Source organism: Dermacentor silvarum, chromosome 5 (genome assembly GCF_013339745.2).
Source record: "Dermacentor silvarum isolate Dsil-2018 chromosome 5, BIME_Dsil_1.4, whole genome shotgun sequence".
Classification (NCBI taxonomy): Eukaryota; Metazoa; Arthropoda; class Arachnida; order Ixodida; family Ixodidae; genus Dermacentor; species Dermacentor silvarum.
Window position 1 is genome coordinate 129,359,186 of NC_051158.1, and position 72,089 is coordinate 129,431,274.

Consider the following 72,089-nt stretch of genomic DNA (forward strand, 5'->3'; position numbering starts at 1 on the left):
CGCGACTACCAGCGTAGCTGGCGTAACGCGTAACAGCTAGCGTTCAAAACACGCGTGCCCAAAACCGAGCCCGCAAATGTGGTTCAGGTTTTCCCATCAGCCGCTAGGTGCGCTAAACTCAATTCGGCCGCTTGGCTCTATGCGAGTGTCCGCTCTTCTTTTATGTATTTCTCCATGGTGTACCCTGGCTTATCGAGGAAGGCGGCGGGAAAACTGAGCATGGGCCTTGTGCAAACCCCATCCGCGACTTTTGTTTCAGGCGTTGCACTATCCCGCCTTTTGCACTGTCGTTCCTTTTCCCCTCTTCAGACAGTGTGCATTCGCGCGGCATGATAAACGGAATCTCGCCGTTTTCTCTCAGTATAGTCGAAAGTGCCGTATGTTTTACAGGAGAGATGCGTGAAAACAACTGACACATTTTATAGTGTGAGAAACGCACCTCGCGACTTATTTGCATGACAGAACGACAGAACGTGCCCTTGGAGAAAAAATACGAAAGAAAATAAGGAAGAAAGAGCTAATGTAACCTACATTACTCGTTTTCAAACAACAGAATGGCTTGCATCTGGTCACACGAGTTCTAAAGCTAGAACTTTCTTGTGAATTCGGGCCCAGAATACCTAGTGGTGAATAAACCTGTAGTGATGTACAGTGTAAATTGCTGTAGCATTCACGCACGTGCTTGAAAGCGTACTTTTTCTTTCTACAGTCGAGCAATCACACATGCTTTAGTTGACAAGGTTTATTTTTCTACAGAAAACGAATGATTGGTTTGCGACTTGTGCCCCCACCGCAGCATTGATTGTAGCCGTCAACATAGCCTTGAATAATACAAAGCTGTGTAAGCTTTACTGAAGCCCTTTCAAGCCCCTTTTTATTTGATGGTGGACAGCAATGAGGCCATTTCCCTCCTTTGCCATTTGAAGGATTTTCTTTAGGAGGAGGACACCTGAGTAAAAAATGAATTATCACACAAGGTATTCTTCATCTGAATTACTACTGTAGCAAAATAGTCATATTCAAGAAGGTAGAATACTCGCGCATGACAACATTCTCTGCATGAGAAATACCAGTAAGCATTTATCAAGATTATCAAGTTTTATCAAGAACCTTGTAAGGCTTCGCTTCTGAAAAAACGTTACGAATGGTAATTTTAGGCTTGTGCGTTCTCAGGGCAAGTTTATTTGTTTTGATTTTTAATGTAATGCTAGTAGTGAGAGACGGGGTGTCAAATCTGAAGCAACATACATAGTTGAGGTTAAGTCCATACTAGTGGGGAAATGCGCGTGGCCGTTCTCGAGACGTTACAGAGTGCAGTCGCAGTCATTATAGCTGACAGGTTATTTATCTCGTGCTTGCTGCTGCGTCGAAGACTCCTTGAAATCTGGCCTTGAAATGCTGACGCATTTTGCCATAGCCCGCCTTGCAGGTACAATATTCAGATATATATTGTCACGAAGATAATTCATTTGAGCGTACCTGCGTACTTTTTCTATGTCGAAGACTTTTTAGTCTACAGCATGTACTGTAATACCGGCTGTAAGTATGTATTATTTGTCCCGCCGGTAGTCTTTAGCACAAAAAATTGGTTGGGTCGTATAGATACGAAGCCCTTGTAAGGTGCGTGAAATGTCTTGTCTTGGCTGCAGACACTGCACTGGCACTATGGTATACAACTAGCGTTACCAAATACGCAGGTTACATTTATTCACGCATTATAGCTATTAACAAGCCTAACCAATGGTAAAGCTAGTGTTTATTTTTTTGGTCTCACAGTCCGATTTAGTAATCGTGCTCACTGCCTATTTGTAGTAGGCCCGTGTATTTTGCAGAGTGTGTTTGGGCACTAGGCTAAAGAAGTGACCCTGCCTACTGGTGGAGCCCGATACGGCCCTGCGCTACACGATCCCGCCGCACTCGTAGATTTTTCGGGCTCCTCTTCTTGTTGGCTAAATTTCTTGCGCTTGCTCTCCGTATGGAGACAGACACGTTCCACCGTGGTGAAATGGGTTGGATATCGCTTTGTCTTGCTGCCCTAGCATTTTCACGCTATTTCTGCACCTTATACAGCATATCCCAGCTAATTTTAGCCAAAGTTTAAAAGTATGCCGATGCACTCTAAGACGTCGCCACCAAATGCATGTCGCTGGCTATTGTATGGAGTAAGTCACATTTATTTATGTATTCTGCTTAATTGCATCATTAGTCAAGAATAATTAACGAACTTCTGAAGCAATGAAGTTGGGTAAAATGCCGATTAGAAAGTTCTAGAACGGTTTTCAAAACGTTCGTATAAACAGTTTCTAGCTTTCTACCTACTAGTTATTAGTTTTTTTCCGCTTACTGCCCAGATGCCCGCGAAATAATAAAAAAATGCCACTTGAGAAGTCCGCTTTGGCGGCGTGATTGCAGTGCTCCCAAACGTTCCGCGTCCAAACGAGCATAGCGTTTAGCCGGGTGCGCTACCACTTAAACGGCTACAGGACAGCGACGCAGGCCTTGGCTGTGCGATTTACGACAGCAACCGCCATCGCTTGCGCTGCGATAACGTATGCCCTGTCGCATTTAAGCTATGGGTCTCGCTGGGTGAGTATCTTGGCATTTTATTACATGGAGCTCAGTCATTTCCGCGCTTCTTTTTTTTTTTTTGCAGCAAACACAGGCCTCAACCTTTCATGCAAATTGGCACCGTTATGTTCTTATCCTCATACAGCCAGCACGGCACACGGCACTGCTATTTGTGTGATCATGCAGACTTTACCTTCTGACATCTTGCGACTTTCGGAAATATCCATGATGTTTTCTGTTCCCATCCCTTGCTTCCAATTTGCCACTTCCCTTTCTCTTACTTCCCTTTGTTTGACTCCTGGCTGTCTGTTTACACTCTAAATTACCCTGTACTTGGTAGCCAGCTTTCCTGCCATCTTCCTCCATTCCGCATTCCCGCTTTTCAGGTACACATATTTGCGCACTTTGGCCTGCCATTTATTTTCATCCATGTTCCTTATGTCGTTCTTCAAAACTAGTTTTGCTCTGTCAAGTCAATTTCACAGTTAAGCCAATATTTATTTCACCATTTCTCCTGTACAAAAACAAGGATGCGAGGACATGCACAACAAGGGGCTAAGCTGCAGCTTGACTGGGTGCTTACCCCATTACTTTGCAAAACAAGAGATAGAAAAATACATTTGAGTGAAAATAAAAGAAATATTTGCAGATTTCAAATGATGACGTAAATCACGAAGCTTGTCTTCTTCAGTTAAGAAAGCAAAAGGCTTACATCTTGAAGTGATCTTTTCTTTAAAACGCACAAGCAGTGTGAACCATTTCGAGCCATTGTGACTGAGAGAAACACGTGGCAACAACAGATAACATGCTTTATTCAGAAACAGCTTTCAACACTTAAGGTTTGTGACCCGTTCGGTATTCATAATTTTGAAGTGGTTGTTTCAATTTTAAGAGAAGAAAATCCAGGGGGTTGTGACGCTTTCAGTATCGGTGTACAGGATTTACAATACTCGATTCCTCACGCAGAACTAATGAAAAGCGTCAAGATGTGCATTTGTGACGACAATGATGAAGTCAAGTTTCGAAACGATAGTGGAACATCCGTTGAAAGTTTTTGGGAAATTCTGTATCTTTATCTTAAATCGACATTTATCGTATGGGAATGTGCTATGTATGTGCAGAATTCTGGGGTATGTATTGGCTCGAAGGTTGCCCCAATCCTCAGTGATATTTACTTGCCCGAGTTGATGGAAACATTCACAAAGGCTTACTAGGTATAGTTAAAAAGGTTTTTCGATTTGTCGGTGATTACTTAGTTATATATGATAAAGCCGAATGTGGCTGCAGTGTTAGTAATGTTTTGAAAGTGTTCCGAGAATGTGGATTCAGCATCAAATTTACCCATGAGGTAGCAGAACATAATGAATTGCAATTCCTCGACCTAACACTGCAACTACAATCTGAACACACTTGCTGGATGTATAACCCTAGATCAGTAAACCCAATTCTTCACTACAGCTCAGGCCATTCTAAAATTGTCAAAAGTGAAATAGCAGTGTCGTGCCTTAGGGCCTCTTTGTTCAAATCGTGCTTTCAGACAATGAACCTGGCATTTTCACATCAAATCGCAAGACTGAAATCGGTAGGATTCCCAGATCACATTATTTGTAGAGCAGCTGAAAAAATTATTAGGCTAATAAAAAATGTCGAACCAGGGCAGTCTAGAAGCAGAGATAACACGCAGAGAAAACGCATTGCTGTCGTGCCCTATGTCCATCGCTTTTCCCACAGACTAAAGAACGTTGCCAGCAGGTTTGGTGTTGATGTTGTTTTCAGCGCCCCTGACAAGCTGCAACGAATATGTCAAGCGGTGTCTAAAAAGCTTGATAAAACTAACAAGAATAGGTTTGTCTGCGCCATAAAAGAAAATTCCAAGCTCGTAAAATGCCAAGTTGGTGTAGTATACATGTTGCCACTAACTTGCGGTAAAGTTTACATAGGCCAGACCGGCCGATGTGTTAATACTCGTCTAAAAGAGCATCAAAATTCACTCGACAAAGATAACCACTTACACCTAGCCAACCATTGCAAAAGCTGTCATTGTAAACCTGTCTATTCTGACACCATGATTTTGTTTACTCATAGAGACAAACTAACACGCGAAACAACCGAGGCCTTCCATATCAAAAAGCGTGCTGATATGTGCTTAAGTGAGCCATCTATAACCCTAACTGACAAATAATTTGCCTTTTTGAGCGCCACCTGATGTTGTTAAGATACGTAGCAGTTCTGTGTATGTATTTTTCAAAATGTCTTTAATATTTTTGTTTTTATTCCGCATGCTCTTGCATATGCTCACTTTAGTCGAACTGCGTATATATATATATATATATATATATATATATATATATATATATATATATATATATATATATGTGTAATTTTCCTCCAAAAATAATCTGAGTTGCGAGTCAGCGCTTGTCTGTCACCTTCGCCTTAGTGTCCTCGTTTCTTGTCTGCGCGCTGCAGTTTCAAGATGAATCACTCCTTTGTCGAAATTATTCCAAGTGGTGGCCTTAGAAACGGTTTCTTTCTACTCCACATCTATAGTTCGCCGAAGGGTAGGCATTAGAGCACTGCACGGGCCGATTTTTTCAGCCCGAGCCCGGCCCGGGTCCGATTTTACATAGGGCGGCCGCCCGAGCCCGACCAAATGTTTTATGGTGGGACCCGGGCCCGGAAATAATCTACGTTACCTGCCCGGTCCCGCCCGCCACCACTTTACCTGAGGCCCGAGCCCGGCCCGAGCCCGGCTCGAAACCGACCCGAATCCGGCCGAGACCGAAAAAGACCACCGAGTGGCATAAAAAAAAATAAAGAAGAGAATGAAAGGAATTTATTCTTAAGGCATAAATACATGTAATATGCAATATGAACACAATTTGAGCGGTCTGAACGCTATCACCAGCGCGCGAAGTAGTACGAATGACCCTGCCGAGCAGTATCGCCGGCAGTTTCCAACGACACGACTTTGATACCGCCGAATCCACTTCTATTGCCACGCCGCCACAGTATTTTTCCACATCGGGTGCCTCACTGCAAAGCATGCGCCACCCCAGCCGCTCGTCCCACTCAACCGTATTGTAGTATACTCTAGTCGAAGCGCAGCCACGACAGGTCGTGGGCGCAGCGCATGGATGAAGTAAATGGAGAAAGAATGCTTCTCGTTCCTCCATGGTGCAGCATATTGAGCTGCTGCTAGGCGGCTGGTTGAGAACATGCGTGCAGTCATGGATGGATGCAGTGCCATATTTCAGCCGCGCGACGAATTATCTTATCCCACCAGTCATCGTTTTACCGATTCGCCTTTGAATAATCAGCAAGTCGCGAAAGCGCTTACACCGCGCTGAAAGCATTAATTACATTGATTTAGGTAAGGAATACAATGGTATCCTTTGGTTTGAGGCGACTTCAGTCTTTCTGGATTTTTACATTCTGTTGAAACAGCGCAAAATATGATGGAAGAAGTAAAGGGAAGTACGCAGGAGTAGCGCTGCTAGCTTCCAGCTGCGCCTGGGCAACATGTTTTTCAGGGTCGAGACGCGTGAGGATAACTCGCTGCACGTTACATACACCACCAGAAAGTCCGAGCCCGTCCCGATCCCGCGTCGAAATACCCGAGCCCGGCCCGGGCCCGGGTCAAAAAGCCCATGCCGTGCCCGAGCCCTTGAAGAAACTGCACTAACCGGCCCGACCCAGCCCACGGGCCGGGCGGGGCTCGGGCCTTCGAGTAAGCCCAAGCCCATGCAGTGCTTTAGTAGGCATCACCGATTCCATACAATTACATCTAAAGCGGTGTCCATGACACACAAATAGAGGGCACCTATCGTGGTGGCCGGGGATTTCAATGCACCACATCACGCGTGGGGTTACCCTCGTACCGAGCCCAAGGGGGCCGACCTCTGGCAAACGGCTTCAGATCTCAATCTTACGTTGGTCACAGATCCAGCTTTTCCTACCAGAACAGGCAAGTCATGCTCGCGTGATTACACTCCGGATCTCACTTTTGTGGGCTCCGAGGGGGAAGTTTCGTCGGTTAATCTCGGCATTGATTTGGGCAGTGATCGCTGCATACTCAGCACGACTATCCAATTACAAGGCAAACCCCCCAGAACGTTCACTGTCACGGATTGGGATCTCTTTCGTAAAATCAGATCGGGGAGAGTTGGCGACGAATGCCTGTCCGACTTTGACGGATGGCTATCCCGGGCCATCTGCGACGTCGAAACGGCCACCAAGTCCATCCAAACCAACGTTGTGGTAGACAAAATGGATAGGAAGTTAGCTCATCTCATAGAGGCCAAAGAATCTCTACTTTCCAGGTGGAAAACCCGAAAACTTAATCGGAGGCTGCGCAAACGCATCGCGGAATTGAACCGAGAGATTGCCGAATACTGCCAAACACCAGACAAACAGCATTGGGACGAGGTTTGCAACATGATGGACGGACAGGGGAGAATTGGAGGGAAATGGAACCTCCGCAGGAATTTACTTCATGAGGACAAGTCCAAGTCCAATCAGAGTCGTGCGGTGGACAAGATTCTCCACGCAGAAAGAAATAAAGGTTCCACGACGCAGATTGCGGACTCGTTGGCCAGGAAGTATTTATCCTTGGGCGGAGAGCCCGCTACTCCTGCCAGAGATTATCGAAACTATAAGGGAATACCGGCAGCCGAGCTGGACAAACCCTTTGAAGAAGCAGAAGTACGAAATGCGTTGTTCAACCTGAACGAAAGGTCAACTCCAGGACCCGACGGACTAACGAACAAAATGCTTCGCAATCTCGATGATAATTCGATAAAGATTATGACTGAGGAGGTGAACCGCATTTGGGAGTCTGGGGTCTGCCCTGACAAACGGAAGATAGCCTCAGTAATTCTCATCCCAAAACCAGGCCGCAGCCCCGGGATAGAAAACTTATGGCCCATATCCCTCACATCCTGTCTAGGGAAGGTAGTTGAGCACGTGATCAATGACAGAATCTCTAAACACATCGAGGACGAGGGGTTGTTTCCCAGTAACATGTTTGGCTTGAAACCACAGCTATCTACGCAGCACGTCATGCTGCTCATTAGGCACACCGTATTAGAACGGGATACTAGAGACATCAGGGCCGTTCTGGGGTTGACCTCGAAAAGGCCTTTGACAACGTAGCCCACCATCACATTATGGACTCCATGTCACGCCTCAACCTCGGAGAGAAGTTTCACAGCTTTGTTAGCTCCTTCCTTAAAGATAGGAAGGCCACCATCAAACTCGGCGATCTCAAATCAGAGCTTTACGAGCTTGGTCCCGTTGGCACGCCACAGGGGTCGGTTGTTTCCGCGCTCCTTTTCAATATTGCCATGTGAGAGCTCGCGACCGAGCTAGAACATCTAGGCGGTATCCGAAGCGCCATTTACGCTGACGACATCACCGTCTGGGGCACTGGCGGTTCGGACGGACAAGTCGAACGGTCTCTACAAGACTCAGTCGACTGCGTTGTTAGTCACATACAGAAAATGGGACTCTCGAGGTCCAAATCTGAACTTCTCCTGTATCGCCCAACTAAAAGGGGTCCCAAACCGAAAAATTGGAAGCCCTTAGACGCGATGAATATCAAACTACAAACGGCAACTGGGCAAACGATCCCAAGAGTTGACTCTATCTGGGTTTTAGGCATGATTATCGAGGCCACCGGGCACAACGGTCGCACAATCAACAGACTAACCTCGCACGTGGAGGGAGTAATTAGACTAATCTGCAGGGTATCCAACGATAGAGGAGGGCTCAAAGAAGACAACCTTCTCAGGATTTACCACGCGTGCCTAATGAGTCATGTAAACTACGTTGCACCTATGCGCAAATGGCAAGTTCACGAGAGAACCAAACTAAACATGCTCATTCGCAAGAGCATAAAGAGGGTCCTTGGCCTCCCGATGCGTACTAACACCGAGAGCCTCATGAGCCTAGGTATTCACAACACCCTAGAGGAAGTCATTGAAGCGCAGCAGACGGCGCAGCTTGCTAAACTTTCGTCCACTATCGTGGGGCGAAAAATCCTTGAAGGCGTCAACATCAATCCCATTTTTGCGATGGAACGCAACACGCAGCTGCCAAATCACACGAGATCTTACATTAAGGTTTCTTCACTGCCGAGGAACGTACACCCACAACACAATACAGGTAGAAGGTTGGCTAGGGCTCCTGCACTCCTGACACACGCACACGCACACGTGTCGGACGCATGTTTAGTCGATGCCGCTCAATACGAGCGTTCCGCTAGCAGCACCTCCCGCTTTGCGGTCGTCTCCGTTGACACCAAGGGCCGGGTACTTTCGGCCGCATCAATCATTACCTCGTCGCCCGGTAAGGCAGAACAGCTAGCGCGAGCATTAGCGCTGTTAGATCCAAGCACAACGGAAGTATACACAGAGTCGAGATCGGCAACCAGAGCATTCGCATCTGGGGCCGTCTGTAAGGAAGTCGCCAAGATACTCGAAGGAATAGTCCTTGTTCATCACACCATCACCTGGTTCCCGGCCCATGTAGGGTCGAAAGTAGGGGGGCTTGTCAACGCCAACGAATTGGCCCATGCTCGGGCGCGAGGTCTCGCTTGCCGCGCCGGGCTATCTGAGGCCGGTGCACCGGGCGGGGCCCGCGACGGCTTTAGGGACATACTCTCCACCTTTAACGAAGTCACAAAGCATTATGAACTTGCTCGCAGGGCATTTCCGTTGCCCCACCGAAACCAATCACGGCCTCAATCGGTTACGCTTAGGTTATTACAAACGCACTCGTATCCCAGCCTCTAGATCTATGGTCGTTTCGCGGAGGTCTCGCCTTCGTGTCCCGACTGCGGCGGATACAGTGATTTTAACCATATGCTCTGGGAGTCCCGCTCTGTACAGCACCACACGGGTCAAGGGATCTCGCATGGCACATTTTATTTACTGATCAGGAGTCATGAGTGGTTCCATCAGCTCAAGGCAGTCCAGAAGGCCCACGATGCGGCGGTGAGGTTTGGCCTTCCCGTCCCGACGTGGGATCGGCCCGCGGTCCTCCCTCAATGAAAACGGGGGGTGACTACTTCAGGACGTCAATAAAGTTTACTACCTACTACCTACAACGTAAGTATTTCAATTCGGTATAATAGTCTGATCATACAAGTCAAAGAACACTCTATATGTATATGCGCGATTTCAACCTGTTCCTTTCATGACAAGCTCTTGAAAAGGGAGCCAACCAAAGGCTTCCATCTCTGAGTGCATAAGGTATGTCGGGCCCACCGTGGTTGCTTAGTGGCTATGTTTTTGGGCTGCTAAGCACGAGGTCGCAGGATTGAATCCCGGCCACGGAGGCCGCATTCCGATGGGGCGAAATGCAAAAAACACCCGTGTACTTAGATTTAGGTGTACCTTAAGAAACCCAGTTGCTCCAAATTTTCCGGAGTCCCCCACTACGGCGTGCCTCATAATCAAATCGTGGTTTTGGTAATTAAAACTTCATAATTTATTTTTGTAAGTTATGTCGGATGGTTGTGCTAAGGCATATAATGCAAGCAAGAGTGTTTCGTTTTGCTTAAGACTCTTCTATTTTAATAGTAAAGTCATACACTAGTTGAAAAGGAAGTATATAATATTTTAAAACAGGTCCTTTGTATGCGCATCCTGTACTACATTCGCTATATGACCCAGTGCCTTTTCTGCAGAGTACACATTTCTGAATGTTCCTACATGAGGTTGTTCCCCATATAAGAGAGCAGTAGTTTTTATGAGTTGAAAAGAGAGCGTTATAAAGCAGTAATTTAATCTTGTCCGTCTGAACATGACGAAGCCTAGAAAGCACACCACACGCTCGTTTTAGAAGTGCACGCACACGCTGTACATGAGGATCCCTGCTGAAGTGTTCGGTGAAGATAACTCCTAGTGTTTTAACCTCACTCACAAGAGCTATTTCTTTATGCCCTAGGTATGGATCAAGTGAATGGTTAACTGTTTTTGACAAGGTGTAAATAAAGCTTATATAGTTTTTTGGGTATTGATTTGAAGCGAATTTGCTATACTCTAATTGTGCATATTTTGAAGTGTTGAGTTTGCTAGGCGAGAGAGCTCCTGAACATCGTGTGCTTGGACGAATATGCTTGAGTCATCGGCAAAAATACCCAACTGGGCATTGTTTTTACAGCATTATTTATACATACGTTAAACAATATCGGTCCTTATATGCTCCCCTGGGGGACCCTTTCGCCAATATCGTCTAAAAAGGAAAGCTTATTTGGGATTTCTACTGCCTGTTTCCAATTTTGAGTATGATTGATGAAGAGAAAGTGGCAGGGGGCGACAAAACCCATAGAAGACGCAGACGAAAAGATATGTACAAGTATATTTACAAAGAATTGCGCCGCCCATGGCCAAGAAGCCACAGCCCACAGTAGCCTCTAATCTTCGTCGTCGTCTTTACACTGCTCGCCTCTTCTTCATCGGAAATACTGTGCCGTAGCACTACCCCCGGCGGCAAAAGCGCCGTCCCGGAGCAATTAAAGGCCGGACTCGGAAGCAGTGTAGTAGGCCTTGAGCCTACTGACGTGCACGACATCACTAGATGCCAGAGTAGACGGCGAGGTCGAACTCACAGGTTCAATTTCGTACGGCACAGGCGTCACCTGGCGCAGCACGCGGTAGGGCCCTGTGTATCGCGAAAGGAGCTTCCCTGAAAGTCCGACGTGACGAGAGGGCGACCATAGGAGCACGAGCGCACCAGGCGAAAACTGTACGTCACGGTGGCGGGCGTTGTGCTCACGCTGCTGAGTGGTTTGCGAGGCCGTCAGTCGAGTACGGTCAAGCTGGCGTGCATGGTCGGCGAGGGCGATGGCGTCGTGCGCATACTCGCTTGTTGAGATCGCAGCAGGAGGAAGTGCCGTATCAAGGGGCAAGGTCGGTTCGCGACCGTACAGTAAATAAAATGGAAAAAAATCCGGCGGTGTCGTGCCGGGAAGAATTGTACGCAAATGTGACGTAAGGAAGGGCAATGTCCCAGTCGTGGTAGTCCTTGGAAACGTACCTCTACAGCATATCGGTAAGGGTACGGTTTAACCGCTCCGTCAGGCCATTGGTTTGAGGATGGTATGAGATAGTCAGCTTGTGTTGAGTGGAGCAGGAACGCACAATGTCGGCGATAACTTTCGACAGGAAGTTGCGACCACGGTCAGTAAGCAGCTGTCGCGGGGCGCCATGAACCAAGATAATGTCACGCAAGAGAAAGTCCGCGACGTCAGTGGCGCAACTGGTAGGGAGAGCCCGCGTGATAGCGTATCGGGTGGCGTAATCAGTTGCGACAGCTACCCATTTGTTCCCCGAAGATGCCGTGGGAAAGGGGCCGAGGAGGTCTAATCCAACACGAAAGAACGGTTCCACAGGGACGGTGATCGGCTGGATATGATCGGCAGTTAGCACCTGAGGTGTTTGCCGACGCTGGCTGGGATCACAGGCAGCAACATAGCGTCGGACGGAGCGAGCGAGACCAGGCTAATAGAAGCGGCGCTGGACGCGGTCGTATGTGCGGGTTACCCCAAGATGTCCTGCAGCAGCTGCGTCATGCATCTCAAAGAGCACAGTCCGTCGTAGATGCTTTGGCACGACAAGAAGAAGATCAGATCCATCAGGGAGGAAGTTCCTTCGGTACAGAATGCCGCCTCGGAGGACATATCGGCGAACGGAGGCGTGGGTAGGTGCGAGTACTTTCTTCAGCCGGTTACGAAGGTCAGTGCTGATTACGGATACATGCGCCCCAGTGTCTATAAGAGCAGATACAGAAACACCGTCGACTTGCACGTCAAGAAGGTTCAGATGAGTGAGCAACGTCAGTAGAGGATTTGGCGGCGTAGGGAGCAATGCAGCGTCACCTCGAGTCGCTGCATAGTCTAGTTTTCCGGCTGGGAGCGGCATCCGAAGGGAGTCGGCGAATAGGAGCGACGGGGCTGAGGAGAGCGAGATTGTCGTCGTTGGGGCGAAGGCGAACGAGAATAGGGGCGGGTCAGCGCAGGAGAATCAGTGGCGGCATTATCAGAGCGCGCGGCATAGAGACGAGAAGGGTCACCTGGGCGGGAGTAGGCAGTTTATTTGGACTGGGTGTGGTAACTCCAGCGACTGCGACAGTGGCGAGAAGTGTGCCCGATTCGACGGCAGTGAAAACAAATAGGCTTGTCGTCAGCAGTGCGCCATTCAGATGGGTTGCGGAAACGTGGTGGGTAATAAGATGTGGGATGGGGCGGAATGGAAGAAGCCGGGTGGGTATCAGGGCGATGGGCCGAGCAGACGGTGTGAAGGCCCATGTTCACGAACTCCTGGCGGACAACTGCCTGGATCAGGGAAACCATGATTGCAGGTGCGTTGGAGAAACTGGAGTCGAAGGCAGCCGGATAGGCGGCCTTAATTTCACGCCGGACGATCCTGGTAACATCACCAGTGTTGTTGGGACGATTAGAGTCGGCACAGGAAGATGTCGCTGGGGTGTTGGGCAGACGGGCAAACTGCTGGTCAATACGTCGGCTTTTAGCGAGTTCCAGGCGGCGACACTCTTTTGTAACTGCATCGACCGTCGCCACGTTGTTGAATACGAGCAAGTTGAAGGCGTCATCGGCAATGCCTTTGAGGATGTGGGAAACCTTGTCTGGCTCAGTCATGTGTGCGTCAACTTTGCGGCACAGAGCCAAGACGTCCTGAATGTACGTGACGTAGGGCTCTCTGGACGTCTGCACACGGCCGGATAACGCCCTCTGCGCGGCAAGTTGGTGACCGTAGGGGTTGCCGAACAAGTCTCGGAGCTTTTGTTTAAGCGAATCCCAACGGGTGATCTCATCTTCGTGTGTCCGAAACCAAACTCGAGGTGTGCCACCGAGGTAAAAGAGTGCGTTGGCGAGCATGATAGTAGGGTCCCACCGGTTATTGCGGCTGACTAGTTCGTACAGGCTGATCCAGTCGTCGACGTCTTCCCCATCTTTGCCCGAGAATACGCCAGGATCGCGGGAAGCGGGGAGAGCGATGTAGGTCGTCGAAGTGGCAGCAGGTGTCGGAGCCGGCTGAGTCGAGCTGTCGTCGCCGGGAGCCATGACGGAAGGCTCGACGTACCGTCCACTGCGAAGCTCCGTGACGAGGTACAGGGAACGTCCACCTCCACCAGATTTGTTACGTAGCAAGACGCAGACGAAAAGCTATGTACAAGTATATATACAAAGAAATGCGCCGCACTTGGCCAAGAAGCCACAGCCCGCAGTAGCCTCTAATCTTCGTCGTCGTCTTCACACTGCTTGCCTCTTCGTCAAGGCAAATACTGTTCCGTAGCAATATTCTAATGTAGCAAACAAGGGTCGTTGACTTATTCTACCGAAAGCCGTGGACAAGTCCACAGAGACGCCTAGCGGTCACTTTTCTTCTTCAGAACACTGTAATATAATTTCTTTCTGCGTTAGCAAATCGAGTTCTGTGGACATGCGCTGGCGTAAGCCGAAGTGTTGCGATGATATGGGACAGTATTTTTCGCAGAATGAGGTGACTCTTTTACAATTACTTTTCCAAACCATTAGGCAAAAAATGGGGCAGTTTCGCACTTTCTCCCAAGAGGAAATCATGACGCTTATTAAGGCCCAGGATCAGACCTCTCAAATACTGGCAGTCAAGAGGGCCCGCGAGAGGACCGGTCAGGTTTGACCTGATGGTCCTCGAGTAGGCCTAGCCAGGTGACGTCAAGTTTACTCGCGTCTATTGTGGACCAACTAAAGTTCACTCACTCACTCACTAGAGGCGCGAAGACTGGCAAACAGCGAAGCTGGCGGCCCCACCTAGCTTCGTCGGGAAACAATTCTCGTAAGATCCGCACCGCACTCTCTCGCTTTTCGCAGTCGCGCGTGGAGCTAAGCGTAGGCATGTTCGTGTCGAACCACAGTGTATCAAACACTCGGCTACTGTGTCCAAATTCATTGTTATGAAACTCCTGGGCAAACCGTCCGTCGGCACCTCGCGTGGCTCTCCGAACTTGCCACTGGAAATTATCCAAGACTCGCAGGTCCGGATCGTCTTGGTGACTCCTCTGATTGCTCAAACGAGTGCAGTCATAGTAATAAAGTTGAATATGAGGTATGGAATAAAGGTAGTACAAGCATACGTCCCACCCTCCAGTAACGATGACGAAGATACACTCTTAGCATATACCGGCTTAAAACAACGCATATAGGGCGGAAAGTAGATCAAAATTTCGACGCTTATAAATGGCTCACTGTAAGCGGCCTACTGCGTATACGGCCTATTTTATGCGGCTCTTGCCTATGCGGCCTGCATTTAAACGGCCCATAGTAGGGCCGCTTGGTGGACGTCACGCATAACCCCAAATTCTTATGCGGTATTTCAGATAAAATCTGTCCGGCTTACTAAGCGCCTCACATCTTATGCGGCTCAAAATTATGCGGCCCATTGGGTATTTTTAAGAAAAAATTATTATTTAGAGACAGGTGCCGTCCATAGCGGTTTTGCGGGCTGTTTCATGGACATTGCATAGAACCACATTATACGAAATCTATAACACACAACACAAGCATGGCAACGCACATCACACAAACATGAGAACACTGGGAATCGAACCCGGGTACACCGCGTGAGAACCAAACACGCTAACCACTACTCCACATCACTATGCTGTCATGGAGGACTTGCACAGCTATTTGTAGATTCATTTGTGTTTCCGAGGCTGTCGTTTTATGTCGATCGTTCACCGTCGGCGATCGTGCGTGATATACACATAGTTTGTGTAGCTTTTACCGATGCTTAGGTGGTTGGTGACAGTATATGTATTTAAATGAGTATCAGTATACGAATAGCGCTTTCAACAGCTGTCATGTGGGGCGGAAAGGCTAAATGGGGTAGGATTACGGAGCATGGGGGGCGGCACGAAAAGAAAAACTGCTTCGCCAGGCAAATGTAGTTCATTAATATTTTCTCTTTATTCGCTATGATGCGGCTGCAGTCACTGTTTAACCGGGAACTCGGCTTTGTCTGAGAAACTTTTAACCTCGTTCAGAAGGTTCAGTTAAAACTGATCCGTGCTGTTGCGCTGCCTCGACGGTATAACGACAATACGGCTCCGATATTCGGAGACGTCGAATAAGCGGGCGGATATTACCGGCCCGTCTAAGTTTGCTGAACCGACAAATATTTCCATTCACCTCCGCTGGCCTCAACAGGGATGCCCTGTCCGAAAGACTGACATATATAGCTTTTGGTAGTATCAAGAAGAATGCTCTCGAACCGGTCTTATTATGCTGTTCCGTTGTAGTTAATGTTACTGCGGCGACGGTCGTTGAAAGTGAACGAATCAGCTGTTTGAAATTTCGCATAACAAGGCGGGATTTTGCCGGCGTGTCGAAGCTTACAACGGCTCCATTCTTACCCTTGCAAGTCGATGGCTTCGACGCAAAATGAACGTGGAATAACCGCAATTTGCCCATTGTATCTTGCGCTGCGTTTGTGTGATCAGCACCACGCAATGAGCACTCTCTGCTATCTGGAATGCAAGTGACTCTCCGTGTGCAAGACGAGCCGCATTCATGCACAAACTACTTTTAGTTATCTCAAAACAGAAAAAGAAAGCAGCGTGCAGACTGCAATAAAGTGCACGCGCTGTATTAAGTGGGCACGCACTATTGTGCTGTGTCCGGCAAAGGAAGGTGTGCCATGAAGTGGTTGCAAGCAGGTGAGATGGACTGCCCGCTAGCATACCTAATTATCACGGAGAGATAGAATTGGGATTTAGGTGTCGTGCACATTAGATGAGTGCCTCTGCCTTCGTTATATCAACTGCGCCCTATATGCACATTTATTAAAAGCACACGTTTTTCTCCTACAACGTTAAGTATGCTTTTTGTGGAATGCCCATTTCATTTGTGTACGCCATCTGAAAGCATGCTCTACATTATGGCAGACACGTACGTTCATGCAGACACAGACAAAGAACATATTTTTCAAAAGAGAATGATTTATTTACAACACAACAAAGTGAAAAGTGTCCAGCATAGTTTCACTGTAGGTTTTCAACACAGAATGGGGACTTATATACCCAGCTCTGACAGTAACAAATAAAAGCCACACTGCTACAGGAAATACAAAAGCAGATAGGCAGTGTTAGTGCCTGCAGCTTTTAAAATGTGAAACAAGCATAACGCATTAACTTGCACGTACTTCCTGCAGTTGCGACCAACAAGAGTTGGGCCTCTCAGTTTACCGTTTTCTTGTTCATTAAAGAAAGTTTTGTTCATAACCAAAACTACATAAATAGCAGATAACTACAACATGAGGAACAGAACACACATATGTACTAAACTTACTGTAAGGCCACACTTTCTATAGATAAGTTATCTAATGAGGAATTTAGACAGCTAAGTGCTCCCAGCTTTAATGAAAAATAGCTATCCATGACTAGAATGAAAAAAAGAAAGAATGAAAGCGCTGCATGTACAAGGTCTGTTCAAAAAGAAACCAAACTTTTGAAATAGCACGCAAACCGGCAAAGAGCACGCTGCGGCTACTGAACGCATGTAGCAGCGGGTTTAGACAACAAACTGCCATTTACCGCGTTTTGCTCTGACCATTGGTTGGTGAGCTACTGCCGCCGAAGTGCGCACGTGTACAAGCTGTTTGTTCGATTAGTGCCAAAGTAACAACGAAAGAGGATGTAGAAGAACGTGTGCGTGTGAAATTTTGCTACAAACTTGGCAAAATTTTCACAGAGACATTTCAATTGCCCAACCAAGCATATGGGGAAACCTGTATGAGTCGCACTCAGTGCTATGAGTAGTTTAAGCATTTGAACAAGGCAGAATGTCGGTTGGTGACGATACCAAGCCTGGACGACCTTCCACATTAACAGATGATGACCATGTCGAGAGAGTGCGTGCTGTGATTCGTGGAAATCGTCGTTTAGCTGTTTGAGAACTAGCTGACGAAGTGGGCATCAGCATAGGATCATGGCATCCTATTGTGAATGACAAACTTGAGATGCATCGTGTCAGTGCAAAATTCGTGCCGCGTTTGTTGACTGTCGATCAGAAACACCTGTGTTGAAATAAGCCGGGAACTGCATGCCACTGGCAGAGATAATGAAAACTTCTGTAACATCACAACAGGCAATGAGACGTGGGTTTATGGCTCTGATATTGAAACAAAAGTGCAGTCGTCGCAGTGGGTGGGCGAACAGTCTTCTCGTCCAAGAAAGCACGCAAGAGTCAGCAAAAAAATCAAGGTAATGGTGGTGGTTTCCGACTGGAAAGATATAGTCCATCAGGAATTTGTACCACGTGGTGAGACGGTAAACAAGGCGGTCTACCAAGGAATTCTAGCGCGTTTGTGGGATGCTGTGTCCAGTAGGAAGCCTGAATTGTGGGAAACCCAGACTTAATTGTTGCAACATGACAATGACCTAGTTCACGCGTCTCTCCTTGTCTGCGGCTATCTAGCAAAACATCACACTCTCGTGCCCCATCCACCGTACTTTCCAGACCTAGCCCAAGAAGCCTTTTTCCTGTTTCCCGAACTTAAAATCACATTGAAATGACGTCCTTTCCAACCCATAAATAATTTTCAAAACAATGCGACACGAGACCTACGCGCCATCCCAGAAAAAGTGTTCCAGGAGGCTTTCAAAAAATGGATGAGATGATAGGAACAATGTATTGCCAGAAGAGGGGACTACTTTGTTAGGGGCCATGCATAAAATGTTGTACAATAAGCAATAAAGATGTTAAAGCAAAAGTTTGGTTTCTTTTCGAACACACACCTTGTACGTATTTGAATTGAAGAACTCTTTTGGGAGCCAAGCAACCTAAAAAATCTTGTCTTGCGGAGCACACTCTGTATACATGCCGCAGTGGTTGGGTGAATGCAGAGAGATCCAAGTGAAGTTTTTATGAATACATTGCTAACAAGAGAAAAAAACATTTTTAAATATGTGTTTCATTTTGACATAATTGCTCCGTCATCACAAACACATTAGATATCATTATATATATTCAGAGTTATTTGTCCTGATGACTCCTGGGCCTCCAGGTGACCGTCGTACCTGGAAGGAAAAAGAAATGCCACTCAATGTTAGATGATTCCAAAAACTGCATCACCTTGGCCCTCTTAGGGCTATGTTTGTTCAATAGTTGTTCGAGGCCAATATAGTAGTGATCTTGCAAGAAACAGATCTCAATGTTAACCATAAACTTCTGAGGACTGCGAGATAATGATCCGGGGTCTTTTATTTGACTGCCCTCATTTTGGTGTGGCTTAAAAACCACACTTGACTGCACTGAATTGCATCTTGTTGGCGGAGAGAATAATTGTTCAGACTGTGTTGAACACCCTTGCATTGCCCTGCTACTTGACATGTGGGTTGTTGCTGTAGTGCACAGCATTGCACTGATGTGCACACATTCTCTTCCTTTCTATTTAAATCTAGGCTCTCCTGTTGCCTTTCATTCCCTTTATACCCCTTGCTCAGCACATTCACTCGTATTTATGCCGGTGAACCTGCCTGTCTTCCTATCTTTCTACCTCCTTTCTCCAAGAGCACGTGTCAGCATTATAAAACTAGGTGTCCATGATTTACTACAGAAAGCTGAACATTCCATATCACACACTTCACATGTGAATAACTCATAAGAGATTGTGAACGACATGCGAATGTGTCTGACCTTTGAATTTACAGCATTGTATTTGAAATTTCACTCGCATTATTAGCACTAAAGTCCATCCCTAATTAATCTGAATATAATGAGTGCATACACAGTGTAAACAAAGTAATCAAGCCATGACAATAGACGCAAACACATAATGCTCTGGCAAGCAACTAAAGAGAGAAACATACATTCAGTTGCATTCTTCACGTTATGTACAAACACATTTCACTTATACTTGGCCTCTTCGAATCAACTCAATGTGCTTGGGCTTCTGGTTTATTCACAGTCATATTTCCTCCCACTTGCAGGTAATTATTAATAGGCCCACATTGTCAGCTGGCTCTCAGGGGCACTCATTTATGTCCCTTACACTTACTGGAATTCAGTTGTACTTGCATTTACACTGGCCTAAACTCAGAGACTTACCACTGTTCTGAATCAGCAGAAATTAGTGAGATGCTCTCGAATGTGTGTCTATCTCTAGTGATATTACAGCTCGTGTAAGTGCTTCAATGTTCTCCGCGTGCAAGAAATATTGTAAACACTTGTATCTTTCTGAGCCCCGCCCACTTTTGAGCTGGCAAAATATGAGCTTTTTCTTCGTGTGCTTCATCATAAGCATATATTTCCGCACTGCAGTGAACAGCCATTTTTGGCCTGATTTTCGCTTACCACTCTAAAGTTCCAATAGAGAGCCCGGGGTTCTGCTTTCATGGGTGGCGTTCTTATTATTGTTGACGTCCCACTTTATTCCTGTATAGAAAAAAAATTCAGTTAAGCGAGAATAAAAAGAAAATGCAGAAATTTGATAACTCGAGAAGCATAAGCTCATAAGAAAGGTCTTATTAAGGCCTATTTTGGGGCTAGTGCGTACTTCATAGTCGCAAATCAACACAATATAGCAATCACCACACAAAAGCAAAATGTCCAACTTGTAATGTTCTTTTGCTTCTTTCATAGTTTCTTTAGCTATGCATGCAGCGCTTTGATCTCACAAAATGATGTGTGGCATTATGGAACGACGCAAGTACTCAAAACCAGATTTTTCCGTCTGCTATAAAACTTGAATTTGCTACAATCGACGTGACATGTTGCGTTGTTGAAATTTTGCCAGTTGCATAGAACTTCGGCCCTTCGAAAGTAACGAGTGTACTGCTTATCTCCAAGTAATATTGTGGCAAATCCTGCGGCTAGTGCAAACCGTCACTTCGGAGCTGCTGCGTCGTCGGAGTTATTTGATTACGGTCGCGTCACGCAAGCTTCGTGCTAAATTGGGCTTTGAATTTTGTGAACTGGAACGCATTAAACAGGAAAGCCAGAAATCTACGCAAACCGACACACTACACAGAGGAAAGTGCGTAACACACCAGAAATTTTTTTTCAAAATAAACCGTCGTTTGACGAACTGCAACTACGAAATGCAATGAATTAATCACGCAAAGCCCACGAAAGGAATTTTTAAAAAGGCACATTTCATGGTTAGAACGCTACACGCGATTACCAGCGCCGTTATAAAACGCAAGCCCTAACGAAAATTCGCGCATGAAGTTTCAACAAATGGACACCTGACTACGCAAGAAAAAAAAATCGCCTGCAATCATACATTAGGGGGAAAACTAAACGGAGCTACGCCTGCAGTTATAACTACTTCACACACCAAAACTTATAAAAAGCGTGTTCGCATTAGTACTACACGTTCAGATATTTAAATCACTGACATTCGTTATCTGTTGGCTCACAATAATGCAATGGTAGAAATCAAGCATTTAGTAAGCGTAGTGTAGAGGAAACAAAAATCGACCTACCAAATAGGCACAGGTTCGCAGCTCTACAGCACGCACTCCTGGGCCCGCCGATCCAGCGCACATGGCGGCCCGCCGCCGCTGATCGCCAGTGTGGCCGTCGTACTCACACGAGTTGTCGAAGTTGCACTGCTTTTTTGCAATTTCCGGAAACAACGGTGCATTTGAACATCACTGACATCACCGAGAGCGTTCACCGACGCGGCCAGATCACTTCACAACACGAACACAGTCGCATAACGTCGCCGGTACAAAGATATGACGATAATTACCGCCGAAAACAATCGCCTCGCACGCCGCCATACGCCATGTTCTCGCTCCTTCCCGGTCCGGTCGGCGCAGCCTTTCCTTCTCCTCCGCCATCAAAGCAAAGCGGAGGCGTCGACTTGTTTCTCTTCGTTCTCTCCTTTTGCATTTCGCTTTACTTTCTCCCTCAAAGCATAACCCTCACTGCTCCTTACAGCTTTTGTTTTGTAACGCTCTCTCAACGCTTCGGCGCGCTTTTTGCGCGCCAAATTTGCAAGGCTGCATATAAGCGTTGCGTCCGCTCGCGGCCGCATATAGCGGGCCTAGCCTGCCGCCGCAGCCATTGTCACGCATAATATTGCTCGAAAGTCCGTTTATATGCAGTACTTTACGCTGGAACGAAAAATACCGCATATGTGCCGGACATTATACGGTATTTAACTAAGAGTGTATATAAGTTTTATGAAGATATCGAATCAGTGATGAGAAAGCTGCACGCTCAGTATACCGTAGTCATGGTGACTTCAGTGCAAAAGTGGGGGAAACGGGCTGCTTAACAAGAAATTGGAAACTACGGCATCTATTATAGGAACGCTTAAGGAGAGATGTTAGTAGAATTTGCGGAAAGGAATAGTCTCTGAATGATAAATACGTCCTCAGGAAGCGTGGCAACAGGAAGTGCACCTGGAAAAGCCCTGCTGGAGAAACAAGAAATGCAATAGATTTCATACTCTCTGCCGATCCTTGCACAGTGCAGTGTAGAAGTGTTACGTAGGGTAAAGTTCAGCCACCATAGGTTAGTGAGGTCTAGGATTTATCTCTTTTGAAGAGAGAAAGAGTAACATTACTCAAAAGACACAGGCAAACGTAGACGCAGTAAGGGTAACAATCATACCACTCGAGCTGGTGCTTGCAAACAATATGCACTTAGAACAGGGATGAGACAACATAGATTAGAATGAACCAAACCAGGCTGATCTCAGAATCTCCAATTGAACTGAGTAGTAAGGCCCAAGGCACTAGGTAAGCTCTGCCAAGTAAAAAGAACCCAATAAGAAACGACAAAGCATGAAAGTCACCAACTCGAGAGATCAGATAAATTCGCTGAACTATGAAAACTGGTCAACAGGAAAAAGTAAGGAATATTCGAAATTATAACGTGGAAAGATAAAGGAAGCAGGTAAATATAGACGCAGCATGAAATCAGTGAGAAAAAAACTTGGCACCGGACAAGGCAAAATGTATTTACGGAAAGATAAGCAGGGTAATCTCATCAGCAATTTTGATGACATAGTAAAAGCAGCGGAATAATTCTAATACTAACCTATACAGAGCAGCCATTCTACACTAACCTGCCCAGAGCAGCCAAGCTACTTTTATTCAAAGTAGTGATGGCCAGATACAGAGGCTCCTTTAATACTAGCGATGAAGTTAGAAGGGCCTTGCAAAGCATGACGCGGGAGAAAGCGGCTGGAGAAGGTAGAATAACAGTCGATTTAATCAAAGATGGAGGAGATATCGTGCTTGAAATGCTTTCGGCCCTTTATACGCAATGCCTCACGACTTCAAGTACACCAGAGAGCTGGAGGAAAGCCAGCATTATACTCATTCATAAGAAGGGAGACGTTAAAGAATTGAAGAATTATAGGCCCAATAGCTTGCTTTCAGTATTGTATAATATTTCACCATGATCCGTTCGAATAGAATCAGGGCACCACTTGACTTCAGCCAACCAAGAGAGCAGGCTGGCTTCAGAAAGGAATATTCAACGATGGATGATACCCACGTCATCATCAGGTAATCGAGAAATCTGCGCAGTACAATCAACTCCTCGATATCGCTTTCATAGATTATGAAAAAAGCATTTGATTCAGTAGAGATAACAGCCCGTCCTAAATGGATTGCCTAATCAAGCTACTCGAGCAATGCGTGAATATGTTGGGAAATGTCTACAAACATTGGTTCTAACAAAAAAGTAGAAAGTTACCTATAACGAAAGGGATCAGGCAAGGAGACATTATCTCCAATGATATTCACTGCATGCTTAGAAGTTTTCAAGCTCTTAGACTGGGAAGCCTTAGGAGTGAGAATCAACGGCGAATATCTCAGCAACCTTCGGTTTGCCGATGACTTTGTCCTGTTCAGCAGCAATGGGGGAGAATTGCAACAAATGATTGAGGACCTCAACCAAGAAAGTGTAAGAGTGGGGTTGAAGATTAATATGCAGAAAACAAAGATAATGCTCAATAGCCTGGCAAGAGAACATAATTCAGGATCGCCAGGCAGCCTCTAGAGTCTGTAAAGGAGTACGCTAATCTAGATCACAGGGGATCCTTATCGTGAGAAGGAAGTTTGCAGAATAATAAATTAGGTTTGCATACGGCAGGCATTGTCAAATCCTGTCTGGAAGCTTACCACTGTCGTTGGAAAGAAAACGTAGAATCATTGCATTCTACCGTGCTAACATATGGATCAGAAACTTGGAGGTGAACGAAAGCTGAGAACAAGTTAAGGACCGCAAAAAGAGCGATGGAACGAAAAATGTTAGGCCTAACGTTAAGGGACAGCAAGAGAGCGGTGTGGATCACAGAACAAACCGGTGTAGCCGATATTCCAATGGACAATAAGAGAAAGACTGTGCTGGGCAGGCGAAGGATGTATAACCGGTGGACCATTAGAGTCACAGGATGGGGGCCAAGAGAAGGGAAGCGCAGTCGAGCATGGCATAAAACTAGGTAGGGTGATGATGTTAGCAAATTTTCAGGCGCAAGTTGGAATACGCTAGCGCAAGACAGGGCAAATTGGAGATCGCAGGGAGAGGCCTTCGTCCTGCAGTGGACTAAAGGAAAAAATAGGGCTTATGATGAAGGCCGATTCTTTTCCCGTTTACTTACACTCTACTCTAACATTGTGTCTTATGATGTGCCTAATGTGTGGAGCCACTTCTAAACGCTTTTTGTTAGAATAACGGAGCCCTCCGCCACGCTGGCACGAATTGCTGTAGAAGTGTGCCACGGCTGCTGGATTCTCCCCGCTTGTTTGAGCAAGATTCTACTTAACAGATGTGATGACGGGAGGGTATGCGTGTATTATAAGCATCTATGTATGTATTCTAACCAATGTGCTCCTAAGGTGGCGCGAAACATCGTGGAATGCGGTTGCGGAAGTGCTGTCTCCTTATGAATCCGCCGTATCATAAGGAGACAGCACTTCATAAGGAGACAGCACGTATAGAGGTGAAACTGGTTTGTTCGCTCGTACGTCCGACGTGCCTTCAGACGCTTCGTAAAAATACAAACCTCTTAGACAGTGACTCCTATTACGTCGAAAAACAAGAATAACGGCCCGCACGTGAAAGAAACTGATGTCAGAAAACACCGAATAAGTGCTTGGAAGTCATTAAGCCACTGTTTCTACGCATACTAATTTGATTCATTCGAATCAATTGTGAAAAAGCTTGTTACCTACACTGGTGGCTTAGCGACTGTGGAGTTACTCTGCTAAACCTTGTACTTTGATTCAGGCACACTTTCAAGAACACCAGGTGGTTGTAATTAGCCCGGAGTTCCCGACTACGCCGTACCTTGTGATCGGACAATGCTTTTGGCCAGTAAAAACGAAGAAATGATAAAAAAGTGATCGACCGCGTGAAAATTGTTAGAACTCTCTGTAAATTTATTCCAGGCACGCCTTTCATGTCATTGTTTGGTGCGTTGAGTCAACATACGCGACATTATCGCTGCAGGCGAAGGCAACTTTATTCGCATTTACTCGAAACGCGTGAGAGCGAAATAAATCGTTAACAGCTTCGAAAATTACTTCTCATTCTGAAAATATGTCAGGATATACGCGAACCATTTTTACTGTTTTAAGTGCATTGCCGACTGCTGTGTTATACATTCATACTACAGCTGCCCGATAGCTTCGTGATAATCAAGTTTCTCAGAATATGGTCTCCACCAATAATGAAATTTTGTCGCAGAAATGTCGTTTTTGAGACATGTTGGCGTTACCCGCGCTAGTGGTTATTAGCTCTGGCGTTGCGCTGCTCAATCTGAAGGCGTGAAATAAATCCCTGCCACGGCAGCAGCACTTTGCTAGGAGCAAAGTTCATAAACACGCGTTTACAGTGCCATGGGTGCATAGTAGAGAAACCAAGGTGGCCATAATTATGCCGGAGTCCCCCAACACGGCGTACCTCATAATAATATCATGACGCTGGCACCTCCAATTTCATAATGCAAGAATTTTTAAAAGACTTTCGCTTTGTGAGTCGAATAGGCGACCATTTTTTCTAGACCCCAAATATTGTAGTTGTGCCACCACTTCTCTCGTATCGCCCAGCAACCGAAGCGTACCAATCTGCGGTAGCAGCTATGGCAACCGGGCAGCTATTATATTTTCCTTTCGATTTGGAAATGAACTTACACACTTCTAATTCCCATAGGAAAAATTGTTTGTAACTTACGTGTGGAAATTTTGGCCCTGCCAGAAGGAGACTATTTGTCCATACTTTAATTAGAGGGTGCAGTCACGTAGGTCACATTTTAATTGGTTACTGTTATAATTGAATAGCATTTATTAGCATTTAAAAACACAATGCATAAAGACCTTTGTACACAGACAATTATTAGGGCGAGACAGAAAAAACATTTAGGCGAAATAATTCTATTTGGTAACAAGAATACTGTATAGGCTCCCAGCCACACCTTACCCTTTTATTGTCACTTCCGTTGCATTAGAATGACAGAATAGTACTTCACAAGGATCACCAAGAAACGTGATGCTATTGTCATTAAGGTGCTTATCGTGATACTTGCATTTACCTGCGACCAAATCAAAAACAAAACGCAGGGCTGGTTTCCGCGAATTCACTGCTAGCAATACAAAAGTTAGTTTACAGTGTATTCCACTGCGTTGCACAAGCTATTAGCGTTACAGATAGGAGCAGTATCTAAAGAAATGCGTTTTGTGCACATAGTCACCTTCAAATTAGAGTAGACTACTTGAAAAAATAAATAAGATATTTCTGTGGCAGCGTTGAAGCATACATATACGTAAATGATCTTGTTTAGGTACCGAGAACAAAGAATAAGGTGGTATCTGTAGATAACGGCTGATTGCGAATAGTGCATCATTCCATTGAATGTGCAAACACACGGAATTTAAGCGCAATAAAGGTTGATTCAGGACGAAACTGCAAGACAACAAAAAAGTATGAGGTTATTCTTTCCGAAGATGCATACGGTTGAAATTCCGTCGGCGTGCAATCAATATTGAAATGATTGTTACTAACTAATTCTATATTCTAACTTGCAGCATCCAATTAATATTGTAACGAGTGGCGATCCTGTGATCGCGCTTGGACGATGATGACGGCATGGCTTTCTGGTGTGCATGCGCTCTCCTGACATTGCTGTAGAGTCGTGTGCCTTACCTTGTAAATATAACATTGTATATATAATCTTCCCGTAACACCTTAGTGGAATTGCTGGGTAAGCTCGCTACAACACCGGGCACTGGATATTCGCAGTGGAAGGCGCGTTGCTGCCACCACAATGACCGACCAAGCGATCTAGTGTGAGCAAGGCCAATCACCGGTTATTCTCTTGCACCCTCGTGATCCCGGGACATTCAACGGACAAGCGCGTGGACGTCGATGAATGGCTGGTAATGTATGAGCGCGTCAGCCGCACTAACAAGTGGGACCCGACGATAATGCTCGCGAATGTAATCTTCTATTTGCGGGGAACTGCACGAGTCTAGTTCGAGACGCATGAGGCAGATCTGACGAGTCTATGCGCAGAATTTACGCGATTTATTTGGGAGACCTATCGGACGACAACTAGCGGCCAAGCATGCACTCGGAGTTCGTGCTCAGACGTGCACGCAGCCGTACATCTCGTATATTAAGGACGTGTTGTTTCTGTGCCACAGGGTCAACAAGGACATGCCTAAAGCGCACAAGGTGGGACACGTACTGAAAGGCATAGCCGATGACGCATTTAATCTGCTACTGTGTAAGAACTGTTCTACAGTAGAGTCGGTCATCGCTGAATGTCGTCATTTTGAGCAGGTCAAAAGTCAACGTATCACTCATCGCTTTGACCGACTTCCCAATGCAGCGGCCACGTCCTCATCCGAAGTTTAGCCACGCTTCGGCAAGCGCAAGCCCCACAAAACGTCACCAGGATCGTCCGTTGAGAACTCGTGGCCATGAACCCGTTACCCCTCATGACGGTATGCCAAGCAACAACCTGGCTACAGTTTTGCTAATTCAGGCCGTGGTTCACGAAGAGGTCGAGAATATGGTCATTTTACCCGTCTTTGATAACGGTAATGCTGCTACCCACCCGGTCTCCCCTGTCGTTGCTGCTGCAAGACCGAAAACGACCATCAGGCCACGTTATCGAAATCCACACCTGATGACCGGCCTATCTGCTTCACATGCTGTAGGATTGGACACATCGCCCGCCATTGCCGCAGCGGCTGGCCCACGTCCTATCGACCAAACCCTCATTATCGCCCGGACCGTGCATCATATGCTTCGTCGTTCCGTCCTGAGGCCTCAAGTGCTGAACGTCCTCCAAAGAAAACCGGATCAGCCGCTCACTATCGCCGCAGTGCCGTCAGTCCCGCTCGCCCCAACCTCGCCGCTCTCAGTCTACCTTTGACCGCCTCTCGGAAAATAGCCAGTACAGCCCCCTCCGGGGGCTGTACTGGCTAGTTTGACTACTGACTGGCTACTGACTGTTTGGCTACTGACTGGCAACCGTACTGGCTACTGACCGCAGAACCTCCACCGGATTTTTTCCCGCCGTCATCGCAGTCAGGTTCGTCCTTCGACCACTTCGCCGGCACGATATCAAGAGACCTCGCTCCTGCACAATCCGTTGCCCTTCGCCGCGTGCTAGTTTCCTACCAGGATATCTTTGACTTTGGCGACCATCCTCTGGGCCAGACTACCGTCGTCGCCCATCGCATTCATACCGGCGATGCGAGTCCTATTCACCGACGGCCTTACCGTGTGTCAGCTCCGGAGCGTGCTGTCATCCGACAGGAAGTGGAGAAAATGCTGGGCAAAGGCATACTTGAACCCTCATGCTGTCCTTGGGCCTCGCCCGTCGTACGTGTGAAAAGAAGGACAATAGCTGGAGATTCCGTGTAGACTACCGCCACCCCAACCAGAGTACCAAGAATGATGTGTATCCTCTCCCGCGTATTGATGACGCAGTGGACTGCTTGCACGGCACCAGATGTTTCTCTTCCATTGACCTGCGCTTAGGATACTGGAAAATTGCTGTGGACGACCAAGACCGCAAAAAGACCGCCTTCGTGACTCCTGATGGCCTCCATCAATTTAAAGTGATGCCTTTCGGCCTATATAACGCTCCTGCTACTTTCGGGCGCATGATAGACTCTCTTCTTCGATGCATCAAATGGTCCGTATGCCTTTGCTACCGGGACGATGTTATCGTTTTTTCGACTACGTTTCAAAACCATCTCACTGGCCTGTCCACCGTCCTTGATGTTTTTCGCCCTGCTCATCTGCAGCCTAACTCGTCGAAATGTCGCTTTGGGCACCCTCAAATCTGCGTACTCGTCCACCGTGTTGACGCTGCAGGCGTGTAGCCAGACCCTGACAGAGTCCGCGCGGTTAGTCAGTTCCCTACACCACGTTCGGCCAAGGACGTCCGCAGTTTTCTTGGCCTGTGCTCGTTCTTCCGTCGTTTTGACCAGAACTTCGTGGAAGTGGCCCGCCCTCTCACTGGCTTACTCAAGAAGGACGTCGTTTCCACTTGGGGTCGTGAACAATCGGGCGCCTTTTCATCGCTCGTTGCCATCCTAACGAACCCACCTGTTCTATCACATTTCGACCCGTCAGCCAGTACGGACGTTCGTACCTACGCCAGTGGCCACGGTATAGGCGCCGTCCTTGCACAACAGCAGCACGGCTTCCACCGCGTGGTCGCCTATGCAAGCCGCCTTCTGTCACCGTCAGAGCAAATTAATTCAACACAGAACGCGAGTGCTTAGCTCTCGTCTGGGCCATCGCAAAGTTCCTACCGTACCTGTATTATTACAGACCACCATGCACTTTCCTGGCTTTCCTCGCTGAAGGACCCTACTGGTCGCCTTGGCCGTTGGGCACTCCGCTTGCAAGAGTATTTATTTTCTGTGTTCTACAAATCTGGACGGCTTCACCAAGACGCTGACTGCTTATCGCGATACCCGGTCGATCCCCCTGATACACTGGAAGATGAACCTGACACCTTTGTTCTGGCCATTACAGACTTCGTCCACATAGCTGGCGCACAGCGCCGCGACTCATGTTTGCGGTCTATTATTGCGATAGCAATTATATGGACGCTTCCACCGGATTTCTGCAGTCGCCGTCGTCGTCGCCGTCGCCGTGAGGTTCCGTATAGATAAAATCTTTCTTCGCCGCGCGCCGTATGCCGGAGCGGAAGCGTGCGGGGGTGCACGCTGTCACGGAGAGCGAACGCACTCAATCTTCCACGCGCAAGCAAAGAAGCGGGAAGCGAGCGCTGGAGGGAGCGGGGGGGGGCGCATTTCTACTCTGCCAACAACCGCACTCGTCGCTCGCTCGCGCCGTCTCTTATCTCCACACGGCTCTGACATTTATGCGCTGTGCATTCGCCCCTCAGTTTCCGTTGAAGCGATAGACCGCACGTACCTTCGCCCGCTGCGGCGTATATGCGCTTGCTGCCAGCGTTTTGACAGTCGTTGTCTGCAGTCATTCAGTGGGATCTATTCATGTTTGTTTGTGCGCGCTCACACCACAGTTAGTAATAGTCGGGCCACATTTTCCAACGCACGCTACACATGCAATGCTGCCCAGATCGGCAGTGCAGCGCTACAGGTGTGTCCCTTCGCACGCGCTGCCCACGGGCAGCGCTTCTCATCAATACCACCGTTTCACAGGCGCCTTCTCGTGGTCATCGAGTCAGTGGTCTCATGTCGGTCTACTTACGCCGCAGCACACCTGCTTACTTAATCAGCTAATGTTTAATACAATTCATATTGCTACCAAAGCCGCTCACCTTACTTCGTATGCCATTGCTGTGTTGCTATCGCATTCATTGCTTCGCCCTTAGGGCGAAACTGTGACATTTTTATAGACGGTCTCAACTCACCACACCCTGACCCTTCCCTACGGATGTTTGTGCTCCACAACGACACCTTACACCGCTACAACGCCCGGCTTGACGACGCTTAGCTCTTGCTTGTTGTTCACGTGCATCTTGGCTCCACTGTTTTGCGCCAGCTTCACAATGCACCGACCGCCGGACAGCTAGGCGTGTCACGCGCGTATGATCGCATCCGTAGGCGCGTTTCTTGGCCTGCTCTCTACCGTTCTGTGCGACAGTACGTTGCGGCTTGTGACCTCTGCCAGCGACGCAAGACTCCTGCACTACTGCCTGCTGGCAGCCTTCAGCCCCTCGATATCCCTGATGAACCATTTTTCCGGGTGGGTCTCGATCGTCTAGGGCCTTTTCCCATGTAAACCACTGGCAATAGATAGGTTGCAGTCGATACTGAGTACGCAACGCGGTACGCTGTTACACGAGCACTTCCCACCAGCTGTGCTACTTATGCAGCCGATTTCATTCTTCAAGACATCATCCTGCGCCACGGTGCTCCTCGTCAGCTAATCACGGACCGCGGCCGCTGCTTCCTGTCTAAAGTAGTCGACGACATTCTTCGTGCTTGCTCGACCAATCACAAGTTCACCACTGCGTACCATCCACTGACAAACGGCCTTACTGAACGCCTCAACCGTACTCTCACAGATATGCTTGCTATGTATTGGTCTGAGGACCACCGAGACTGGGACATTAATTTTCCTTTTGTAACCTTCGCCTGCAACTCTTCTCCTCACGACACAGCTGGCTACTAACCTTTTTATCAACTGTTTGGCTACGAGCCACCATTGCCTAGGGACACCATACTTCATCCTCACGCACACACATCCTCTGCCTATGCTCGTGATGCTCTTGCCCGTGCTGACATCGTCGGCCAGGTTGCCCGCGATCGCTTGTCGGCTTCAACAGGTCAATCAAAAATTTCTCTATGACCACCGACACCCGGGAGGTGAACTTCCCTCCAGGATCGCTCGTCTGCTGTGCTTCCCGTCACGTCACGTTGGCGGTGTGCGAAAAACCCAAGTTTGATTTTGCCTCGACGAAGGGGCAAATTTCGGGGCTCAGTTGTGGTGTGTCCTCTCACGTATCCTGGCCTTTACCACGTCGTACGCAAAGTCACTAATGTTACCTATGAAATCGCACCGCTAAATCCCAAGTCCCCCTCTGCAACAATCGCGAGTCACATAGTCCATGTCTCGCGCCTAAACCATACCACTGTCAGCCCGGGCTCTAATTGCACCGGGACGGTGCTTCAGCCGTCGGCGGGTAATGTCACGAGCGGTGATCCTGTGGGTCGTTGCTTGGACGACGACGAGGACGTGGCTTTCTGGTGTGCACATGCTCTCCTGAACCATTGCTGAGCGCTGTGCTCCTTACCTTGTAAATATAGCCATTTTCTATATATAATCTCCCCCTAACAATATGTTTCAAAGGACCGACAACGGAATCTTCCTTCTACAGTCTGTTGAATTTGGACACCTGCCGTGGTGGCATAATTACTATGGTGTTGCGCTACTAAGCCCCAGGGTGCAGGATTGAATCCCAGCCCCGTCGCTCACATTTCAATTGGCTTGGAAGGCAAGAACGCCCGTGTACCATGCATTGCGGAACTCAGGTGGTCAATATAATCCGGAATCAATCCCTACAGCGCACCTGATAATCAAATCGTGGTTTGGCGCGCAAAACCACAGAATGTAATGCATTTATTTTTTTATTTGGGACGTCCATGTGTATTTATGTATAACGTATTGCTGTGACCTTATTTTTTCTCTATAACAAACTATAACTGAAACAGGGTGACAAAAGGACGATTTCAAATCGCAAGCTTGCGTTTGATGATGATACTGCAGTTGTGAATAAGATATGCTTGCAAACTCAGCAATTGCGCTTCAGGTTTCCATGTGTCTAGTTTCTCACCGTGTAGCTTGCTTTGTTGAGTTTTTTTAGAGGTGTCAGTTGATATACTGAGTTCGTTTTATTCAGCAGTGATGGCGCTGTCATTGTTTCCTGCATGACACATTCCTTAAAAGGCCTCAGGTCAGGCCACATGAAGCTACAGTATCCAAATTTAGCTATGTTTTTCGGGATTTTCTACGGTAAATTTAGTTCTCAGCACTCAACACAATCCAGCAATTCAGTTCCACAACCGCAAAAGGAACTTGCATGATTAAAACATGCTTTTATGTCATTGTTTCCCATAGGTTGAGGTATTCCAAGATTATACTTATAATGTTGGTGGCTTTTCCCACTACCCTTGAAGAACATGGTTAACGCAGAAATATGAGCACTAATGTGGGTTTACGCGAGTAGCGCTAGCAGGTGAAATACTGTTTCCTAGATGAGGTACTCGTAGATTATTTTTAATATTTTGATGGCTTTTCCCACTACCCTTGGTAACATGGTTAACGCAGAAAATATGAGCACTAAAGTGGCCTTACGGGGGTAGCACTAGCAGATGAAGTACTGTTTTGTAGACCTACTCCATCAATTAGATCTAGATCATTTAGATCACAAGCAGGGCTGTCAGCCCGGGTTCCGCAACTGCGTCTTTCCGGAGGTGATCATGCATGTACTCTGTGACTGCATTTTGTTACAACGTTCCTAGCAAAGCTCTTTAGCGGACTTAACAAGCTAAAGAATGGCCCCTTGAAGGAGAAGAGAAGCCGAAGACATCTCGAAAGCGTACTCCATTACTCGAGGTTATGCAGACTATTTGATCCGCCATAAGACTGGCAGCACATTTTACCATAATAAATGTGCACACTTTTTTTTAATTTCTGTTCTCCTATGAAGTCTTATTTCCTTTGCCCTTCTCACATCAAAGGGTAGCGACACACTGGCTAAACTCCCCGTGTTCCATTTCTTATCTAGATAAAAAACATCTAACGGAAGTCCAGTCAACATAGAAGAACTGTTCCAAATCCAGCTTTTATGCGACACTTCCTCTACCAATTCACTACCAATTAGGTTAATACAGACTCTCGTGCGCAACCCGCCCTCATGCTCGGTAATATCAAGGGCACTGATATAATTTTCATTTATAGTAATAACATCATGGATTTCGTATCATTAGCATCATGAACTGCAGACCGTGGAGTCAGCTGGCAACGACCCTCTAGACCACACGACTTCAAAGAGCTTGACTTGCGTTCAATGCGATTTGGACGTTTTAATGGCTGAGGCTAGTGCGACTGCACGGCAGAGATCGCACTACAGCAACGATGGGCAATATGCGCAATAAAACCAAATTTTTCGTACTTGCTGCCTGCCTTTCCAGTTCCGAAATTTAACAAGGAACTCTTTTCTGCGGGTAGGCAACAGTGACATGTGTCTGAGAGTTCAATGATACTATATTTTAGGTGAGTAAAACTACATTGTGGAGATTATTTGTTAACCTTCAAGTTTATGCTCCATATGTTTGCAACCGTGGAATTCAATAACTGCACACTTCTTTTCAACGACAGTGGTAAGCTTCCAGTCAGTATTTGGTAATGCCTGCCGTATGTACTCCAACCTAATTTTATTTTTCTGTAAAGTTCTTTCCTCATGATCAGGGTCCCCTGTGAGTATCTGACCGAGGTAAACGTACTCCTTTAGAGACTTAGAGGCTGGCTGGCGATCCTCAATTCTTGTTACCTTGCCAGGCTATTGACGATTACTTTGTCTTCTGGGTAATAATCTTCAAGCCGACTCTTACACTTCATCGCTTAACGTCCTCAAAAATGTGTTGTAATTCGTCCCTGTTGTTGATGAATAGGACAATGTCAGCTGCAAACCGAAGTTTGCTGAGATATTCACCGTTGATCCTTACTCCTAAGCTTTCCCAGTCAATGATTTGGAATACTTCTAAGCTTATAGTGAATAGCACTGGAGAGATTATGTCTCCTTGCCTGACACCTTTCTTGATAGGTAACATTCTGCTTTTCTTGCAGAGAACCAAAGGTAGCTGTGGAATCCTTGTGGATGTTTGCCAAGGTATTCACGCATTGCTCCTGTAGTGCTTGATTACGCAGTCTATTTATGACTGCTGTTATCTCTACTGAATCAAATGTTCTTTCATAATCTATGAAGCGATATCGAGGCGTTTATTGTCTTGCAAGGCCCTTCTAACTTCATCGCTAGTTATAGAAGGAGTCCTCTGTATCATGTTCGTCACTACTTCGAATGAAATAGCTTGGCTCCTCTGGAACTGTACTGGTCAGTATAGATTTCTTCCGCTGCTCTTACTATGTCATCGAAATGGCTGACGATAATACCCTGCATATTTTTCGTTGCATACATCTTGCATTGTCCTATTGCCAAGTTTTCTTCTCACTGATTTCATGCTGTGTCCATATTTTGCAGCTTCCTCAATGTTTTCCAAGGTATAATTTCGAATATTCCTTACTTTCTTCGGGTTGACCAGTTTTGACAGTTCAGCGAATTCTATCTGATCTTTTGAGTTGGACACTCTCATGTTTTGTCGTTTCTTTACTAGGTCCTTTGTTTCTTGGGAGAGCTTAACCTACTGGTTGCCTTGGTGCCTTACCTCCCACTTCAACTGCTGCTTCCGAGATCAACCTGGTTACGGTTTCATTCATTACCTTTATGTTGTCTTTATCTTCATTTTCTAACGCTGCGTACTTGTTTGCGAGCACCAGCCTGAATTGTTCTGTTTTTACCCCTACTGCCTCTAGGTTGGCCTGTTTCATCTTGACTAATTTCACTCTTTCTCTCTTCAAATTGAGAGAAATCCTAGACCTCACTAACCTCACTAACCTAACACTTCTACATCCTGCACTATGCTTGGATCAGGCAGCAGAGAGTATGAAATCTATTTCATTCCTTGTTTCTCCATTAGGTGTTTTCCAGGTGCACTTCCTGTTGCTGCGCTTCCTGAAGAAGGTATTCATTATTCGGAGCCTATTCCTTTCCGCGAATTCTACTAACATCTCTCCTCTTGCATTCCTAGAATCGATGCCGTAGTTGCCAATTGCTTGCTCACCAACCTGATATTTCCCCACTTTCGCATTGAAGTCGCCCGTGACTACAGTATACTGAGTTTGCACCTTTCTCATTGCTAATTCCACATCTTCATAAAACTGTTCTATTTATTCGTCGTCGTGACTGGAGGTTGGGGCCTAGGCTTGTGCTACCTTTATTCTATACCTCATATTCAGCTTTATTACGACGACTGCTACCCTCTCGTGAATGCTGTAGAATTCATCACTGTTGCCCGCTATGTGCTTATGGATTAGAAAGCCTACCCCGTATTCACTCTTATGTGGAAGACGTCAGTAGCAGAGGACGTGGCCATTAGTCAGCACTATATAAGCCTCACCAGTTCTTCGAACCTCACTAAGGATAATAATATCCCAGGCAATGCCTGATAATTCCCCAAACCGCCCTGCTAAGCTAGACTCACTCGAGTGCGTTTGCGTGTTGAATGTTGCCAGGTGCATATTCCAAGTTAAGGACCGCACAGTTAAGGTCAAATAGTGTATGGCCCTTAAACCACCCGAAGGTACAAATTTAGTTCTGTTGCAGCTGTGCACGACTCTACAACAAACACGTAGCCGCAAGAAATTTTCGAAATGGTGCCGTAATAGTGGAATTCCATGCGTTGATGATCGAAACACAGCCACCGCTCGTTTCGCTGTTTCCTTCGCTACGCTCCATTCGTCGGCTGGTCTCTCCTCCTCGCCGAGTGCTCTTCAATATGTCACGTGACATACGTCATCGCCAACGTGCTTTTCAAAACGCAGTCCACTTGCGGTTAAGGCACGTCCTCGCTAGCGGCAAGCATACCGTCGGTGGCCCGGCCTTCAGTGTCGTAGAAACGTCTGCCGAGCGAGAGGTGTCGAAAGTTGACGGCAGGTCGGCCGGCGCACCACCCGCCGCACGACCATCGGGCCAATCGATGACCGTGAAGCTGTGCGCCTCCGCTACCGGCGGCGCAAACATCATCGGCTGCAACATCTGTTCCAAGCAAAATAAATTCCACTAGATAAAGTGGTCCCTAAATTGTACATCTTATGAAAAACAATATCAACTGTAAAATGTTAGACACGAACGAAAGCTCTGATACTTCTTGAGCTCAGCTGCAGTGCACAGCTACCGATCGCAAACGACCGAGGGCTCGGCTATGCTCGCATCGCAGCCGACGACGACGCTAATATAAACGTATTTTCTTCTTTGTGTACAATTATTGCGAAGAGAGACAATAACGGTAAGAAAATATTGCGGCTTGTGAGCGTCGGTAATACATTCCGAAACGCTGTCCGCTTTAGCTTTGAAGTGAACCGGAGAAGGCCTCGCGACGATACCGGCGCCGTCTTGAGATCAGCGACGGTGAGGCGGCCGCACAAATGGGTCCCAGTCTCATCCTCTCCACTGCAAAGAAATCTCGCCGTTCACGAGCAAAACCGCCGTCGAACAACCGCCCGCGAATAGCAAACGGCGTGCAGCGAGTTACTCTGCTGGTAACGTGGACGGGCCTCAACCGCGACTCCGTGCTTCTCGGATACCCGCTGTTGCTGCCGTGCCGGCCCGTGCTAATGCGAAGCATGCCACTCTGGACCCTGTGTTGCGCGCACGTCGAGAAAGGCAACACTGTCGGACCCTGTTCGCGCAGCTAATCAGAACGCTAAGCACGACTGTGTTGGAACGTGAGCGATGTAGCACTTACTTTGCGGGCTGTAATTACCGATTCGCAACTACGCATAAGCGATTAACACGGCGAGGAAGAGCAGGGAGCGCGCATACCTACTAGCAGACTAACCGGAAGTCGTAGGTTCTCATTCGACCAATCGACACCGTCGCCCCCTTTGACATCACCAGGTGTAATTCACCCTGGTCGTCATGACGTCACACTGGTGACGTCATGACGGATACCGTAAAGGCGCGGAGAGGATCACGGCATTGTTTTTTGATTTTGTGGCGCGCATGCGGCTCGCAGCGCTGCCGCGTTTGTCGTCGTTGATCGTGACGGCATTCGGAATACGGTGCGCGTGTTTACTTGAAATGTTCAAAAAATATTGGACGTTGTTTAAGGGCCCTTTAAGTTCTAACAGTTATGTTCGAGAACAAGTTAGGAACCTACAAAGAGCTATGGAATGAATCATGTTAGGCCTAACTTTAAGAGACAGGAAGACAGCAGTGTGGACCGGTGGTCCATTAGAGTCACACATGGATACCAGAGAAGGGAATCGCAGTCCAGGACGGCAGAAAACTAGGTGGGGTGATGAAGTTAGGAAATTTGCAGGCGCAAGTTGGAATCAGATAGCGCAAGACGGGGGTAATAGCCTTCGTCCTGCAATGACTGCAAAATGTTTTGAATTGCCTAAGATTACGTGTCACCATTCTGGCCACTAAAGATAATTACGGTACTACCTTGTAAGAAGCTTAATCATCATGTCCACATTGTCAGAGAAAGGACGTAATGGACTCCCTAAATGCATGCCGTCAACACAAAATTTAGTACTTATTAATTTGAGTACTAAATACTGTGCTAAACTCCAAGCAGTGATTAGTAAGAGTTTGTCTATCGGTACGGCGTTTTCTCAGTCATCTGCTTACGCAGACAAACCGTTACGTGTGGGTATGTAGTTTTCTCTTTCGTTAAAAGCGTCTAAGATAAAGAATACAATTACTTTACCTCAGCTAATACAGACTACTTATAGTTCCACGTAGAGGGTGGCGTGGATGGAAGAAAACATTGCAACGTCACCTTTACATGGCTTCTTACGTATTTACTTAGTCTAAGCCCAACACACAGCCAACAATTCTTTACCACCGCTGAGTAGCTCTTTCAGGCCACATTGAACATCGTGATTGAATAGAATAAACGACACAAAATATCTTCTTTTTTATACAAGATTATGGCTTACACCGCTCTGTCGAAAGTCACAACGCGCACGATCTACTTTTATTCATGCTTGGAAGTAACGGAAGTAGTGCTTATGACATCGTTGTTTATTAATAGCGTCAAAACTTTAACTATGAGAATCCATGAACAATCATGAAATAGGCAATAAAAGATTATTCAAAAATTAGAAAACGTTATTCGCCACGAAAGCATTAAATCCTCGAAAAATCAATGTATCGGAAGAGTGGCTGCTGGCATATTTAGGTCGGTGAAATACCTCATTTGCCACGACGTACGGCTCAAATTTAAGGTGATGACATTCAGGCTTTGTATGGCGTCAAACACATACATTCGCGGGATGGACACTGTGCACGTTGAAGTGGGAAAGCGGTGTCTTATTGTTAGAAGGCATCGTCGTTATTGCTTGAAACTTCGATGATCACCTCAAGAAAATTAGCGAAGTATTTGAGGCGATAAAATCACCAGCGCTCACTCGGAACCAAAAAGTGCCGCTTCACGTACGATGACTTCTTGTGCCTGGAAGACCTCGTCAGTGAGACTAAGTCCGTCGAAAACGAAAGAAGAGAGGAGTTCATTAGAATGTCCGGAGGGGCTAGTTGGTTGATTCTAATGACTGACTGCTAAATGCTCAAAATTGGGAACCTGCACACCACACAACAAGGGACGCGCAAACAACTGCGGTCGATCATTCTTTGTGTCTCCCCTTATGTAGCGTCCTATTTCCCAAATTTGAGAAATTAGCTATAATTCATTAAGACCGGAGTCACTGCCAAATTCCCGAAACTCGTTGGCAGCAAGGCCGTACGCTTGTTATTTGGCCTGTGCGCAAGCTGCAGGCACCTTGTGATGGAATTTTTTTGAATTCACAGTCTATCTGACCTATCTCACGAAAGGGAAAGTCAAGCTGACATGTCGATGAACTGCAGTTGGAAGCATTTAACACAGCAAATTACGCCTGCAGTTAAACCCACTCATCGGAAGCATTGATGGAGGCGCCGGTACCGCAATTCACAGCACCGCAAGTACCGAAGGAATTGACAGAATTCTAGGTCATATAAAAGCAGGAATTGACATCGTCGAGATCAAGAACAAAATTCACTTGCTACAGGATGCAAAAGTCCGACCATTTAGGCTATGACAACAATCTCGCTATGACCTAAGCGGTTGGCTCTGCAAAGTCATAAAGGACTACCACGTCTTGTGTTGGCTGGTAAGTCTGATGAACTGTTTCTGCCTCCTGCTACGCTGGAGCCTGAGGCTGCGCAAATTTGACAACGCTGTGATATACTACTCTAGACGGGAAATGTCTTGTGCCGAGTGCTTTTTCGCGTTCCTGTGAATCCGCCGCCTGACAGCCAACAGGGCGGTAACAATTTATGGTAATTATAAGTGGCAGTCATGCAAAACACCAAATGACAGGGAGCTTACTCGAACTTAAACAAAATAAAACCTCCATTGAGTATTTAGAAGGCAATACCTGCCTTTTCCAGTATATTTAGGCGTGCATTCCGGGTAGACATTTTTCCAACAGAGCGATGTGCTCGTAAAATCTGAACAAACCACGCCGAATTCCTCCTTGTGTCCTAAGCAATGCGGTCACTGTTTCTGTTCGCTCTTCATGATTGTTGGACGGTGGGGTCGCTCGGTTCATAATGTACGCGGGCTAGGCTAACTAACACATCGTGCTGAATACTGAATACTGAACACTGAATACTGGTTTATTTCAAGCCTACATACAAATAGTGGATTTCAGACATTCGATTACTGTATGCAATGCCTCATGTGTAGCTTATTGGCGCTGATATTCGTAGCCCGCCATGAGGGCAACTGAAGTCACAGTGAACAGTCTCGATCTGTAATCACTCATATTGTATTCATTTTGGTCCGATGAAACCGCTCAAGCGTCAGTTTAAGATAATGTAGAATTAGTTTCTTGCGCTGCGAGGGATAAGTGGTTCTATGTCATCTGTTTCGCTGTCCCGTCTCCCTCCTTTTTTTTTCTTTTTTTTCGAATTACGCCGAAATGGGACACCTAAAATAGCTTTTTTTATTGTGTGCGAATTCTTTCTCTCCCTCTCCTCCTGCTGCCAATTCCCATATAGATAGTTCGATTTGTGGTCGTTTATTTTGCCATATCATTGAATGCTACAACAAAACAACCTCCCTCAGGCTATCAGCGCTTTATCAGTTGGTCCTTCTGCCTACGCCGTAAGCAGCGGCTAGCCGGAACCTCAACTTTTCGCTGACCGACATGGAGGCGTAGCAGAACAATGATGAACTAATCGGCACTTTCGATCTGCGAAAAAATGGATAGTTTTAAATCTTCTTTTATATTTGTTTGCCATACTGAAACAAAATTTGTTTACAAACAATAATACCGACCTTCCTCACTAGGATACTATGCCAACCAAAAACCGACAGATATTTTCACTTAACCAGATAGCGTTGATGCGCGAAAGAGAACATTGTGATAAACACCACGGAACCAGTGTTGATGTCGTTCTCTGATGTCTTTCTCTACATGAGGCGACACCTATGGAGCACAGCCTTTCACTTTTAATTAATCCAGCGGATATGTGGCCTCTGAAATCGGATATGTGGCCTCTGAAAATGTGGTCCTTTTGTGCTTCCTGCCTTTAATTTTTTGGTGTTTGTTAATTCTGCCAGTGAAGAAATACAGCACTCCAGAATAAATGTTAGCTCATAGTTTAGCAGTTTGTGAAAAACATTCAACCTCAACATTTAGCATTCATACATGAAGTAGTTATATAAGCTAGCAAATGGTAACTAGCAATTACAGCAAATAGAAACACCATGAATCCTTTAGGCGTTACTTAGTCAAGTAGTATTGAAATCAGACGTGAATATTTAATGTTATACATAAAGTGTAGAAACCTACTATAGTTCTGCTGCACAAGTTCAAGAATACCCCTATGTATTATGTCAGGCCACACGACAGCCTGGGCATTTTCATTTACGACATACTTGCAAGAAATATTTAATATTTTTAAAAGAACGAACTAAATACAATAATTAAATGTGGGAATATCCGCAACTTGCCGCTGGCTCTATAACGCTGGTGGTAACTTACAAAAACCCCTGAATGCACGAACCGGCAGTCTAAGCGTAAGTTGGATGATTATTATACTGGGAAATACTGCATCCTCAAACCCACGAATCGAAAAAGATTCATGAATTGTAGACCACTCAAAACTGGGCTGTGGTCCAAAGAAGTTCAAAAGTATGAACTGCATCTGAAAAATCTATGAAAGATAGTGCAATTTCTATAATGTAAGAGCACAACCTTTGGGGCCAGATGAAAGAAGAGAAACTAGAACATTGGAAAAGTAAAAGAAATTCAGAAAGAGGTATCACAAAGAAATGTATTGGCTGAAGGTTAAGAACATCAAAGCGAACAAGATGAGCTTTGCGATCAAACGCGAGTACATAATATTTAGTTTGTCATCTATAGAATTACGTATAGTTAGATAGGCAATATTAGGGATCGAGGAGATGTTCCGTTGTGTATTAGGGTGGCACAATGGGTGTCAAATACGCTGAAACGCTGTCAATTGCGGCCGACTACTATGTGGAGTGCTCACATTTGAAGAATAACATGATGAAGTTTTTTGAGGTAACAAAATTCGAGGTCTCAGCTCCTGCAGCTACCGGTGCATCAAAATCCAAGGGGTCAACTATGATTTCTACACTCGTTACTTACACATAAATTTTATGCTAATGCGTCCAAATTTAAAATTACATTTCATGCCGCCGATGAGCAACATGAGAAAAAGGTAAGAGCAGGAGCCAACGTTTCGACAAGTGGAGTTGTCTTTTTCAAGGCGACATATGCTCTCCTCGGCACATTGTATATATATGCACGGTTCTTCTAAACAGGTGAGAGGGTAAGGCAGGTGGGCTAGTTGAGGAGATAGGCCGTGCTAACGGCGAGGGTGTAGAATTGAAAAGAACGGCAATGCGCTACATATCGGCGGTGGAGGAATTTGAGGCAGCGCCATGTGTTTGCCGGTAGACGTGTCATGTTCCTCTTTTCGTGGAAGGGGGCTGGACGATGTGGAGGGGGGGGGGGTTATCAGCTCCGGTGGAAGTCAGTGAACTATCGTGTCTCTGAAAGAGAGAACAAAAGTAGCGGCAGAAATATGGTGCTTGAGGGAAAAAACTAATATAAAAATATAAGAACGAATGGAATGAATGAAAGGAAAGGGAGGTTGGAATATTATTGACAACCCAATAATAAAAAGAAAAACAACAACAAATAAACTAAGCAAATCAATGAAAAATACGTAAGTGTTATTGAATATAGTTTGAAGTTTAGCATAGCGATTACATTCTAAAGCTCCCTTTGAAACGTTAATGATTATTGGTTGCAATGTTTGGAACTTATGGATGACGTATGATTCTCTATACATTCTGTCTCGCGCAGAACGGAAATTAGACTGTAGTATGTAGAGTTCATCAAAGTTATGACCTGGTTAGCTGAAATGCTCGGCGACGGCTTTCGGAAGCTATTTAGTTGTGTTCGCGCGATGTCCTATTCACCTGACGTTAATTGATATGTCCCTTTTCGTCGATATATTGTTTCTTACAGAAGGAACACTAAAGCATATAAACTACATTGGAACTAGTGGAAGTAAAGCTAGCTTTCAGTTCGTGTGTATAGCTATTTGCAGTGCTTTTAATTTTAAGGTCACTTTGAAGGTGCCTGCAGGTTTTGCATCTGGGGCGAGAACATGCTTTTAATACGGGGGAATGATGTTGGCTGACTTTTGCGTGCACCAACATGACTTTAAAATTTGGTTTGCGGTGATAGGTAACCCTTGGTGCATCCGGGAACGCTTTTCCCAGACGCTCGTTACTTCATAATAATGGGTGGTAGTTTCATAGGATGTTAATGTTTAGTAGGGCATTAGAATTTATTTATTTATTTATTTATTTATTTATTTATTTATTTATTTATTTATTTATTTAGTTAGTTAGTTAGTTAGTTAGTTAGTTAGTTACCTCACAGGCTCCCGAAGGAGTATTGCGGGAGGGGAGGTTACAGGAAATTAGCAAAAAGAAAGGAGTACAAAGACATTATACATTGTTGCCGGGTAAACATGAAAGAACAAATATCTAACAATATAAATGAAGCGGTATGAGCCTTCTGATAGAACATAAAGCGCAGGAACCTGGGTATGGGAGGAAAGGAGGAAGAAGATAAAATAAAATGGAGCTAAGGTGGACGCCAGTTCCATAGAAAAGTCTATTGTGTCGTTTTAACCAGGAACGCTACATTATTTTGGCGCATCCGACAATCGACTGCATCATGTGGGTGACATTTTTCCTTGAGGAGACCTCCGTAGAGAAGATAATCTTTTTGAGATTCAAGCTCAAGATGAACCAGCGATGGAACTACCTCGTGAACTTAACTCGGCAGAACTCGGGAGCCTGGTTTTGGAGAAGGCTTCTGTGGACATTGCTGAACTACGCCGGAAGGGTGCTGTGAAAGTGAACTTGCGTCTGGTGACCTTCAACTAGCTCGTTCTTCAACCGATGTGTCAAAAGGACTCTAGATCACAGTCTACGGCGGAGAAGATGAGACTCGTTTTGAAAACTCTTCAGATACAGCAGGAACAGATTGTGCAACAAAACCAACTGGGGACATCGCTTATTAGCTCGCTAAACGCTGAGAAGCCGGTGACTAAATTTGTAGAGCTCGATGCGTTCGACGATATGCCTTCAAGCCCATAAAGTTGGCTTGAATTCTATGAACATGCCGCTAGGAAGAACATGTGGCACTCTGATGAGGACAAAATTACTAACATGCTTTGTTGCTTGACAGGTGTTGCACGCAAGTGGTACGAGCTGCACATTATTGAAGATGACAACTCTTGGAGCCAATGGAAGGAAACATTCTTGACGACTTTCCGAACCAACCCGGTACAGACATGAGACTCCGGGCTTAATTTCAAATTCAAGCAGGGCTCCCTCGTCGACTATTTCCTTAACAAACGCCGCCTTTTATACCTAGCTAAGCCCGTGCCTGCATATTCTGCCGTAATGGTCCTAATAATGCATGAACTCCATGCTGAAGTGCTGAAGCAAATGCAAGTACGCGCACCGAAAACTATAGACGAGCTCCTGGAGTGCCTTCAGCACATACCATCTACGTCAGAAGAAAAACTAACTACTAGCACAAGCACTTGCTTCAGACCGACTGGCGCGCAATAACCTTGGAAGCAGCACAGAGAACTTGGGTTGGCACGCTCCCACAGGTCGAGTTAACAATGTTGACAGCGACGCTCAATTGTTTCCGCTGACATACAAACTGATAAAGAAGGGTGATCAGTCCGACCCGATGACCACAACTCAGATGGTTTATCTAACTTCCCGTAGTCTACGTCATATTCCCGTCAAAGTGGGAAACATGCATAGGATGGCTTTGGTGGACAGCGGCGCTCCTGTGTCTATAATAAATGCCAAGCTGGTGGATGCAAGTCACCTACGTAGTCGTAGAGTGCTACAAGTACAAGGTTACGATGGAGAAGTGACATTGAATAAACAGTGGGCCTCGGTGAACATTAAGTTCCAAGGCCATGAAGTAGAGAGTGAAGTATTGGTGCTGGAGGGTGCGACGTACAACTTTCTGCTATCCAGACCAGATATCAAGAAACTGAAAATCAACGTATATTGGGATGATGCGGTTTTAGTCGAAGGACTACCAAGGGACGAGACGCAACAGGTATAGACATGATATCCTACGAGTGCTTTCCCAGCGTGCTTTATTGTACCACGATGGCGCAGAATCTGGAAGACACGTCGGATTTTGGGACACCTACAACACGCTATTTAAGCGATTTACGTGGCCTCACATGAAGGTAGAAGTGAATCAGTGCGTTCGTTCATGCCATATTTGCAAAGTCAACAAAGTGAAATATAAGCAACCTATGGACCACAATAATACCATGTCACTCGAACGTGCCTTCTGAAGTCATGCACCTGGACTTCGCCGAACTGAATAAGAAACGAGAAGGAGTCAGAAAAACGCAAGATTTCTCCTGGTTATAGACGAATGTACCAGGATGGTTGCGGCACGGGCAGGAAAATAATATGCAAATAGCGTCATCGATCTCTTCGAAAGGGATGTGTTTAAGACTACCAGGACTATCGTATGTGACAAAGGTGAAGCGTTCAAGAGTGAAAAACTAGCAAGATGGGCCCGAGAACACAATATATTCATCTGGTTCTGTGCGCCATACCATCCAGCGGCAAATGGGCTTGCAGAGCGTGCTGTAAGAGATGTTAAGCAGTGCATCAGGATGTACGATAGTTTCCCTGGTGGATGGGAATGCTCTTTAGAAGCAGCTGTAAAAGTTCACAATCGCTCCTTCACCAGGGGCTTGGCATGAAGTCCACAGTTCGCTTCTTCAGGAGAAACCCCTATTTTGCAGGCAGACCGTGAGTTGGGGATCCTAGAAACTCTCAAGCTAATGGAGGAGAGGGAACAAAAATCTTAGGAGGAGAGGCACCGGAAACGAATGAAAAACAATTTTCACAAAAGACATTGCTCAGACACCCCAGACATGCAAGTCACCGACCTCATTCTAGTGAGGTCCTTACTATGTGGCAATATTGCGGTCCTTACTGTGTGACAAATACAGCCACTCAGAAAGGAATATTGAAGACGGTTTGGTAAATCGGTGAACGTGGCTCGGTTGAATGTGCTTCCATTGGAAACGTTTTCAATCCCCAGGAGGGGTTAGCAAAAGAAACCTGGAAGAGTGAAGTGTACAGAGTACTAGAAGAGTTGTAGTGCGCTCACACCGCGGCAGAGCTTGACGCACTTCGTGTCGCCGCCGACAGGTGGCGCGGCTCGCAGCGTCACCTGAAACTTACCTATGCGTCGCGGTAAAACAGCTATCACTTGTTGCTGTTTTCACCATATAAAAGTAAAATGCACGACGTGCAGCGCACGAAAGTTCTTTTGGTGCACCTTCGCAGTGTACAGTGAAATAAATTACTATTGTTGCGGCTGATCCACAGAGGGTTGGCGATGTTTTGGAGGCACGGATAAACTAGCCTTGCTATTCATGCTGTTCTGTTAAAGGCTTGATACGGCCGCTGCAATGACGGTAGCAAGAGGCACTCGAGTTTTTTTCTGCAGCTGATCGATAAAACGGTCAGTGTGGTTTCGCCACAACGACCGCGCATCCGCGTTTCCAGCACCACCACGCCGAATTTAACCACCACTTCGTTTTTTTTTGTTTTTTTTTCGCAGGTAAGGCGTGCAGCGCCTTACACATTTTCACGTTGCCCCATCTATTCACGAAATTAAATATTTAGGTATCACTGCTGCACAATTTAAGCTGGTTAGCTGGTTATTTATGTATTACATCTTTCGTAACGTTAATGCGACATGAAATCGAAAGGATGAAAATACCAGGTACGCCCGTCAGCAAAAGTATACAGACCACAGGGTCGCCCGAAAAAACTCAATTTCTTTGTAATTAACATGCATAAACTGAAATTGACGAGTACACTTTAAAGCTCGCAATGCCAAGATTGGACTGCAGTCCTGAATTTCAAGTTGCATTCGCAGGCAGTTAAAGAAAATCAGCTTTATCGCGCAATCCCTAGTCCGTATACTTTTGCTCACGGGTGTACATTTATGCTATAACAATGTTTATTTACAACGAAATAAAGAATGATCCCGGAAGCGACGGGAGCAGCCGGTGAAAACTACGAATAGCTACTGTCTAGTGCGCTTCGGCTTTTCTTCGCGGGCGCTTCGGCCCTTTCGCACCTTTTCCTTTTGTTCCTGGGCTTCGGTGTCGTCTTCGTCACGTACTGTGGTAAATTCGGAAGAATCGTGGGAACAGCGTTTTCTGATAGCAGTGGCAATTTTCGCGAGGAATTCACACCTCTTTGCATTCTATAAGGTGCACTGGTCCCTAATTATGAATCGCGGTTTGAAGTGTAAATGACAGACCCGCAAGATTCCTGCAGTGTCGTATCTGCACGGTTGAGGTTCCTCTCCCATTCCTTTCGCCGTTCTTCATCACGTGGAACGCTGAGCAAAGACGCCTTTGGTGCATCTTTCACACGACTGTAGCCAGTTCTGCACTCGGGTGCATAGCAGTATTTTCGACGGCGGCTAGCCATTCTCACTCACTAAGAGTGCACATTGAGTAAAGCGTCAAGCACAGAGCAAGCAGAGAGGATACTGCTGAAAACGCCGGCGGCACTTGCAGTCGAGAGCCGACAACGTGGTTAGTTTAAGTGGTTAGTTTTCATAAAGGAAAGGTTGGCGCTATCTTCTGCAGCCCTTAGGGAGAACGGTCAACGTCGCGATCCAACAGAACGTACTCCATACCAAGCTAGGGAAGTTTTCAGGAGAAACTGGCGGCAGCGCCTCTGGCGGGCGCCGGAGCAGTCAACACTGAGTGCGCCGCGGCGGGGCGGCGCGGGGATACGGCAGTGAGCACACTGCCCCTATTCTAGTACACTGTAGTGAAGTGGTATGAGCCTTCGGATAGAAGATGAAGCGCAGGAACCTGGGGATGGGAGAAAAGGAAGATGAAGTTAAAATAATGTGGAGCTAAGGTGGACACCAGTTCCATAGTAAAGTCCATTGTGTCATTTTAACCAGGAACGCTACATTAAATAACGCGGTAAATGAAACAAAACAACTGTGTAAAGTAGGAAGAAAGGAGTACCAAGAAATTATACAAATGGTAGCTGGTGAAGATGAAAGAACAGGTCTCTAACAAGGTTAACGCAATACAATACAAAAAAAATATACAACTTCGTTAAAGGTATTTACTTAGGTGTGTATTCAGGCTAGTTGTGATGAATTATGGAAATAATATGCATAAGCGTGCTTTGAAGGATACAAGGTCAAGAATGTCAACTATGTCGTGTGGTAGGTTATTCCAATACAGAATGGCAGGTGGTAAAGCGGATGAATTGAAAGCATTGCTTCGGCCAAAGATGCGCTGGAAACTGAGATGATTATTCAGACGCCGAGAACTACGAGATGGACGAGTGAGCGGCATGGTGGACGGGCGCGTGCTATGGACTATTTTATGAAACAGACAAAGCAATGCTATGGTTCTTCGTGATTAAAATATGAGAGGGATAAAGATGACCTAATGCTATTCACGCTAGAGTTGCGGTGATAATCTCTCACAATAAAGCGGGCGGCGCGTTTTTGGACTGACTCGAGAGTCGCGATTAGGTAAGCTTGCTGAGGTGACCAGTTAGGGGCGGCGATTTCCAGTTGTGGCCTTACGAATGTCTAATAGGTGATTTGTCTGGTGAGGGCAGGAGGATTGCGCAAGTTACGTTTAATATAACCGAGCGTACGTGAGGCTTTAGCAGTTCTTTTTTCGATGTGCGCAGACCATGACAGGTTAGGTGCAAGGAGAATGCCGAGGTACGTGTAAGAGTTGGTGAGTGTAACCGGGTTCTTATCTAGTGAGTAATCGAAAGCGGAAAATGTCTTTTTGTGGGTGAGTGTTATTAGTTTGCATTTATCAGTGTTTAGGGTCATTTGCCAAGAAGAGCACCAGTTAGTAATACCGTCGAGATCTCATTGAAGAGCGACGTGATCGGAAGGTGAGCAGATTTGATGATAGATCACACAATCGTCTGCGAGCAAGCGAATGGATGACGTTATTTCGGATGGTAGGTCGTTAATATAGATCAGAAAAATAATGGTACGAGTACGCTTCCTTGTGGTACGCCAGATGTTACATCGCTGTTACTGGAAATATAGTTATCGATGACGGTGAATTGCCTACGGAATGACAAGAAATTTCTTATCCAATATACTTTTAGGGTCAAGATATAAAAATGTTTTGTTATAAAGGCTGTCGGTCTATCAGATTCTGGTGCTGGATATTTCTTACCTAATGCCGACTGCCTTTAAATCTTAGCACGACGTCACAAGCCCGATCGAGAGGAATTTGTGGATAGTTTCGTTCCACTAGCGTTACTTTAAGGTCATTTAAGTGGTGGATGTAATCGCTGTTTTCGCTACAGATTCTTCTTATTTGTTTCCCTTGTCGACAAGAATTCCTTGCTTGCAGTGTCACGGGTGATGGCTGGTGTAGTCTAAACACCGCCGGCTATCCGTAGGCTTCCGGCAAAGTGTCGTTCTCAGTTTTCCCTTCTCTATATAAACCGTGGCGCCGAGGAAGTTCATTTGACTAGGAGAGTGGTGAGCAGTAAACTTAATACTGCGGTGAAAGCTGTTGAAATGGCTAATTAGGTCGGTTAGCGGGTTTGTGCCGTGTTACCATATTATGAATATGTCGTCAATGTAACGCAGGTAGGTGAGCGTTTTTAAAGGGTTTGATTATTTCAGGTTTACATCAAGCTGTCCCATGAAAATGTTGGCATACGTGAAAGTGAATGGCGTTCCCATGCTTCTGCCGAAAGTTTGTAGGTTGTGAATAGAATCGAATTCGGAATAGCTGAGTGTGAGAACTATCTCGGGAATTGACAGGTAGAGGATGGACTGCAAGGTACTTCGACACGGCTTCAATTTCTTCATTCATGAGTATGTTCGTGTAAACAGCAGAAACATCAAAAGTTATTACAATAGCGCGGTCGGAGAGGATTTTGTTGGTGTTAATCTAGTCGGCATCTAGTCGATAATTCTTAGGATGTGGGGCGTATCTTGAACAAAAGATGGGAGGGTGTTTGGGATGTTTGACAGATGGTGATTTGGAATTTAGATAGTGACCCGGTGCAGCAACAGAAGAGCAACAAAATATCTCTACCGTGTCTCACCTCCGTCAGTTTTGACTGGGACATTAACATACGTCGGCTTTTATTGTTTCTTTGGTCGAGATTCACCAGAAACTCGGAAGACAACTGATACGAGAATGGCAATAAAAATTGCTTTCTTCATTATGCTGACGACCTTCCTTCGTGTTTGAAAAATCAGAAATTAAAAAGAACGCTGCAAGAGAATCATAAAAACAATTTCATTTTCTTTCATACCTGTTGGACACCACAAATCGGCTATGCAATGACAATTATAGAGCTTCAGGTAGTGAATTATGGATGTGAATTGACTGCAGCCTTATTTTACATGCAGATGAATTTGATGACTGTATATGAGCAAACTTTATATAGGTTGACATCCAAGATAAGCAAAGCTTACCATATCATTAACCTAGCTTGACTTTTCCCCACATTTCGAGGGGCCTCATGGCATAAATTCTTGCACTGCATGCAACACAACTGATTATGTGCTTCTCGTGCACCTGATTTCTAATCTCAACTGTTTGTTTGATCGTATTTACAATAAGTTATTTGATCACTGATTCTCTCATTTTGTTTGTCCTTGTATATGGTTCGAGTGGAGACGTGCGAATACGTTGGCACACAGCTCTGTTAAGGCGTTCCGTGTTGGGTAATAATGTTGTCCTTCTACAATCTGCTCGATGGAAACACTTAAACAGACCACTCGACCACCTACTCCTGGTCGGTGCGTGCAGAAGAAGGAAAACAAAGGGCTGAGAATAATTTGAGGCATTTTACGTACCCAAACTACGATCTTGTTATGAGAAACGCCGCACTGGGGGCTTCTCATTAATTTTGTTGACTTCAGGTTCTCTAACGTGCACTGATGTTTAGGTACTCGAGCGTTTCGGCATTACGCTACCATCGAAACGCGGCCACAGAGTAACCCTCTCTCGCTCTCCCTATCTTTATATATATATATATATATATATATATATACATACACACACACACATATATATATATATATATATATATATATATATGTGTGTGTGTGTGTATGTGTAGTATCACTTCCACGCTATAGGTGTTGCATAACGTCTTTAGTAGCGGAAAATGTTACCTTTCTTTAGCGTGCTCTAGCACATAGCCCAACGCTGTTTGTATAGGTCGGCTACCTTCCCAGAACACTTACGTGAGTGCACAAATGAGCGGCCGCACCTAATAACGCCATCACAGCCAGCATCACTGTTTCTAGCAGAGGTGCAATTTGCTTGCAATGCTCTCAGTGTGTGTATTTTCAGAGCACTACATAGATGGCACGTTATATTTTTTCCAGCTTTGCCGACACGTTGCAGACTGACAAACACTTCGTCATGTTATGTTTAGGCAGGTAAAACCAAAATAGCAGTTTTCATTATTGCTGCCTGTAATAGTGTTCTATTTTACGCTTGCGCCACTACTAAGCTCTTTATTTTCTCAAATGTCATCAATAGTATTCCAGATTTGTGTATCTGTGTTTGTGATTACTTTACTGTACGGTAGCATTTCAATGTTCATGCTATGGCGGTAGGGCGTATGTGCTATGTGTAATTCTCAAGTGGGCAGTTATTACACCAAATAATTGCTGCTGCCCAATATATATATATATATATATATATATATATAGTAGAGACGAGATACACTTAGGCTTGGGTGCTAGGGTGCGAACGAGGGGAAGACGAGGACGAAGCAGAGGATAGATCAGCTGGCCAAGGAATGGGTGTTATCTCTGTCTCCTTGATTCCTTTACAATGGCGCAGCAAACGAATGCTCAGCCTTAAGGTGCTCCAGCCTTTGATAACGTCCTGCGGAGGCCTAGCGTCCTCCTGCATCTCGTCGCCCTGCGAGGGAACGCCATCAACGCTTCCCTTGTCATGGATGCCGTACGTGGGACTCGATCTCGAGCCGCCAAGGTGCCGTCCACGCTGCCTTGGACATGGAATCTCGCCGTCTTGGGTTCCTCCTGCGACTAGGGAACGCCGTCGACGCTTCCCATGCCCTGGATCTCTGCCCCACGACATCACCGACATCTAAACCAACAAGGGATGCCGTTCACGCTCCGCTGGCCATGCTCACGGCTACAGTGAGTACCGCAGCCGCCACCAGCTCAGGCTCAACGGATGCCGTTCACGCTTTATTGGCCACTGGTCTGGCTGGCCCGAGTACTGCGGCCGCTGCCGCCGGCTCAAGGCGCGCAGATTCCGCCTCTGGCTCAACCGACAGCTTAACCGACGTCTTGTGAGCGATCTCGCTGCTGTCACAGCAGCTGGACAACATCGTTTCAGCCACTTCCGGTTTCCCTCTAGAAGCCTTTCCATCACCTGCTGCCTCGGAACTACAGCAGTTCCGTGGATTTCAGAATGACCTCATTCTGTGGGTGGAAGCAGCCAACGCGCTCGGCACACGCCAGGCCTTGCCAGACAATACGATATGGCTGAGTGCAGCGGGGCGACTTCGAGGTGCCGCCAAGGCATGGGAAAACTATGAAGGTATCAAGCAGCGGTCCTGGCTTAAATGGAGTGCAGCTATGATAACTGCTTTCTGCCACCTACCTTATGCCTGCGGCGAGTTCAACCAGCGAAATTCTGCGCACGGCGCTCCGGCGAGCTACTGCTTTGATCCTGTGGCAGGTGTTCACAGCAACGCGCCGACAGAGTGTTCCACAGGCTGCCCCGCCACAGACACCAGCTCACCGGTGGACACCGTCTGCTTTACTCCAGGCGACCACCACTTACGCTAGAACCACCTGGTATCCGCCCGCTCCCTAATGCCTGCGCTGCCCCTACATTCCCGAGCATCAGCTGCACCTAGTCATCATCAAAGATCGCAGCCGAGAACCAACGATTCAGCAACAGCGGCAGCGAATCGAGCCCTCAGCCGCCAACACATCAGCCACAGGCCTCCGGTTCGAACTCCATGTCGGCGCCCTCCGCCATCCTTACCGAACCCGGCAGCAAGGCCTCCAAGACAGTAGATGAAGCTGCATCAACAGCAGTGTTGGTCGCAGAGGCATGCGGTGACGATGCTGGTGATGTACAGTACTGCGCCCCATGGGACACCGGTCCAGCCGCCGTGGCTCTGCGGCTGCTGAGGGCCAATGAGCAGCGCAACAAGAGCCCCACTCCGGCACACGCCATCCCTGCTGCAGGGAGAGCGCCGTCCGCCGACGAGTTCACCCGCCAGCGGCCCATCTACGAGACGGCGTTCGACTTGCGCCTCAAGCAGCGATTTCCGCACCAGGGCTTGGACCGAATGGCCCAGAGCGTGTCCTACTCCTCCCTAGGCGGCAGCAGCAGGCGCGTGCAATCCCCCTCCACCCTGTGCCGTCATCGTCCTTGTCATCAGGAGTGTCAGGTGTGACAGGTCGCAGGGAACGCATCACAGACAACCTTCACTGCGGGATGCCTGTTGCCCGGGGCCACCACCGCAGCAGGAGAGCGGTGGCGGCACTTCGGCATCTTCGGATGTTCAGCAGCGGCCAGCACGAGCACCTCGTAGTTCCAGCAGCTGTGGCGGTGTTCTAAAGGTGCGCCCTTCAGAGTCGGTGCGGCACCCGGGGCATGGTGGCCATCGCAGCGGTGGGGTGCCGATGGCCCTGGCGCCCGTGCTGCTCAGTGGGTTCCTGTCTACGTTCTCGGACAATGTGTCGCCGTCCTCTTTTTCAGACAACAGTCGCGGCAGACCGGACGAGAAGCGAGGCCGGCCAGGGCCTCTACAGCCAGTTGCCACTAATTCGAGCCATGTGGAAAACACGACAACACCGCTTAGGAGTGGCTCCTACTATGCCCTCCAGTAATTCAGGGCATCGCTATCCGTGGACAGCCTCTACAGCTCTTCAGATGATGTTCTTCGACGGCCTGAGGAGAGGCGGGGAGGACTGCTGGCGGTTACACCACCCATAGCGGTCAGCGGAGCACCCTTTGAGGGAATCTCCTCATATTCGGCGGAACCTTACAATGCTGAGCGGCAGGATAATCGGCGGCAAGACCTGCGACCAGCGCGCAACTGCCAGTGCCGCCCACCAAAGAAGCTGGTTGAGCGCTGGACGTCCCACCAACGACGACTTCACACGCTGAACAGGTTGCCTCCATGTTAAGTGGTGTTTTCGCCAGCCATGGCGGAAACTTGCAGCGAGGCTGAGTGTAAAGCTGAGGAGATACACTTAGGCTCGGGCGCTCGGGCACCGGGCGCTAGGGCGCGAACAAGAAGATGACGTGAAAGAGAGGATAGAACAGTTGGCCCAGGAACGAGTGCTGTCTCTGTCTCCTTGATTGCATTACAATATATATATATATATATATATATATATATATATATATATGTATATATATAGTATTTAATGTGCACGTATCTGTATAGAATACTGCCTTTGTAGTATAGTGCACTCGCTTCTCGCCCTTCTTTAAGACGAGCAGGCAAAGAACCTCTATTGCGACCAGTTATACTACCTTAGTAACGACGACATACGGCTCTTAATGTTTCACAGCAAAGCTATTGAATTGAACAAGTAACTTGGCGCAATCAACAACACAGACACAAGAAAGGCAGACAAAGACAAGCGGTACACTCAAAGCTGTGTAGTGGAAGGGAAGAATATTATATATATATATATATATATTGAAAGGGGGATTTATTGAAACTCGTCTGAGGGATCGCAAGTGGCCATTTAGGCACAGTCCTAGCTGTTGGCATCCGCAGCTCGAGGTCGGGTTACTCGCCGAAGCGATGGCAGTGCCCATGGCGCCAACATGCATATTCCCCACTAAAATTGCCCCCGCTGCAAAGGTGAGCCATCCTGGCGACCTAAGGTGATGACACGACGAGGGGGTCGTGGTACGGCTTCAGGCGGCTGATGTGAACCATCTCGCGGCCACGGCGGCGCTTGTCCGAAGATGGTGTCACCGGTTCGACCACATAGTTGACAGGCGATGTACATTCGACGATCCGGTACGGATCCTGATGTTTTGGAGCAAGCTTTGGGCTAAGGCCTGGAGATTGGAATGGCAGCCGAAGCCAGACGTGAGAATCCACGGCGAAGGACTGTGTTGGCTGATCGTGGTCGCAGCGATCTTTTTGGATGCCTTGGGTATCCGACGTGATTGAGGGAGCCAGTTGATGGCACTCTTCAGCATGTCGAGCAACTTCTGAAAGCGGGGTGAATTCAGAGGCGTCCGGGTGATACGGAAGTACGGTGTCAAGGGTAGATGATGGTTCACGTCCATAAAGAAGAAAATATAGTGAGAAGCCTGTGGTAGCCTGAGTGGCGATATTGTACGCGTAAGTCACAAAAGGGAGGACGTCGTCCCAATTGGAATGATCCGACGAAACGTACATTGTGAACATGTCACCAAGAGTGCGGTTGAACCGTTCCGTTAGACCGTTAGTCTGCGGGTGATACGCCATGGTGGTGCGGTGAATAGTGCGGCACGCCGCCAGTAGCTCATTAATAACGCCCGACAAGAAGACGCGGCCTCGGTCGCTGAGCAGCTCTCGCGGTGCGCCGTGCCGTAAGACGAAATGCCGTAAGAGGAATGCTGCGACATCGCGAGCAGCAGCCGATGCAAGTGCAGCAGTTTCGTGGTATCTTGTTAGATGGTCTACTGCGACAATTATCCAACGATTTCCGTTAGCAGTGCATGGAAGGGGCCCATACAGGTCGACCCCGACTCGGTCAAAAGGACGTGCAGGGCACGGTAAAAGTCGCAGTGGGTCTGTCGTATGAGGAGTTGTCTTGCGTCGCTGACAGGCTGCACATGACCGAATGTATTTGCGCACATCAGAATACATGCCTCGCCAGTAGTACCACTGGCGGAGCCTCTCGTACGTTTCAGGACGCCAGCATGTGCTTGTTGTGGGTAGACGTGGAGATACGTGCATATGTCGGAACGCTAATGGCAAGGGATGACGAGCAGCCATTTGCGACCGTCTGGCTGATAGTTCCAGCGGTACAAGATGGCGCTCCGCACCACAAAATGGGTGGTTTGGCGACGAAGGGCTCGAGGGCATGTATCCGCTGAAGAAGTAGTTAGAATGTCAATGAAAGACGCAATCCACGGATCCTTTCTCTGTTCAGAAGGCATGTCAGAAACAGTAAGCGCTGCATAGATGACGCGAATGTCAATTTCCTGGAGTCGAAGAGCCCAACGTCGAAGACGCCCCGACGGGTCTTTCAGTGACGCAAGCCAGCACAGCTCGTAGTGGTCTGTCACAACGTCAAAGGGATAGCCATAAAGGTAAGGGCGAAATTTGCTTAAAGCACAAACTATAGCCAAACACTCTTTTTCTGTGACACAATAATTGGCTTCTGCCTGTGTGAGGGCACGACTAGCATAGGCAACCACATATTCCGGGAAGCTAGGCTTGCGTTGCGCAAGGACGGCTCCAAGACCAATGCCGCTGGCATCCGTGTGAACTTCGGTCGGAGCACAGGGGTCTTAGTCACCAAGAATGGGCGGTGAGGTAAGTAGACGACGCAGAGTGATGAAGGCTTTTTCACATGCCGGAGTCCAATCACGAAGGTCACCAGGCCCAGCCAGGACTTCGTCAGAGGTACGACGATGCAGGCAAAATTGCGAAAAAGCGACGAAAATAAGAGCAGAGACCGACAAAACTTCTGAGCTCTTTCACTGTAGTCGGCCGCGGAAATTCTGCGACAGCACGAAGCTTGTCAGGGTCGGGACGGACGCCGTCTTTGGAAACGACGTGACCAAGTATGGTGAACTGGCGGGCTGCGAAGCGGCACTTTTTCAAGTTGAGTTGAAGGCCGGCGTTGGCAAGGCAAGTCAGAACTTCGGGTAGACGAGCGAGGTGAGTGGTGAAATCAGGGGAGAAAACTGCTACGTCGTCTAAGTAACACAAACACGTCTTCCGTTTGAGTTCTCGCAAAAGATTGTCCATCATTCTTTCGAATGTCGCGGGTGCCTTGCATAGGCCGAATGGCATCACCGTAAATTCATACAGGCCGTCAGGCGTAATGAAAGTTGTCTTCGAGCGGTCGGACTCATCCATCGGGACTTGCCAATAACCCGATCGCAAGTCCAAAGAAGAAAAGAATTCGGCACCATGTAGACAATCCAGGGCGTCATCTATACGCGGTAGAGGGTAGACATCTTTTCGTGTCATCTTGTTAAGGCGACGATAGTCCACACAGAAACGAATCGAACCATCTTTTTTCTTAACTAGTACCACGGCAGACGACCAAGGACTACATGAAGGTCTGATAACACCACGTTCAAGCATGTCCGCAACTTGCTTAGTAATGACACGACGCCCGGTGGATGACACGCGGTACGGTCGCTGGCGTAATGGTGCGTGTCGCCCCGTATCAATGTGGTGAGAAACGGTACTTGTGCGGCCTAATGACGCTTGGTGCAAGTCAAAAGAGGCGTGAAAGTCCGTTAAAAGGGTAAGTAGGCGGTCACGTTGTGTCGGTTCGAGATCATCGGCAATAGAGCGACAAAAAACATCTGGTGAGATCCGGTCAGATGTCACATGCGGCGTCAGTGCTGTTACGTTAGTTGTAGCCTGGTCGTCGGCAGCAGGGAAAGACACAATAACGTCAGCGTCCACAGTCTAGATGGTGCCAATAGTCTCACCACAGCGCAAAGCCAAAGCATGCGAATTTGGGTTAGAAATCAGTATTTCCACAGCACCATGGTGAACCGTGAGGAGGGCGAAAGGCAACGATATAGGATGGCGGCGACTGAAGACGGCAGCGGGTGTGAGCAAGACCGTCGCGTCGGCAAGCGATGTGCATGAAACAGGGACAAATACAGCACTGTGTGGAGGAAGGTCAGTATCTGAAGCTACACAGATCCTGCCATCAGGAACTTGCAAGTCGTGAGATGGCAAGTCGCACAGAACGGAGAACTGAACCTCAGCACGTGCACAGTCAATGACGGCATGATGGCGCGACAGAAAATCCCAGCCGAGAATCACATCGTGGGAGCAACAGGTTAGCACAAAGAATTCAATAGAGTACAAAATGTCGCGAACCAGCACCCTGGCACTGCACATAGTGACGGGCTGAACTTGTTGAGCGGTGGCTTTTCGAAGCGATAGTACCGAAGGCGTCATGGTCACCTTCCGTAATAAACGACAAAGCTTTTCACTAATCACGGATATGGCGGCACCTGTATCGACGAGCGCAAAAGATTTCATGCCATGCACTGACACTTCAATAAGGCTAGCGGGGGGAAGCGAGGACTTCGATTTTCTGACGACGACGCAGTTCGTGCCTCAGGAACTGTGGAAATCAGTTTTCCGCCTCAGTACTGGCACTGGGCCGACGACGCATAGGTGAGAGGGAGCGGTGGCGGGGGGAAGGCGAGCGACAAGCACCAAAGGGCTGGTACTCCGGAGCTGGGACGTCATCAGCAACGTAGACTTCCGGTGGCGGCTGTTGTGGCATACGAAATGGTCGGAATCCGTAGTTGGGGGCTCGCGTGGTGGCCATGAAGGCCGGGAAACGTCGGCGGCAGAAGCGTGCTACATGTCCCGGGGTGCCGCAGGCGTAGCATATGGGGCGGTTATCAGCAGTGCGCCAAGGATTTGTATTCTGCTGTTGTGCACCGAAGAAGTGAGCCACCGGCTGCCGAGGCAAAGGTGCAGGAGAGAACAGCAGCAGGCGAGGCGCTGAATGCGGAGGAGACAACACCGGTAGGCGAGGAGCCCGTGCAGCCACCTCAGCATGCGTCAGAGGTGCGGCCACGGGAGCCGGCTGAGATGAAGACGGAAGAGCTTCGGTCACTTGCTCTTGAATCATCTGCCGGATCGCTGGAGCGAAAGAGGAGAAGGCTTCTCCGCGGTCGGCAAAATGGAGAGCTGTCGCGCAACCTCCTCCTGCACAAATTCTTTCATCTTAGTCAGCAAAGTTTTCTGGTTGTCGCCAATAACCAATGCGGCTAGCGAATCTTCCGTGGGTGGTGGGCGTCGAGCTCAGATGCGTTGTTTATGTAGCTCGTCAAAACTTTGGCGCAAGTTGATGACGTCAGCCACGGTACGCGGATCCTTCGCTAACAACATTTGAAAGGCGTCCTCATCAATGCCTTTCATAATGTGTTTTATCTTGTCCTGTTCTGCCACTGACGAATTCACCCGCGTACACAGGTCAATGACATCTTCGATATAGCTGGTGAACGTTTCACCGTGATGTTGTGCGTGCCTTCGTAGGCGTTGTTCAGCACGAAGCTTGCGCACAGCGGGGCGCCCGAACACTTCTGCAAAACTGGTCTTGAATGCAGTCCATGTGGTGAAATCGTATTCGTGGTTTCGGAACCAGAGGTTCGCGACGCCAGTAAGGTAAAACAACACGTTGTGCAACTTGGTGGCGTCGTCCCACTTATTGTGCCGGCTTACCAGCTCGTACGATGACCACCAATCCTCCGCGTCATGATCATCGGTGCCGCTAAAGACGGCAGGATCACGCTGGCGCAACACACCAGAAACGATGACCGCTGGAGGCTGAGGTGTATCATCCTGGGCGGTGTCGTCAGGCATGGAGGCGGTGTCGTCCGGCTTCGGAGTTCCAGTATTCGAGGTTACCCAGCACTTCCACCAAATGAAAGGGGGTTCATTAAAACTCGTCTGAGGGATCGCAAGTGGCCTTTTAGGCACAGTCCTAGCTGTTGGCATCCGCAGCTCAAGCTCGGGTCTGGCACCGAAGCGATGGCAGTGCCCACGGTGCCTACATGCATATTCCCCACTATAATATATATATATATATATATATATATATATATATATATATATATACACTCTTGTCACGCTTGCACATACCAAACAAGATGGGCACGTATACATCAAAGGCAGTTGCGCAAGGAGTGAAATTCAGCTTCAAGTAATGAGATAGACGGATCACTTATACAGCGATCTCTGTTCTTAGTAAAGAAGGCCTCCAGTGCAAGTCGAGAAGGGGCATTGGCGCTCCTGCCCAGAATGGTAGTCTCATAAAATCGAGCGTCCCACCCACACGTGGTAACATGGGCCACCAAATGTGGGCCCTTACCCTCCTTTTCGTTATCTTTTTACGCATGTTCCCTTAAGCGGTCGTTCACGCAACGTTCGGTTTGGTCGATATACAACTGCCCACAAGGGTGCAAGGGGATGGCATAGACAACCCCTCTGGAGCACTTGACAAAAGGCTTCTCATGCCTAGTGCGGCAGCCCTGCTTGCTCTCACAGCAAGCTCGAGTGCCCAGCTTCGAAAGCTTGTCGGCCGCAGAAAAAAACAAGAGGTATGAGGTCAATGACATCTTCGATATAGCTGGTGAACGTTTCACCGTGATGTTGTGCGTGCCCACGTAGGCGTTGTTCAGCGCGAAGCTTGCGCACAGCGGGGCGCCCGAACACTTCTGCAAAACTTGTCTTGAATGCAGTCCATGTGGTGAAATTGTATTCGTGGTTTCGGAACCAGAGGTTCGCGACGCCGGTAAGGCAAAACAACACGTTGTGCAAATTGGTGGCGTCGTTTCACTTATTGTGCCGGCTTACCAGCTCGTACGATGACAACCAATCCTCCGCGTCATGATCATCGGTGCCGCTAAAGACGGCAGGATCACGCTGGCGTAACACACCAGAAACGATGACCGCTGGAGGCTGAGGTGTATCTTCCTGGGCGGTGTTGTCAGGCATGGTCGTAGCAGTGGTTAGCGTCCGGATTCGGAGTTCCAGTATTCGAGGTTACCCAGCACTTCCACCAAATGAAAGGGGGTTCATTAAAACTCGTCTGAGGGATCCCAAGTGCCCTTTTAGGCACAGTCCTAGCTGTTGGCATCCGCAGCTCAAGCTCGGGTCTCGCGCTGAAGCGATGGCAGTGCCCACGGCGCCTACATGTATATTCCCCACTACAATATATATATATATATTGACAAGTATACATGTTTATCTTTCACCGGCGGCCGCTTTCCACCGGCTAACAAATGTTAAACGCCATCGCTCGGCGCAGGACGCGCCTGTATCGGAAGTTTCTAGAACGTTATCGATGCTTCTTTCCGTTGCCTGTTTTCACCGACGCTTATGTTATCTGATTGTATGACCAACGCGAATTGTCTAGAACTTTCTGGAAGACCCGCGGGCATCAGGGATTAATCTGGAACCTTCGATGACTCAGGTATATAAGCCGACGCGTTTCGCCGCTGATCAGATTTCGACGACCGCCGAATGTGTTCGCGGCTTTCGTTGTGCTTCGAGTGTAGCTTGCTTTTGTGGGCACAGGTTCGCCCAATAAAAAATCAGTCTCGTCATGAACAGTTTTACGACTGTTTACTTCAGCGTCACTACTACGTAACATCTGGTGGAGGTGCTAGTGCGTTCATGAAGCGAACGCCCCCGAAAAGCCGCGATCCAAGCCCAAAACCGGAGGACAACACCAACGTCGCCAAAGACCCGCGAGCTAGCCGCAGGCAGCAAGGACTTCTTGCATAGTACGGACTTCTTCCCGAAAAGACCACAGCAATCATGGCCAAGTCAACGACAAGAATGGCAGCACCAGCGTCCCCCATCCTGCTGCAACAACCTCGGGAGCCACCGACCTTTCGTGGATCATCGGCTGAAGACCCTGAAACCTGGCTAGAGACTTATGAGAGGACCGCGACGTTCAACAAATGTAGCGACGACGACAAACTGCGCCATGTTTATTTTTCATTGGATGACGCTGCTCGGATTTAGTTTGAGGCGTGGCGGAACAGAGAGACCAGGCTGGTCTCTCTGTTCTACCACGCCGACCCCGACATGTCTGAAGAAAAGAAAGTTCGGTTCTTGATGCGGGATGTCAAAGAGCAACTATTCGCCGGATTGATGCGCAACCCGCCCAAGACTGTCGCCGAATTTCTTGTCGAGGCTACAACGATCGAGAAGACGCTTGAAATGCGCGTCAGGCAATACAATTGCCATGCCCTGACCAACTACACCGACGCTCAAGCGCTAGGCGCCGACGACCTGCGCGAGACCAGCAGAGCGGTCTTTTGCGAGGAGCTGCATAAGCTCTTTCCCAGGTCGCAGCCTCACGTGGAATCTATCGCCGACGTCGTCAAAGACGAAGTTAAGCGCTCACTTGGAGTTCCCAATGTGCAGCCACAATCGCCGCAACCCCAACCGGAAGCGCTGACCTACGCCGCCGTCGCCCGTCGTCAAGGCCCCCCTCCGCACTCGCGCCAGGGCCCCGTAACGCCGCAGTTCCGTCGTGCACCGCCGCCGGCGCCAGCACGCCCGCCCGTCGCCCAGCGCAGCTACCAGAGGAAGACGGACATTTGGCGCGCCCCCGACCACCGCCCGCTCTTCTATGACTGCGGGGAAGCCGGCCATGTCTACCGCCGATGCCCATGCCGCGAGATGGGCCTACGAGGGTTCACCGTCAACGCGCCACGTCCACAGCTTGGCGAGCGACCACGGGACATCGCTGACTACCTCGCCGGAGCCCAGTGGCAACCACGACGACCGTCACGCTCGCCGTCACCAGGACGTTAACTGTCGCCGCAGCGCCGACCATACATTGGCCCAGCCCGGGGTGGGTCCGTGAGCCTCTATCCGGGAAACTAAAGGCAGCAACCGATGGAGGTGCGGTTGCTGTACGACACAATTCCGAAGATCCTCCGCCGCCGACGAAGAAGATTCGCGAATCATCACGACGAATTATCAGCACGCCGCCTGGCAAGATCCTTGACGACAACACTTCGCCGCCGAAAGAAGACCTGCCGACGCGACGTAGCAGCAGCGGAGCAAGCCGACGCAGCCGTGATCCGACGCCACGACTTAACCGCAACGCCAGACGATGGTCTACCGACTTAGACGTGCTAATCGATGGTCATAACGTCACTGCTCTCGTCGACACTGGAGCCGACTATTCCCTCTTCAGTGGCCCATTTGCCGCCAAGTTGAAGAAGGTGAAAACAGCCGGGCAAGGACCCGATATCCGGACAGCGGGAGGCCACCTAATAACGCCGACTGGAATCTGCACAGCGCGAGTCACGGTAAACAACCGCAGTTACCCGCCGAGCTTCGTAATCCTGCAGCACTGCTCCAGGGATGTCATCCTAGGCATGGACTTTCTAAATTAACACGGTGAAGTCCTCGACTTAAGGTCCAAGTCGATAACGCTTTCAACGCACAACGCGATACCACCGGATACAAGCATAAGTTACCATGCCTTGAATGTGCTTGAAGAACAAGTCACCGTTCCGCTTCGCTCCAGCGTAATGATATCCGTCGGTAACGAAGTGCCTGCAGACATGGAGGGCGTCATCGAGGGCGATCATCACTTACTGCTCGACCATGAAATTTGCGTCGCTAGAGGCATAGCTGAGCTACGTGCAGGGAAAGCAAGGGTGATGCTCACGAACTTCAGCCACGAATTCAAGCACATTAACAAAGGCACCACGGTCGCCTACATCGACCAAATAGTGCAAGCCAGCGGCACTTTCGCCTTCACGGATTCCAGTGCACCTGCAACGACGACTATAGTGCCTGAACCAACTTTCGACGTCAATCAGAACCTTCCCAGGCATAAGAAAGAACAACTAAAAGCTCTGCTCTTGCAATGCAAGGACTGCTTCTCGTCGTCGTCGAAAGTTCGACAAACCCCTGTTGCCAAGCACCGTATCATAACCGACGAAAATGTCCGCCCACTCCGTCAGAGCCCGTACCGAGTTTAGGCGCGCGAACGCGACGCCATAAGGCAACAAGTCGACGAAATGCTACGCGACGACATCATCCAGCCGTCCAAGAGTCTGTGGGCGTCCCCCGTGGTGTTAGTGAAGAAGAAGGATGGAACCCTACGTTTCTGCGTCGATAATCGTCGCCTCAACAAGATCACGAAGAAGGACGTTGTGATGAGCAGGTTCTTTTGTTTAATATTTTCTGGCGGTTCTATGAGGCGAAGCCTCCCAGAACCCAATCGAAGACAAAGCCGTTTGTGGAACGCACACACAAAACGTTTAATGTAACTAGAACGAGAAAAAAAACCCCATAAAATAAACACTCAAAAAGAACTCATAATACAACACACATGTGACTAGAACGCTTACTGATGTCGGGCAAGTTCGGGCAGGCTGCGGGTGTGAGTATGCACTAGAGTCTCGATGCGGCGAAGCGGAGACGACGATAGAAGCGTTGTTTGTCTCACCAAAAGGTCGCTGTCGGAACGTCGTACAAGCTACCAGAGCGTGGCAGCTCTGGCTCGGTGGGAGAAGACAGGCGGCTCGGCAGCACGGGTTGACGGCGGTGGCGTCCTGGCCGGGCAGCTGGTCGTAGAGCTCGGGCCCGTAGCCCGACAGCTCTCGTTCTGCCCACGGGCGCAGACGCTCACCGGCCTCGGGCAGCAGCAGTTGATTATCGGGCAGAGTGACGGTGCCCGGGAAGGCAGGCGGCTTGGCAGCAGGGGTTGACGGCGGTGGCGTTCTGGCCGGGCAGCTGGTCGTGGAGCTCGGGCCCGTAGCCTGACAGCTCTCGTTCTGCCCACGGGCGCAGACGCTTGCCGGCCTCGGTCAGCGGTTGACGATCAGGAAGAGTAGCGGCGCCCAGGAATGGGTTGGCAGGAGGCCCCGGCCGGGTGAAGTCCTGGTGGCTCGGGTCCGGAACCCGACGGCCGTCTTCAACTCCCGATCCGGTGGCCGACCTTGTCCTGGTGCCGCTTCTGGAACTCTTCCCCCTACTGCCAGCGCGGCTCCTTTTTCTGCTGCTCTGGTCGATTCGTCGATTTCTCATTGGCTGCTCGAGGCTCCGTGTTCCTCTGTGATTGGATTGGCTTTTTTTTCTTTTGATTTCTTTTCTTGCGCCGCGTGTTCACGCGCCGGACGGTCTTCGGCGTCGTCGTTTTCGGCGCGGCGCGGTAGAGCGGCCCGCGCTCTCCTTGTCGTCTGCTTCTTGTTTGAAATGCAACGCACCTTGTCGCACACCACAAATATCACCGTCGCGCACCACACATCACATAAGCCCCTTTTTGGGACAAGTTTTTCCACAGGAAAAACTGCCGGTCAGTGCGCGACACATTTTACACTTCAATCACTGTGTCTCCATCACCTATCCTTGGTCCAAACACACAGCACAGTGAGTTGATATCATTATACTGATAGTCAGAAATAAAGTCCAGTGAGAACCCCAATCAGAATAATCATGAGCTGGCAAATTCAAGCAAGTGTAAAATAAGCACAGAAGAGAACATGTCAACCAAATGTACAGAACACTTGATGGCATTCAATGCACAACACTCAAGTTTTGATGAACCGTGCTTAAGCAAAAGTACAATACACTTAAAAAAGTTCTATTCAGTCCAGGGTCAGGTATCCAAAAAAAATCCAACCGGGGATCTACATCATCCTCAGGTTACTCTAACCCACATTAGGCGAATCGCTCGTCTCTTGTGCGTTCGAGACGACACTAGCGGTGCCAATGCTATGCGATTTCGAAGCGGCGAGCATCTGCTCTTTCCGAAGACCTGACTCAGACGCTTAGCTGAATCGCCGACCTCTATGTGGTCGTGCAAGCATTTCGCACGCGTCTCAGTGGAAATTATCTCCTCTAACGCAAGAGAGGACTGCTCCACTGCCTTAGTCATGGAGAAATGCAAAGTCGATGCCGCCCTTTTACATTCTCCAGGACATGTATCTGGGAACTCTGAAGGGTTCTCTTTAACAATGTTACCGGCCTCCTCAGCTAGCAGGCCCTTGTACCGACCTTGCGTGCATGCGTTGTCACTGAGTATTAACATGCTATGGGTCTTACATTTATAGTAACTGGCATTTTTCGTTGACTCTGTACAAGTCGCCTGGCTGAGTACTTCAGTACACCTCAGGTTCATTCCATATTCACCTGTCGAGGTTTCAGGGACGCAGGCAGACAAGCTCACCTCTTGAGGTGATTAATCTCGGTGGTCTTCGCACCTGACGAGGCCACTTGTCACCATTGCAAGGGGCACACCGGAAGAGTGGGGGAGCGTTTCCTTGCTCGCCTCGCACTCTTTGAGGTCATGAGCAATGCGAACCTTTGCCCAGTCTGTCGGGCTTTCTAGAGGTATCTGCGCCTCTTTATCTGATGTGCGTTTACTAGCACAGGTTCGCATGCGTACCTCCTTGGTGATCTTGTCCTCTTCGAGGTCATTCTCCATGCGCACCGTTGCCCAGCCTGTCGGGCTTTCTGATGGCATTTGTGCCTCTTTATTCAATGTGCTTTTATGAGCACAGATGCGCATGGGTGCCTCGATTTTATGAGAAGCTGCCTGCTGTCTGCTCCCTGAGCTATCCTCAGCGTCCCTGAGGTTCATGCCACGACCTCGGCTGGTCCGTTTTCTGCTAATTTCTCTGCTGCCCTCTTGTTTAGTGCCTTTTTCTAAGAAACACCCGTGACGGTGTTCGGGGCAATCAATAGTCAAAGATTTTGAATTGCTGAGTATGGAGCCCGCGTCAAACACTTGCTCAGTAGAACTTTCACATGACTCCAGCTCGCGAATCTGTATCTGTGAGCGTGCCCTTTCCGCCTCCGCGACCTTGACACGCAACTGCAACATACGTGCCTCGCGCTCAAGCTGAAGCCTTTTCGCTTCTCGTACTGCAGCCCGTTCTTTTCGTTCTGCAGCCCGTTTTTCTCGCTCCGCAGCGCGTTCTTCTCGCGCTCGCGCCTCCCGCTCGGTGAACCACGCTTTTAGCTCTGCTCCCTCTAGCCCCATGCGTTCCGCTAAAGCTAACAGCTCTCGCGTGCTAGCCATGGCTTTGAACTGAGAATTGGCAATAAAATCCAAACGAACGGCTTTGTCCTGTCGCGGACACCAATTTGTGATGAGCAGGTTCGTTTGTTTATTATTTTCTGGCGGTTCTATGAGGCGAAGCCTCCCAGAACCCAATCGAAGACAAAGCCATTTGTGGAACGCACACATAAAACGTTTAATGTAACTAGAACGAGAAAAAAAACCCCATAAAATAAACACTCAAAAAGAACTCATAATACAACACACATGTGGCTAGAACGCTTACTGATGTCGGGCAAGTTCGGGCAGGCTGCGGGTGTGAGTATGCACTAGAGTCTCGATGCGGCGAAGCGTAGACGACGATAGAAGCGTTGTTTGTCTCACCAAAAGGTCGCTGTCGGAACGTCGTACAAGCTACCAGAGCGTGGCAGCTCTGGCTCGGTGGGAGAAGACAGGCGGCTCGGCAGCACGGGTTGACGGCGGCGCGTCCTGGCCGGGCAGCTGGTCGTAGAGCTCGGGCCCGTAGCCCGACAGCTCTCGTTCTGCCCACGGGCGCAGACGCTCACCGAGAAGCTGTTGATTATCGGGCAGAGTGACGGTGCCCGGGACGGCAGGCGGCTTGGCAGCAGGGGTTGACGGCGGTGGCGTTCTGGCCGGGCAGCTGGTCGTGGAGCTCGGGCCCGTAGCCTGACAGCTCTCGTTCTGCCGACGGGCGCAGACGCTTGCCGGCCTCGGTCAGCGGTTAACGATCAGGAAGAGTAGCGGCGCCCAGGAATGGGTTGGCAGGAGGCCCCGGCCGGGTGAAGTCCTGGTGGCTCGGGTCCGGAACCCGACGGCCGTCTTCAACTCCCGATCCGGTGGCCGACCTTGTCCTGGTGCCGCTTCTGGAACTCTTCCCCCTACTGCCAGCGCGGCTCCTTTTTCTGCTGCTCTGGTCGATTCATCGATTTCTCATTGGCTGCTCGAGGCTCCGTGTTCCTCTGTGATTGGATTGGCTTTTTTTTCTTTTCATTTCTTTTCTTGCGCCGCGTGTTCACGCGCCGGACGGTCTTCGGCGTCGTCGTTTTCGGCGCGGCGCGTTAAAGCGGCACGCGCTCTCCTTGTCGTCTGCTTCTTGTTTGAAATGCAACGCACCTTGTCGCACACCACAAATATCACCGTCGCGCACCACACATCACAGACGTATACCCCCTCCCACGGATTGACTACGCCTTGGATCGACTCTACAACGCAATGTATTTTTCGTCGATGGACCTCAAAACCGGCTACTGCAAATCGAAGTCGACGAGAAGGACCGGGAGAAGACTGCCTTTATCACACCAGACGGACTGTTCGAGTTGAAGGTCATGCCGTTTGGGCTTCTTTGCTCGGCACCTGAGACTTTCCAACACGTCATGGATGCAGTACTGGCAGGCTTGAAGTGGCAGACTTGCCTCGTCTATTTGGACGACGTCGTTGTGTTTGCCTCAAGCTTCGAAGAACACCTGCGGCGCCTTGAAACAGTTCTTCAAGCAATCAAAACCTCCGGACTCACGTTAAACCCCGAAAAGTGCCGCTTCGAATATGAGGAGCTCTTGTTTTTGGGCCACGTCATCAACAAGTCTGGAGTGCGCCCCGACCATCAGAAAACTGCGGCCATCTCCAACTTTCCTCCGCCCGCTGACAAGAAGGCAGTGCGCAGATTTCTTGGACTGTGCGCCTATTACAGGCGCTTCGTCAAGAATTTTTCACGGATCGCTGAGCCACTGACGTATCTCACGAAGGCCGACATCGAGTTCAAGTGGGAGACGCCGCAAGTCGAAGCATTCGAAGAACTGAAGCGACGCCTGCAATCGCCGCTAATACTTGCGCATTTCGACGAAAACGCCGATACCGAAGTCCACACCGACGCAAGCAGTGTAGGACTCGGCGCCGTGCTTGTGCAGAGGACTGACGGACTAGAAAGGGTTGTAAGTTACGCTAGCCGGTCGCTATCGAAGGTGGAAGCAAATTATTCCACAACAGAAAAGGAGTGCCTCGCCATCATCTGGGCTACATCAAAGTTTCTCCCCTACCTCTATGGCAGGCCCTTTAAAGTTGTGAGCGACCACCACACCTTGTGTTGGCTAGGTAACTTGAAGGATCCTTCAGGTCGCCTCGCACGATGGAGCCTGAGACTTCAAGCATTCGACATCACCGTCGTTTACAAGTCCGGGCGAAAGCACTCTGACGCCGATTGTTTATCTCGCGCTCCCGTCGAACCGCCGCCACGAGACCACCATTATGACGACACTTTCTTGGGACCCATCAGTGCCGACGAATTCGCCGAACAACAATTCGCCATCAGAGCCTTATTGACTACCTGGAAGGCGAGACCATCATTGTGCCGAAGGTGTTCAGGCGAGGATTGGCGTCGTTTTTCTTGCAAAACGACATTCTCCTAAAGAAGAACTTCTCGCCTCTCCGAGCCAACTACCTCCTCGTGGTACCCTCAGCATTGCGTCCAGAGGTTCTGCAAGCTCTCCATGACGACCCAACGGCTGGACATCTCGGTTTTTCCCGCACTCTCGCGAGGATACAAGAAAAATACTACTGGCCTCGCCCCTCTGCCTACGTCGCCCATAACGTAAGGACATGCCGAGACTGTCAGCGACGAAAAACACCGCCGACAAGGCCAGCCGAACTCCTACAGCCAATCGAGCCACCTCGCCTACCGTTCCAGCAGATCGGGATGGACTTACTGGGGCCTTTTCCGACGTCGACTTCCGGGAATAAATGGATCGTCGTCGCTACGGACTACCTCACCCGCTACGCCGAAACAAAAGCCTTGCCCAAAGGCAGTGCCGTCGAGGTAGCCCGATTCTTCGTTGAGAACATCCTCCTGCGTCACGGTGCCCCAGAAGTCCTCATCACCGACAGAGGCACGACCTTTACGGCAGAACTAACTCAAGCCATCCTGCGATACAACCAGACAAGCCATCGCCGCACCACCGCCTACCACCCGCAGACGAATGGACTCACCGAGCGCCTAAATAAGACCATCGCCGACATGCTGGCAATATACGTCGACGTCGAACACAAGATGTGGGATGCCATCCTTCCGTACGTGACCTTCGCATACAACACGGCCATGCAAGAAACGACGCACATGGCGCCGTTCAACCTGGTCTATGGAAGGAACCCGGCAACGAAGCTTGACGCCATGCTACCGGACGTCGCTGACGAAGAAAATCTCGACGTTGCCACTTATTTGCAGCGTGCCGAAGAAGGTCGACAGCTCGCCCGCCTGCGCATCAGGAACCAGCAGAGGACCGACAGCCGACACTACAGTCTTCGACGACGCTACGTCGAGTACCAGCCCGGCGACCGTGTTTGGGTCTGGACTCCGATACACCGACGAGGACATAGCGAGAAACTGTTGCGTCGCTATTTCGGACCATATAAGATAATCTGACGTATTGGCGCACTGGACTATGAAGTCGTGCCAGACGGCATTTCGCAATCACAGCGGTGCCGGGCACGACCTGAAGTCATCTATGTGGTGCGTCTTAAGCTTTTCTACACCCACTGACGACGTTAGGTACTTGTTACTTTGTTATTTTTTTTATTACGCGTGGTTTTGTTTTCGCTTTCGTGTTTGTAGCATCGGGACGATGCTTTTTAAGGGGAGGGTATTGACACGTATACATGTTTATCTTTCACCGGCGGCCCCTTTCCACCGGCTAACAAATGCTAAACGTTATCGCTCGGCGCAGGACGCGCCTGTATCGGAAGTTTCTAGAACGTTATCGATGCTTCTTTCCGTTACCTGTTTTCACCGACGCTTATGTTATCTGATTGTATGACCAACGCGAAGGTCCCTTTTTTTCTTTTTCATTACATAACGAGGGCTCGAATCCGGCAACATTGATGCCTTCAGGTAGCATATGTGGGTTTATTGACTAGTTGCCATCACCCAAAAAAAATCACGCGCTCGTGACGCCTGTGGCAGAAAGGATGTTCCACATCCGCCCCTGAGTTTGTGAATGGTGGCGCTGGCTAACATTCCCAGGATTAGTTCTAGTAGTAAAAACATCAATACCCCAGAAAGTGTATGGGAAAACGGCTCCGCGGTAGCTCAATGGTGAGAGCATCGCACGAGTAATGCGAAACGTGGCTTCGTTCCCCACCGGTGGAAAGTTGTTTTTTCATCCGTTTTCATTTTCATTAATTTATCATTTCTTTAATTGAATTAGTAAGTACAAATAATTTCCCCTATGTTGTCCTTGATGTCATTGTTTGTTGGCTTTTTATGATATGATTATTAAAAAATCGGGCCCCTCGGTTCCCTTTCATCTCGTTCATATATATACAGTATATATTGTACTGAAGGCGAATGACCGCGCTTCGATGTCTGGGAAGAGACGACGACGATGAGTGGTGGTTGTTGTTGACGCTCTAGCTCGCGCTCGCCAGTAACCAGACCTGCCTTTCGAATAGCCTTCTACAACGCCACGTCCAGGCCTGCTTGAAGACCAACACCCCCATTTTAAGTGGTGGAGGTAGCGGAGTACTGTTCATCCTGGAACTTCGCAGCCGGACGCTACCATCAGCTTTCACCATGACTGATCCTGGCCCATCGCAAGCTGCTTCCGTGCGAACGACAATCCACTGTGCTGGCGTGCCCCGACAACGCGACCCAGCTATATTTAGCGGCACCGACGACCATGATGTCGAGGATTGGATCGTCGAGTACGAACGAGTGAGCTCTTGTAACAAATGGGATGACCGCGCCAAGCTCACGAACGTTCACTTTTACGTCACTAATGTAGCCGGCCTCTGGTTCAAAAACCATGAAACCGAAATCACGAACTGGTTGACCTTCACGACAGCCGTCGCGGAGGTCTTCGGTCATCCCGCCGTGCGCCGGCTTCGCGCGGAACAGCGCTTGCGCAGTCGAGTCCAACGCAGGGAGGAGACGTTTACAAGCTACATCGAAGCGCGGTCATTCGTCTTCAGTACAATTACCAGGGTTTATAGGCCGGCCGGCTTATAAACCCGGAGCACGTTCATAATTACCGGAATATAGCAGGGTTCTAAAGGGTTTACACGAACGCGGAGCAGCGCAGCGGCGTTAGTCACACGAGGACACCGCTTTTAAGCACGGACACCATTGCCGAGCAAAAGCGCTGGACCCGCTAGCGTCTGGGCCCACTAGAGCCGGACCCACTAGCGTCTCTCTTCGCTACAATTTCCCCCGGAGTGATAAGGGAGCCGTCCGGCAACCTAACAGCTCGTCAGGATGACAGGATCGTTGTAT

General features: G+C 48.3%; 1 long non-coding RNA gene across 1 annotated transcript; it reads right to left on the reverse strand.

Moving 5' to 3' along the window:
• Positions 1 to 751: 751 nt before the first annotated feature.
• LOC119453758 (uncharacterized) lies at positions 752 to 50,289 on the reverse strand. Its single transcript, XR_005192423.2, has 3 exons — positions 50,137 to 50,289; positions 26,018 to 26,129; positions 752 to 949 (listed from the first exon to the last, which is right to left on the reverse strand). It is a non-coding gene; the product is annotated as an uncharacterized LOC119453758 (long non-coding RNA).
• Between the last annotated feature and the right edge of the window lie 21,800 nt (positions 50,290 to 72,089).